The 72,089-nt window shown below is 37.5% G+C and overlaps 3 protein-coding genes across 11 annotated transcripts; all 3 read left to right on the plus strand.

Annotated features, from left to right (window-relative positions):
* Nucleotides 1–11,441: 11,441 nt before the first annotated feature.
* On the plus strand, nt 11,442–19,728 carry LOC114303569 (histone H2A deubiquitinase (DUF3755)). 2 transcript variants are annotated; one of them, XM_028248699.2, is made up of 7 exons: nt 11,442–12,012; nt 12,800–12,899; nt 13,926–13,991; nt 15,678–15,795; nt 17,065–17,147; nt 18,351–18,412; nt 19,087–19,728. In XM_028248699.2, the coding sequence occupies exons 1-7, from the start codon at nt 11,795–11,797 to the stop codon at nt 19,196–19,198; spliced, it is 759 nt and encodes a 252-aa protein (XP_028104500.2). In that variant the 5' UTR covers nt 11,442–11,794; the 3' UTR covers nt 19,199–19,728. The 2 variants fall into 2 exon arrangements, with proteins under 2 accessions (XP_028104500.2, XP_082760199.1); XM_082904073.1 differs by having other exon boundaries at nt 11,456–12,012; nt 18,328–18,412.
* A 1,386-nt stretch (nt 19,729–21,114) lies between these two features.
* On the plus strand, nt 21,115–39,772 carry UBP5 (ubiquitin-specific protease 5). Of its 8 annotated transcripts, XR_014349974.1 has the most exons (15): nt 21,117–21,478; nt 24,331–24,582; nt 25,492–25,636; nt 25,781–25,840; nt 25,958–26,053; nt 28,729–28,768; nt 28,865–29,154; nt 30,165–30,305; nt 30,391–30,561; nt 35,918–36,175; nt 36,312–36,460; nt 37,305–37,883; nt 37,973–38,052; nt 38,840–39,113; nt 39,226–39,772. XR_014349974.1 is itself a non-coding variant. In XM_028248716.2 (14 exons), the coding sequence occupies exons 1-14, from the start codon at nt 21,348–21,350 to the stop codon at nt 39,403–39,405; spliced, it is 2,766 nt and encodes a 921-aa protein (XP_028104517.1). In that variant the 5' UTR covers nt 21,117–21,347; the 3' UTR covers nt 39,406–39,772. The 8 variants fall into 8 exon arrangements, 6 of the variants coding, with proteins under 6 accessions (XP_028104515.1, XP_028104517.1, XP_082760200.1 ...); XR_014349973.1 differs by having other exon boundaries at nt 28,729–29,154; XM_028248716.2 differs by lacking the exon at nt 37,973–38,052.
* A 5,500-nt stretch (nt 39,773–45,272) lies between these two features.
* Nucleotides 45,273–56,576, plus strand: LOC114303576 (Cytochrome b561/ferric reductase transmembrane with DOMON related domain-containing protein). Its single transcript, XM_028248713.2, has 4 exons — nt 45,273–45,846; nt 46,420–46,822; nt 55,714–56,000; nt 56,256–56,576. The coding sequence occupies exons 1-4, from the start codon at nt 45,667–45,669 to the stop codon at nt 56,484–56,486; spliced, it is 1,101 nt and encodes a 366-aa protein (XP_028104514.1). The 5' UTR covers nt 45,273–45,666; the 3' UTR covers nt 56,487–56,576.
* Nucleotides 56,577–72,089: the final 15,513 nt, after the last annotated feature.

Genomic DNA, 72,089 nt, shown 5'->3' on the forward strand with positions numbered 1-72,089 from the left:
CACCGGGATCAATAGCCGGGCCTTCTGAAGCTGCTGACAAAGGCTTCTGTCCGAGAGGATGTCATCGACCCACTCCTGCCAACCAAAAGGAGGGTTCCTTGAACTGGGGATAGCAGTATGGAAAGTCCCTTCGCTCATCCCTAAAGCGTAGCACCGAAGAAGGAGAAATGAGGGCCTCATGTTTGGAGTCAGTGTCCTCAGACAGACATAATGGAGCCCCCTTCAGAGACGGAAGAGAAGTGGTGGAGGTAGCCGCTGGCCAGAACGGGTCCTTCCGACCAAAATAAGGAGATTTCCTCCACTCGGACGCCAGAGGTACATCCCTCTCTTTTATGAGAGCCAGTTCTGATGACCCCAGGGCAACAGATTTCTTTAAAGAAGACATATGGCTGAAACAATAGGTATAAATAGCAAGGAGTTGACCGTATTAAAATTCAGAATGTTGGAATTGAAGCAACACATTTAAATGAAATTTCGGCATCAACTATTCGTTTCTCAGAGAATCAACGAATTCAACAAATTCTACGAGGAATTTTCGCATCAAGAATTCAGGCTCGATGTCTACTATTCTAAGGGTTGCAACAATCAGTCATATGATAATAAGATTTACATGCAACATGATGGGTTTATTAACAAATTCAACCTCGGACATCATTAACAATTCACTTTTCTCGGGTATTCACAAGATCAACAAATAGCAATATATAGCCCTATTCTATACTATAGCTTCTGATTCCCGCAAGGAAAGTGTTTACAAGGTACAAAATGTCGGAGTATTATTCGTCAAATATATATGGTTTGAGTATGGCATTATCTTCCTCCAAACTACAATGATCAATTGCTCGACAACATAATTTAAATTCAGCAATATGGGTTCAAAATTCACTCAACATGTTCAAGCTCAACAAATTGCAGTACAAATGTGTGTATCATCAACATATAGATTTCAAGTTTTTGTCATCAATAAGGGGTGCAATATCATAGACCGTTTTGTGATGAAATGCAAGCGGGTCATCTTCTCAAAATTACTGTGTTTCATATTAAAGATCCAATTCATACAGGGCTCAAAAATTTGGATAGAGTGACGTTCAATGGCAAATTTTAGATCCAAGATCAGAAGTATTTTATATTTCTCATCCATAACAAGATTTAGTAAATTGTCCTACAAGTTGCAAGAATGTTCATCTCAAGTTAATGTTCATAGCTCAAAATTTCTCTGGCAAATTTCAACTCAAAAATAAAAATCATTCATGGCATATTCCAGGAATGCAAAGCCCAAGTAAGTGTTGATTTATCCAAATTCATGAATTAAAAAAAATTTCACCCTCAGGCTTAACAATTTCAGCATGAGTGGAATTTAACTTCACAAGCATTATGGTCCAGTAGATATAAATTCATAAACACAAAAGTCCATCAAAGTGGATTTGAACAAAGCCAAGAGCATGTGTGAAACAATAATGGACAAGAAAGAATTTGGAAATGTTACAAACCAGAGCTGGAGCGAGCCGCGGCTAGAGGCAGTGACAGAATGATAAATATGAGACAAGCACCCACAGGGCCGACAACAAGATTGAGCTTGGCTGGGCAAGACCACACACGTTGCGTTGAGTGGGCGAACGTGCGTGGTCGGCGTCGGACAAGTTGAGGCCGGAGGCAACAATGGTGTCAGAAAGAAGTTGGCAACCACACACGTCACGTTGAGTGGGCAACGTGTGTGGTCGGTGCTGGAATAGTTGAAGTCGGTGACAGACTTGCAGCAGAGCGAAGTCGACCGTGTTCAACGCTAGACAGCCGAGGCTGGCGGCATAGATTGCAACAGAGGGAGGCCAAATAATGGTAAAACACTGATGGTGAGGTGAAGGAGTCAACATCACAGTGACGTTGCAGTGACGTCACAGAGGAGCAGTACGTTGCCGTTAGTGGCTCGCGAAAGCTGGAGTTCACAAATTCGAAATGTATCAGAGCATGGATTCATTTTTTTAAGCATAGAAGTTCATTAAAATAATAAGAGAGAATGGGTTTTCCACAAAAAGCTTCCACCAAAAATTAAAAAATCTCTGAAATGCTCACCCACTGGTCTAAGAAGGCAAATAGCAGATGCAAAGCAAGCAACAATGATCAAGAAAGAGATGGTGAGTAATGTAAACTGAGGCTCAACGGTGCTAGGCAAGACCACACACGTCGCGTTGAGTGGGAAAACGTGTGTGGTCGGCGTTGGACGATCGAGTCCGGAAGCAACGATGGTGCCGCAGAGGAGCTGGTGACCACACACGACGCGTTGAATGGGCGACGTGCGTGGTGGGTGCTAGAACAACAGTCAAGGCCAGCGGCGAGGTCGCAGCAGAGAGGCCGACAGTGAGTCGGCGATAAAGCTGGGTAGTCGAGGCCGGCACCGGCACCGGCAGCGGCAGCGGCGTCGGTGCTGGTTGATGGCTGGGTTACGACGCTAGGACAAGTCGGTGCCTGGGTCACGACACTGGAGGAGGTCGGTGTTGGGCCGCGACGTCTGCGACAGTTGGAGTTGAGCTAAGTGGATGGCGTTGCAATGGCAATCGACGTGAGCAAGAAAAAGGTGTGGTTTGTTGAAGAAGGAGAGCACGACGGCGGCCTCTGGCAGTGTAGAAATGAAACCTTCTTGGAGAAGAAGAAATTTGTCTCTCGGTTTAGAGAGAGAGAGCGCCGCAACGACTATGCAACAAAAGAATAAATGATGAGCTACAGAATAGGGTTTTGGCCATTTCCTTAAATAGAAAAAAAGGGAGCATTATCCTTTGAATATTCCCTCAGGATATTCTAAACATGTATATATATGTAATTGGTCTGCTGTGTTTGCCAAAAAAAAAAAAGACGTGTGTGAGCCTTGTGTTCTCTTTGTTAAGAATATAAAAAAAAAAAACGGGTGCTTTGTTGTTATTTGCTTGGATTAAAAAATATGTATATGAATATGTATATTTTCTCAGATGTTGTAGAAAAATATATATCAGTGGGACAAAAAAAAAAAAAATTTTTTTGCTTATCAATTGTATCTGTAACTTACAGTGCGTCATCAACTTTATTCATAGGCTCTGTCGAGACAACATATTTTTTTTGGGGGACGAGATGCGAAGCAAGGCCGAAGAAATGACAGTATGCATGTCTGAGAAATTTAAAATTTCTCATACACGCAAGGGGCAAATGTAAGAGGAGCTAATTTGAGATCGCCAAATTAATTAAGCCCAATAGCCCAAGGTTGGTGGGCCCGAATTTATCGCAGATCCAAGATTGGTGGACCCAGATTAATTGCCATCAAACGGGTCGAATTGCTGTAAGCCTCGAAAAGGTTCGGATCCACAAACTTAGAGACTTATTTGGGCTCGGACTCGAATGGGTTTGGATCCACGAACCTAGAGATCCGAAGCACTTGGCTTCGAATGGATTCAGACGCAATCTAGAAGTTGATCCATTAATGAGTCCCAGAACACTTGCGGGCTCAGAGCTTTCCGGGATCTACGCACCAAACCATGGGCGTAATGGAGTTCGAACAAAGGACCCAATCCCGAGGACGGTGAGTGGAGATAAATTCACTCTTCGGTTAAACTAGCCTATACCCGGGTCGAGGTGGCACGACCTCGGGGGGTCCATGAGACTCAGCATTATTTAGTGATAGGGAGTTCTCTAGGACTACCTCGGCCCTTTGGGATGATTGGGGATCATTGGTTAGGTGTGGCTAAGAATAAGGGTTCGCCGAGAGGTTGATCTCCTCTTCGGGGTTTTCCTTATCCTCGGAGAGGTTACCTCCTCAGACAAGGTTGTTAGAGAGAATATTCCCCATGTGCTTTGCACACAGGCTCTATCCTACATCATGAGGTGCCTATAAATAGCACTCACCCATAGCTTTAAAAGGGATGGAATTTGGAGAGTCAATTCTTGGGAAAGAACTAATTTCCCTTCTCCATTATCAACCTTGAGAGTGAAAGTGGGAGATCCATGGGAGAGCCTTCTCTCTCTAGCTACTTTGCCTTCTTCTTCACCCAATCTCTTATCTCCACCATCTCCTTTCTTTTGTGTTCTTAGTTGAGACTATTGAAGAATTTAATCATTTCATCATCTTCTAGAGTGTTAAACCCACTAAACCTAACCCATTACTACCTACCACACACACTCACCTCCTCACCTAACCTACCACTACCACCTCCACTTCATCCCCTACCACTTCACCTACTACCTTCTTCTCTTCTATATATTTGATCATTGTAAACACAACAATAACAATCAATATACACAACAATCTTGTAATCAACTCATCAATCAATAATACATTTATTGTTACATGGTATCAGAGCAAGGTTGAGAATTTAGTGATTCCGCTTCACCGGCGGACGGCAGCCTCGCCTTGGCCGTCCGCCGGACAAACCCAAAATTTCTAATTCTCTCTCTCCCACTTTTCTTTTTCCACCATCCTTGGGACTACCATCACCGATCTTCCCTTTATGGATATCTTGAAGCCATCCATATAACACAGGCAAACCCTTGAGCTGCACAAACCGATTAAGGCAATCAAACTTTTCAGTAGCTGCTATTACACCTGCAAGCATTGACCGGCTAACCAATTCCGTCTTCCTCTCAGATCTATCAGGCTGGATAAGTTGACCTAGTTTCTCCACCCCATTGACTACATCCAGTGCGACATCTCCGACCTCACCCACATCTTCTACGTCACCTGGACCAACCGACCCACCGAGTCCGAATGCTGCGCTGCCAACGGAGCCATGCTACGCCACGCCCTCACGCCCGTCTTCGTCCACCACCGCCAGCTCATCAGCAGTCCTCGGCAAGAACGGTTGCTTCGTCGAAGGCGTACTCCACCTCCCCAGCAACCCTCCCGTCAAGCCGAAACCAGAACACCGGCACTGGCATCAACCCAGCCCGAAGCTTCGGCGCCACCGTGGTTTACGGCAAACAAAAAGCCTGGGATGATCAATGGATCTTCTGGGTCGGACCATTCATTGGAGCCGCCATCGCTGCCTTCTACCACCAGTACATCCTGAGAGTCGCCGCACCTCGCCTCCGCCATCGCCGCCTCTGCCGTTCCTCCCTCGTCCTAGCTCGCCTTGACTCGGATTCTTCACTTTGATGAAGTACAGTCAGTGATGAGGCCCCTTCAGAAGGAGGTGAAACGGGCACCAATAATGCCGACCCTCGAAATCAAATTACAGAATAAAGAATAACCACCCAACTTCTTCTTTCTCTCTCCGCGCACATAGTCCAAACCATGTTCTTTGATTCTTTTCTTTCTTTCTTTATTTCTTTCTTTTCCTTTCATTCTCTCCATAAACCACCCACTCAAACATTTTTAATATTTTACTCCACCCACTCTCTCTCTCTCTCACAGTGTCGGTTCCATTCATTCTTTTTTTATTTCTTTAATCCCACTACACCCCAATACCGAGAAGCTCTCTCTCTCACAGTGTCGGCTACATTTATTTTAAACCCACTCGACCAACCCATGTGCATTCCACCACCTGTTACCACCGCCCACTCCATGATCTCATTTTCTTATTCTTGTTATTATTAAAAAAAAAAAAAAAAAAAAAAAAAAAAAAAAAAAAAAACCATTGCCAACAATTTACCAATTTCTACAACCAACATATTTTATTAATCTCAGGGATCAACCCCGGTCACACTTTTACACACAAAAAAAAAAAAAAAAAAAAAAAAAAAAAAAAAAAACACCAAACGATTTGTCTCACTTCTTCGCCTATTCCGCCGGTCTCTTCTTCTTGCCTCCGTCCTGGGCGGCCCTTGCTGGTGTTGCCTCCGTGTTTTCCACGCCGCCGAGAACGTTCACTCCCCCATACTCTTCCACTGCAGCATATGGCGGCCCTCCAAATCGGAACATCACAGTGGCCTTCCGCTTCAGCTCCTTGTTTTCTGCCCTTAGCACGCTTATCTCTGCTCGCGCATCCTTATACATGCGTTGGAGCAGAGCCAGCTGGGAGTTTAACTGCTGCACCTCATTTGTCCTACTCTGCAGCCGGTTCGACAAGTTTGTGACCGCCGTCATGCTTTCCACACATGTCTTCAAAGTATACTGGTTCGCCTCCACATCCGACTGCACTGCCATTTTTTGCTCCACCGACCGCATCGGAAAGTTCAATGGAGCAAAACCAGAGGTGTTTGGTTGAGGTTCACTGGCCAACGCACCAGTTATCTCTCTTGTGGACTCGTTGAGGTCGGGAAAGAGAGTAAGCAGAGGGCGGGACGAAGAGGCCATTTTCTCAGACAACAGAGTGTTACAGAATACCTCTCTCAGAAATCTCTCTCAGAAACTCTCAGAATATCTCTCGCAAGTTTTTTTGTCTCCGCCTCTGCCTCAGCCTCAGCCTTCGTCTTATAGCCGAGGCAGCCACGCGCATCGCGCGCCTCTTACCACCAGCCGACAAACGGGCGCACCAACCAAGGCACTCACGTGCCTCGCCATGATGAATCCGGCACACCTTTTGATGAATTGGGCTCGCCTTTTGATGGCACGCCTTTTGAAAAATTGGGCACACCTTTTGAGGGCTCGATATCTACATCCATGTATATCTTTTGGGCAGCCTATCTACACACTCATACAGTGTCTTCTACACCAGTCAGCTTTATCAATCCCTTTGTTTCAACCTCAAATAGGTTTCTATCTTCACACCTATTTGAGTTTGAGGGGGGGTTATACACAGTATCATGTTCAAGCCACCTCATGGCGCACTCCCTAAGTCGCCCCCTTGGTGCACCACCACAATCTTCTACATCGGTCCGACATGACCCCGTAAACTGTCTTCTACAACGGTCCGACATGACCCCGTAAACTGTCTTCTACAACGGTCCGACATGACCCCATAAACTGTCTTCTACATCGGTCTGACACGACCACACAGTGTCTATTACAACGGTCCGACATGACCCCGTAAACTGTCTTCTACATCGGTCCGACATGACCCCATAAACTGTCTTCTATATCGGTCTGACACGACCACACAGTGTCCTGCTACATCAGGTCCGACATGACCCCGTAAACTGTCTGCTACAACGGTCCGACACGACCCCATAAACTGTCTTCTGCATCGGTCTGACACGACCACACAGTGTCCTGCTACATCGGTCCGACATGACCCCGTAAACTGTGTCTTCTACAACGGTCTGACACGACCATACCGTGTCTCCTATCCTGTTTTATTTTATTTATCAGTTTATTTTTCTGTTTTGTAACTCTCTCCAAACTCAAGTTGGTTTGTGTCTAACCTCATTGAGTTTGAGGGGGGCTGTTAAACCCACTAAACCTAACCCATTACTACCTACCACACACACTCACCTCCTCACCTAACCTACCACTACCACCTCCACTTCATCCCCTACCACTTCACCTACTACCTTCTTCTCTTCTATATATTTGATCATTGTAAACACAACAATAACAATCAATATACACAACAATCTTGTAATCAACTCATCAATCAATAATACATTTATTGTTACATAGAGAATTCAAAGTTTTTCTTCAAGAGTCTTCGAAGATTTTCGAATTTTCCAACGACGTTCTTGAACCCTCTCATACACATTACTATCTTCGTATGGGTTGTTCGGCAATGGAGATATTGCATCTTTTGATAACACCATACTAATTTCTCTCCACAAAGTTGAGGTTTGCTTGACAACTTGAATAGGATCACTTTAAAGACCCAATCATTTTGAGCTTTCCAAATAAACCATCCCACTGTAGCAACTTTCCTTCGTTTTTCTTTACGATAAGTAGCATTCACGCCTCTCTCAATAATTGTTTGCGTCCAAACTTTAGCTAAGAATATAAACTCCAACCCTGGCAATAGCCCTATATCATACAAAAACCACAATATTCTGGTCCATTCGCAATGGAATATGAGATGTTCAATCGATTCAACACCCGTTCCACATATTAGGCAACCATGCGAAGTTGTACACTGACGTCGAAAGAGATTCTCTTTGGTTGCTAATTTATTACAATACATCCTCCACCAGAAGTTTCAAACCTTTGGAGGGATTGGGAGAGACCACAAAATACTACAAAAGTTCTTGGGCAAAAGGGAAAATGATGAAGCCCCCGAATTCGCACCAGAATGCCGTGACTCAATTTGCATTTGGATTCTCTTAGTTGTAGTTTTTAGTTTTTTTTTAAATAGGACAACTAATTTTAGTTAATGTTTTGTTTGCTTAGACAGAAAATATTTTTTAATTTTTTTTTTGTATTTTCTGGTGTTTGATTTAATGGAAAATAAAAGTTAATGAAAAATATTTTTTATGATAAATGGAAAACAAATCTATTTTGACATAAAATATTTTTTAATTTTAAAAGGCGAAAAACATTTTATGGACTAAAATTTTATCAACGGCACCACATCACACCACACTACATTACCATCACCATGGACACCACCACCATTACCGTTGCCATCCCCGCGACCATCGCCTCACCACCATGCTACCACCTCCACGTCCACCTTTGTTCCACCACCACTACCAACAAACGTAGAAAAATATTTTATTCAAAAAATATTTTATGAAAAAATTTTCGTATAAAATATTAGAAAATATTTTCCATCAAAACGAACAGATCATAATGTGAAAAATGTATAATTTGCATTTGATGTATTTTCTTGATTTAATTGCTGAAAAATTAATTTGTATGAATACATATGACATAAGATTCAATAATTGATTTGTTTTTGTTATAAAGAAATAGTTAATGAAATATATTGGTTAGACTTGTAAATTATTGTTTTAAATATATATTTTTCTTTGTTATTTTTTTAATTTATACTTTTTCCTTTTTATTGTACACTATTATTAATCGTTCATCACCGATAAAGATTTGTTAAAAATTCGTCAGTACTAAAAAAAAATTGCTCATGACAACAGATAAATAAACAAATAGGTATGCAAGTAGATAAATAAAAATATTATGGTATTTTAAATTATTATTATCTGTATAAATAAAAAAATAAAAATAGGCCAAGTTTGGGAAGTGTAAAAAAAATTAAAAAGTCAAAAAGTTATTCAAAAAGTTAAAAAGTTATAATTATTTATCAAAAGTCAAAAATTACGACTGCACAACTCCCAATACTAATTTTTCCTTACACACTAATTTATACAATTTTTTAATACACATTTTTTTATAAAAAGTCACAAAATTAACCCAAACATCTATATTTTTTTCCTCAACTTTTTAATCTAAAAAAATAAAAAAATACACTTATTTAAAACACTTCATATAACTCCTATTTTGTTTTTGTTTTTTTAGATAGTGTAACTCCTATTTTGGCGCTGTTTGGGAAACGGAACCTCAGGCTATTATAGCCTCTTTCAAAAAAGTAGCCCAAAATCAATACTGTAGCACCATTTTTTCTGATTTTCAAAAAAAAAAAAAAAAAAAAAAAAAAAAAAAAAGCCTGCTGCCGGGACAGTGTAGGCACAGCCTACACTGTCACAGCCGGACAGATCAACATCAAGGGCAAAATGGTACCATTTTGCCCCTTTTATATCAATTTTAAAAATAAAAAGTTAGGGATAAATTTGTAATTTTAAATTTAAACATCATTTCAACACACTTTTCAATACAATAACTCAACTAAAAAATCATCTCATCTTCCCAAACACAAAAACTAAAATAGTCACTAAAATAGCCAAAAAGCCAAATAACCTACTAAAATAGCCACTTCCCAAACGAGGCCTTTGTTTAGAGTAGAACTTTCAGCTCGAGCCCCCTGTAAATTTTTTAATTTATAATTTTTAGAAGGCAGCATATATCCACAAAGAGCTTTAAAAAGGACCCGTGAATTCATAGATGCGCGAGTAGGGAAATAAAAAGGGAATAATTTGTGTCAGATTGAGATACAACAATGATTGAGATGTTATTTATTTATTTTTATTTTTTTTAAGACTTCACAATTTTCTTTAGATCTTCATTATTAATAGTGTGAATTCTATACATATACGAGTGAGTCTCATATATGCATTAATGGTAGAGGTCCAACAGAATTATTGAGATTTTTAAAAAATAAGGGTCTCAAGTATTTTTTTAACCGGAAAAGAATTATTAAATGAAAGATTTTGACTGCAAAGAATTATTAAAAAGAAGATTTTATTGGTAAATTTTTTTAAAAATAGTTAGTGGGGAGTGTTGTCACAATTTATTTTAATAATTTTTAATTTTTTTTTATAAAAAGATATAAAAGATAATGTGATAACTTATAATTTTTTTATTAAAATATATAATTAACAAATAAAACGTTAGAGGTTTTTATTTTAATGATTCTTCTCGATCAAACACCTCAATTAGAGTTGTGTAAAATACTACCTAATTCATTAAAATCGCACCGATCCACATCAATTTGCACTGCTTTAACTGTTACTTGCAGTTTAAACTTTAAAATTTATAATTTGCCAACTGAATCACTCCGCTCCGCTATAATTAATACATATATATTTTTTAACTTTTAATAAAATATCAATATAAAAATAATTGTGAGAGAGATTTAAAATATGAAATTTATTATAATTTAATAATTATGTGGGTGTTTGGAAAGTGTGTTTTTATGTAGGTTTTTTTAGTTGTAGGATATTATTAGAGAAAAAAATTTGGTGTTTAGGAAGATAATTGAGTTTTTTTGTGATTTGATGTGATGTTTGTGAGAGAAAAAATGAAATGATTATGGGATTAGATGTGATATTTTATTTGGATTTATTTTTTTTGATTTTGTAAAAAGTTTATCTTTTAGTGAAAAAAATAAAAATAAAAAAAACCCAACCCACAAACTTCTCAAACACCACTGAAACATATTATATAAAATTATTTTATATTATATATCTAAAACATATTATACAAATTAATAATCTATACTATATATTAAGCAAAAGGGGGGTTTCTAACTCCAAACATTGTGGAAGCTCCAATCTCCCAATCTAAATTTCTTGATTTTTTTATTTTTAAAAAAAAAAATCTTAACATTTGTTAATTTCTCCCAACTTCCAAGTCTTACGCTTATAATAACACTTTAATGCATTAAGAACAAACATAAAAAAAATTCTTTGAAATCCAACACATATGAATTCCTTAAAAAGTCAAAACACATATTATTATTATTTCTCATAATAACACTTTAATACATTAAAAACAAATATAAAAAAAAATTCTTAAAAAATCCAACACATATAATTATTATCAAAATATTAAACTTTAATATAACATAAAAAAGAGAAAAAAAAAAGACATTTAAAATAAAATAAAAAAGAAAACATTTAAAAATCACAATTCACATATATAAATAATTGTAAACACAATCGGTATATAACTTGAATGATATGCTAGTATATATTATATAAATATATGGTAATTAATTAAAATATTCTTTAATTTCTTAATCCGTAAAAAACCATCAAAATTATAATTTATCAATCCTTAATCTGTTAACCCATGATTTAATTTGTAATTTTACTCTCAAACTAAACAAACAACACCACGGCCCCCAAACCTCGATTGTTTAATTTTCTACTGGAGGCGAGTCGAATGAAAAAAAGGAAAAACCCGACCAACTTGCCGAAATTAAGCAGAAGACTCTCCACGCCGTTCCGTACTGATCTTCTCTTCCAAATATATATATATATATATATATGTTTCTCTCATCTAAGTCGGTTCGTAAACAACCACAGAGAGATTCGAAAGAGGTGTAAAAGATTTCTGGTTTTTGTTTTTTGTTTTTTTTTTTTTTTTTGAGGGGTTTTGATTGATTGGTTTGGTGGGTCGATGGCTGCGAGTGCAAACCCTTCTGGGAATAATAGTAATAATAATAATGATCAAGAAGGTTCTTCAGCCAATGCAAATGGCGCCACCAATAACGGCAGTTCGGTTCCCCATGACAACTCGCCGGTGGGTCCCACCCAGGCGGCGCTCCGCCACAACCCTGGTCTCTCCGTCGAATGGACCCCGGACGAGCAGTACCTCTTGGAGGATTTGCTCAACAAGTCAGTAATCACAACCTTCTCTCTCTTTATGTATGTGGGTATTTGTTATATTTGTGTTTCTTGGTGACCCATCTACTGAATTTGTGGATTATTGTTTGTAATTCTTTCAATCTTGATTTGATTTGAATATGTGTCTATTCAGTTTGATTTAATTATTTTTTTCTTTCTTGTTATGATGCCTGGCTTTCACTGGTTTTTCTTTTTGAAAATTAAACTGGAATCAAGGGTAAATAAGAAATTGTTTGGATTCAGTACAAATGCTTGTTTAATTTCAGGAATTGTATCAGTATGCCCCTCCAATATCAAAATATGCTACTACACTTGTATAAAGACTAGTATTTTAAAGTATCATGAGTTTCAATGTTGTGTTAACTGGGTCAAATGAGTTCATTACTATTATTATTTTTCGAGGTACTTATATATATTGATTAATGATAATTACTTCTATTGCAGTTAAAAAAATTCAAATGCATATATATGTATATATTTTAATTTGTCACAAGTAAAGTAGCTTCATGGGCCCTTCAATATACATCAAGTGATTTGGCTTCAGGTTCAAAGGTTTACAACCTTATAGTTTACAAGGTTTCTTTGTAAGCAATTACTTTAACTTAAACACAACAACATTAAAGACAGTTTGTGCTCCATTTTGTAGTCAAATATTGTTTTAGCCACTATATTATTAAAATTTAAAATCATGTTTATGCCTTTACTAATTCTTTGTAACTTCTCTCCTATATAATGCATGTGTGCGTATTTATTGATTCGGCTGTCCACCATTTTGCAGATATTCCTCAGAACGCAACATTGTGCGGTATGCAAAAATTGCAATGCAGTTAAAAGATAAGACAGTTCGGGACGTGGCATTGCGCTGTAGATGGATGAACGTAATTCTTCAATCCTTATTGGTTTAAAGCTTCAGCCCTCTCTCTCTTTTTGCTGACATGGTTATTCTGTTTGTTTTGTTATTGTATTTTGTGGAACTCTTTGACGCTAATGCATAGTTTATAACTCAAACTCAATCGTTGATTGATTGAGTAAAATGTATTGAGTCCTCAACACACACTAATCAATAAAATTCAGCATCAGTAATTTTAAGTAGGTGTGCAACCTCCACGACTTATTTAAACTTGATTGTTGACTTCTTAAAATATGTCAAGTATGCTCTAGTATCCATTTACTATTTTAACTTAACAAGGATAAAGCAATGAGATAGGCAAAATTGACAAATGCATGTTCTTCTGGAACCTTATTCTTTATTTCTATATCTTGTTTCCTGCGGTTCCCTGTATGTGATACCTTGGCTTTGTCGGGCCCACCCTGGCCCCTCCTGTCCAGCTCCCCAGTGGATAGGGGCTCATTGTGTCATGTCCAAGGAAGATTGCTTCCCCTCGTTCTGCCCCGCTCAACCCCTGCATTCCCTGTCTCACACTGCACAGGTTTTCTTACCTTGGATAAGGAGGCATGGTGGGAACAGGTTCTCATTCTCTGCCGCATTCTACCCCACCCCCAGATTATATTTATTAAAGCTGTTTGTTTATATATAATACATACATAATAATTCTTTTTAAAAAACAAACACTTTACAAAAGTCCAAAGGCATAGAAGCTACCTGGAGTGGCTTCAATAATGCTTCCCAATTCACTTTCGTGAAGCCACCCACTCACCTAGTCCCTTAAATTGAAAATTTTAAAGTCCCCATGTTGTCCTTGTCTTCTATAACTATATGCTTCTATTACCCCTTATTTGATGGCATTTACAAACTGTAACCTATATATACAGATTTTATTTGTATCTATCATCTCTGCTCTCTACCATGGTCAATGTATCTTTGCTTCTCCATTAGTGGTCTCTGTGGTGAAGGTGACCAATTCATGGGATTGATTACCCTCTATTTTTATTTTTATTTTCAGAAAAAGGAAAATGGTAAGCGAAGGAAGGAGGACCATAATTCTGCAAGGAAAAACAAGGACAAAAAGGTGTGGTCTATTGAAATTGCTCGTCATTGTCTTTGCTTTGCTATGCATGTGTATATCCAATGCTATGCATGTGCTTATCTACTGTTGAATGCACGCCTTGTGATTGCTTCTCTCCCTTTTTTGAATCTGCACTGTTATAGTTAATTAGTTGACTTTTCAAAGAGCTGTTCTTTCTATTTCTGTGTACATCTATATATTTGTGGACATGTGTGTTCCTTATGCAGAGGTAACTAGTGTCAGGGGGAATGGCCTCTGAAATGTACTATTTTGAGAAAAATCAATTATTCAAATAAAAAGATTTGCTTTCCCTTGAAAAAATGAAGACTAAATTATGTTTTGAGGGATAGCTCAGTTTATTGACAAGGTGTAATCATTTTTGGTGGCTTGCCAACAAGTGGATTCTTAGGTTGGTGTGTGCTTCTTTGATTTATGGTGGCAAAATATTGTTTACTTTTCTATTTGGAATGTTGGTTCTTCCTTCACTAGGATCTGTAAAAAGTCTCACAGTAGTCCATAGTGAGTGCTTCACTGTGGTCTATATTGGGAGGTGATAATGGTCATTGGGTTCATGTTTATAGATATAAAAGCTTTGTAATGAATTCTGTAGCGATGGAATCAATTGCATGTTACCCATTTATTACTGGCCCACCTTTTCAGTTTCTCCAAAGTTTTCTAGGTTCTATGCATTCCATCTTAGCAGGGGCAAACCTGTAACTTTACTATGCGGCTGTGTTTCTTGTGGGTTGAAAGAATAAGGGTGTGGGGGGGAATTTTACATGTGAATTTTTTTATTTTTTTATTTTTTTTTTTTACGTGGTATGTGTGTAAGAATGTGTCTATAGTATGTCCTAAGAGTAGTACTTGAAATTCTTATACTACTACCATTTCCTTCATTCCTCATGGAAAAGTTGCCATATAGTTAAAGTTTATAATAATTACATATTACGCCTGGCAAAGTTTAGTTGGATTATGTTGGTTATACTGAAAAATTTAGCCCAAAAGACGTGTTGCATGGAAAAATTGGTTTCTTAGGACATAAAATGGTTTTATTTAAGCTAAGAAATTCATATCTATTGTTCGGTCAAATGCAGTAATGTTAATACTGTCCTCAAGTACTTAGTTAAAAAGTGGCACTGAGGGAAATTGCATGCCAGTTTTGGCCTCTGCTAGACCCTGTGGCCCTACCTGAGGGGTGGGCACTGTTCCTTTTCGGTCTCTGGCTATCCTTTTGACTCCAGTGAGGGCCTGTGGGGCACATCTGAGGGTTGTCCGGTTATTTGTTCCTTTCTTGAGTTTGTAGGACGTGTGTGGCCCATTTGAGGATTGGCTCCCCTCTTTGTTAGTTTGGGCGAGGGCAATGGCCTTCAGCAAGTTTGGAGGAAGATGCTCTTTTTGCAGGTCATTGTGCAATTTACCATTTTTGTTGTAAAATAAGTATAGTTGCCATACTTGACATAAAAAAGAAAAATAAAGCAAGAAAGAAATTAGGTAAAGTTGCCATATGGCCAACATTTTGAAGTAAGATTACATGCATGAAGGAGCCAAAGGATAATTTGTAGAAGTCATCGGTTCAAAAGTTCTACATGTGTAACAAGCTTCCAAATTGTATAATTAGTTTGTACTTGACTGCATTCTGTACAATTTTGATACTTGCTCTCAAATTTGTTAACCCCAATCTCTTCTCAGGAAAAAATTACAGACCCTATGGCAAAGTCAGCGTCTCATGTTACAAACCGTTCAAATGGTCCTCCATATGCTCAATCAGTGATCTCTATGGATAGTGATGATGGGATCTCATACAAAGGTTGGTCAGACTCTCATCTATCTATTTAGGTAGATAAGTCCAGGGGCAAATGGTGATGAGGCAAGGAGTTTGTACATATAAATATTTGCACCTGTGTTATATATGCATTTTTAAATTGCTGAACTTTTGCATTTGGTTGCACTGTTATCTGCTTTATTGAAATTTCTGGCATTTCATGACTGTTCTATGCTATTTTTGTTTAAAAATTGTATAATGCTTCACAAAAATATGGTTTACAATGAAATATGATTGACAACAAAAAAAGCTGGACTCCTCAGGTGTGTGCCTTCTACGCTTGAAATGTGGAAAATGAAGAATTTGGGAAATGACTGTAAGTTATTTTGATAAACTCTTATGGTTGAAATTTCAAAGTGTAGGGTTGTTCTGAATGGTAAAGAATTTGTAAGTAGAGAGAAACAAGGAGATGAAATAAGTTAGGGAAGGCACATCAAGATGCTATCTTAAGTAGTGTTTTTTTCACTATAGTGCTGATGGACCATGGAACTCCTTTTGTATGGACACAGAACCTAACTCTTAAAAAAATGTAGTTAGCTCAAGAAAATTTTGTAAAATGACCGGCAATATGCGCTTGTATGGGCATCAAACTCACTCCTCCAATTAATCATGTTGCTCATCATTTAAACCGCTTGTGCCTCTCCTTTCCCATCCTCCCCCAAGTAAATATATTTATGTGTTACTGGCCAAAAAAGCAATGGTCCCATCACTACTGAAAAAGCAATGGTCCAGTGTAGTTCAGTTCATTCAGAACTGTAAGAGAAGTGAGTGGTAGAAAAACACAATGTAGCTTCTCATGCATTAATGATCCACCTAATAAAGTTGGCAGACAGCTGGTGAATGGCTGACTCAACTCAGTCTTGGGATTCATCCTAATAGCAACCAAGAAGTCAAGAACTAGAATCTAACACAAGAATTCCACGTCTAATAAAAGTTTAAACAAAAAATTTGTAAAAAATGGATTTTCTCCAGGTCAATTGAATCTGGTGGCCTAACCCGAAATTAAACCTTTTGGAATTGATGGTTGTTAATATTGCAGTACTGGTGGATGTGTTGAATTTTTCTACTTTACTTGTACATGGTGATATTTACATTGACCAAGAAATGGTACAGCCAGAGGAGAGCATAATTCCAATTCATGTGTTACTTGTTTGGTTATGACCATTAGTACATATTGAAGGTACAAAATATTTTTTCCCTCTTGTAATTCTTCCTGCATTGTAGTCACAATGTACATTGCATTGTATGTTGCAGCTATTGGTGGCGTGAAAGGAGAGCTTCTTGAGCAAAATGGCCAAGCCTTGGAACAAATTTCTGCGAATTTTGCATCTTTGAGGGTAACATAAATGGTTTATTGTTTTGGAGTCATGGATAATATAATAGTAAAGAAAAAAAATAATCTTCCTAGAATCTTTGGGTTTCGTGGTTGTGATAGACTTGTAAGATGGTATTCAAGAATTTATAGTTATGTGAATCTTGTTTTTGCTAATTAATTATATGGCAAGGTATTTATTTAATGCTCTATGTAAAATGGCAGATATTTATATGAATTTTCATATAATAAAATGCTCTAGCATTTAGGTAGCTGTTGCATCAGTCAAGTGTGTTTTATGTAGGATTGAACTGAAAATGTGTTGTGCTTTTGATAACGTTTCAAATACTTTGTTAAGGCATTTGTAAATAATGAAAATCTATCAGGATTTCAATGCATCCCTTATATTTTATGTGAGTGAGTTCATTGATTTCACTGTTATACGGTGATATTGCAAAGTTTAGTTTCCAAGTGATGTGGATAACCCAGTGGGCAAATTCAATTTATGTAAGCATCAAAGACCCCTGATGATTTTTTGTTACTCTTGTGTTGGTAAGAGGATAGTCTAGAACTATGTTACGTGGATTCAGGGACAAGTGTAGGGTGTTGGTATGTACCTTTAAGTGCCAGATTTATCTAACTTTCATGGCCAAGACACTTAAGACACGAGTAGATTTCATATTTCTTAAATATTATTTTTTATAGGTGAAATGGTGTTGGCAAACTAAAAAAAAGAGCAGTTTATGTATAAAATGAAAGTTTATGCATAGTTATATAGCATGTCCATCTATAGAAGAAAAAAAAATAATAATAATAACAGGTCATGTTTAAACGTATGTCCGACAGGTATTGGAAGTGTTCAATGAGTGTCATTTTTGGACATGGACATACCACCTTCTTAGAAGTGTTTGTACTTCTTAGATTTTAGACACTCCACTGTAATCTGTTTATCAATTACAAATTGTGAACATTCATTCAACCGTCTTGTTTTGGCATCAGTAATCTTTTATGTGGGGCCCATTAATTATAGATCTGAACCCACCGGCACATGTCCCAACCTTTGGTCTGTGAAGTACTCCTTGTTGTTTCTGGAGTCGATAAATAACCTTTATTAAAATGATTCTTGCTTTCTAATATATTGATTTCATTGCTGAATCAAACACAGAAGCTTTATACCTGGTAGCAGATTGATGATGCCTATGCAGTCTTGTTTCTTTTTTTCTTGCAGATACATGAAAACATCAATCTCTTTTGCCAAACTCGAAATAACATCCTCACAATATTGAACGAGTATGTCAGATGCTTTCTGTGCTTTGTGGCTGTTGTTCTGTCATTATCAGCATGATCTTTTATAACATTAGTTCATATTTCTCACTTAAATTATATGTTTTACATGTTTGAATATTAGCTTTAAACCTTGTATGGCAGTTTAGTTAGTTACACACTATTTTTGTTCACCATCATTTTTACTTTGTATTTGCTGCCACTCTTCCAGTTTCCAGAGACATTTTACTTTAGTTTTTTTTGGGATCAAGTTTCTCTAGTTATTCTGTATTTGCATTTTAGGACCAAAAGAAACTGACTACTTTGAGAAGAAATATCCGGAAGACAAGGCTAAGCATCCCCCCCAAAATGCTCAATTTTAGCATGATTGATTGTCCTTTTGAATACCTTTCATGATGTGGCATCTTGAGAATGTCTTTTTTTACATTTTTTAAAAAGTTTGAAGGGTGTGTTTTGCATCCCACAAAAGATTAAGGATTCAGCATTGTATAGCATTCAAAGGTCAAACGCATTATCCCAAGGGGGAGGCTGTTACGTCCCGTGACAGTTAGTGCACAATGGTAGCATTTAATATTTGAAAATCTTGCCCTGACATGCATACAAGTTCACGTGTGCATCATATTCCATTACACTGAATAATCGAGTGATATGTTAGTCATGTATGCTAATTTGAATTGCAGCATGAATGACATGCCGGAGATAATGAAGCAGATGCCACCACTTCCAGTGAAGTTGAACGAAGAGCTAGCTAACTCCATCCTTCCTCCGCCATCCTTGCAGAAGAATTCCTGATCGTAGCTTCCACATGGGCTTACTGATTTTGCTTCCAACTCTTCTGCTCAAGTTGGGATATTTCGATTATGATATGAAATTAGAATAAACTAGTTAATTAGGGTCCGGTTCATTTTTCAGTTCGAAATGGAGATTGAAGTGCTTTTAGTGTTTCCAATACCTTTAGATGCAAACAGTCTTGTTTTAGTACTTTATTTCTGTATAATTTGTTTTAATCTTTTTCCTTTACGCTGTATTTGGTTAGGGAATTTGATGAGAGATTTGGAAAAGGAAAGAAAAAATGTGTGAAATTAGGTGATATGTAGGTATATTTTATTCATATTTCACCTACCTTTTCCGTTTCTTTTTCTTTTTCCTTTCCATTTATAAATCCCTCATCAAATCTCCTAATCAAACACAACATTATTGATTTTTGGGAAGTAACTTGTATAGTATGTTTTGAACAAGAGTGTGTCGTGTGTGAATACTTACTAGTTGGTTGTCATAATTCTTGACTCTGTAAATGAATTGAAGGAAAAGCTGTTCATCTTTGGCTTCTTGTGTTCTCAATGATTATTTATTTATTTATTTATTTTTGAGCGCACTCAATGATTATTTCAAAATAACAAACAAATCATCTTAGGCTTCTTGATTATTTCACAAAAAAACAGGTGACATAGAATTTTTCCCTAGAATGAATGGGTACATGCAGTCCCAAGGATAGTGTACATTTCCGGTTTGAGATTTTGAGATAGATGGATTGCTTCTCCCAAACATCAATTGGACCTTGAATTCAATTACGAAGGTGTTTCTTTTTTCTTGCGCGCGCGCCGGTGTCAAATTGAACTCAATTCAGTAGTTGAAAGTCACAATAAGGCATGTTTGGTTGTGCTTCGTTTAGGCTTATTTTGGAAAGTTTAGTTAAAAGTTGATTTTTTAATTTTTTTTAAAAAATATGTAAAATAATAAAAAGGTAATGTGACTCACAATATGTTAAAAATTAAAAAGTGACTTTCTGTTGTAACATCCTTCTTGAAAAAGACATGTATTTTGAATTTTTTTGGTCATGGATTCACAATATTATTATATTTCTTAAATTAAGAAGATGTAAGAGCCCAAACAAAGATATATAAAAATACAATCAATATACATAAATTAGCTTATTTTAATAATTTTAGTGAATCTTACTAAAATTTTAAATTTAAAATCATACAAAGTTTTCAAAATTATGCTGTACTTGGGTGTTAAAGTTGTCTTTCAAATTTTGTTAAAAAAAAATAGAAGAACTACACTAACATTGGTTATAATGATAAAATAATTAGATTGGATAATTCTAACTCTAAGAATTTATAATAGAAAAAGTAATGAATTATATAAAAAATAAATATAATTTATGCAACAATAATTACAATATTTTTGGTAAATTACATTGACATTTATTAAGAATTGAAAAAAAAATCCTACAATTTTAATATAATCACACAAAAAATATAAAATATAAATTTCAATGATAACGTATAATTTTTTTATCTATGTAACTAAGAAATTACCAATGAATAATTACATCAAAATTTTAAGTTTGGCAACTTCCTATAAAAGATAAAAAGTCATTAAAAAAATTTAAAAAATCAAAAAATATGCCGTATATATTAATTTTTTTCACCCACATTTTAACAAAAAAAAATTTAAAAATTATTAAAATAGTTTATTGTTAAACCAATTATTGTAATTTTATAGACCTTACAAAAATCAGGGGTTGTTTGGGATGATCTAAATAAATATATTTTTTATTTTTTTATAACAAAATAGTACAAAAAATAAAAAAATAGTACAAAAAAGTAAAGAAATGATGATAAAAAAAAAATTTATTTTGTAATAGCCAAACTTGACCTCAGTGTAATATTTTATTTATTTAATTTAAGATGACATGGCAAAATTTAATTTGGGACTAGAAAAGCGAAACCCTCCTCCCCACTTCCGGTCCGGTGGAGACTGGACTGGTCCGTACCGATATATAATGGATCCGAGAAGAAGACACGAAGCCTATGACTAAGAAAGAGAGAGTTCTCTTCCATTTTTGCCCTAAAAGTTTCTCTATTTCTTGAAAAGCTTTGTCTCTTCTTCACTGATCAGAAGAAGCACCAGATTTTCTAGAGAGAGAGAGAGAGAGATGACGGAGATGGCGGTGAGTAGTTCGCCGGAGCTGTCGCCGGAGGAAGAGAAACTCACGATTAGGGACATTTCGATGGGCGTTGAAGCCCAGACCAAAGAAGGCGATACTTTTTATTTAATCACTCAAAGGTACTATATATATGTGTTTGTATGTATTCGAACCTTTATGTGAAAGCTCTGTTCAGATTGTTGTTCTTAGATGTTTGTGATGTTTCTATTTTGTTAGATCTCCACTCGCAACCCCTAGAATTGAGACCAGTATTAATGGTTAGGGTTTGTAGTTGGAATTTGCTAGCGAATGCGTATAGGATAGGAGGGAAAATTCAGGGTATGTGGGCTTTGTTTTTGCTAGCGAATGTGTACAGGATAGGATAGGAGGGAAATTTAGGGTAGTCTTTATGTTTTTTCCTGTATACTTCGTTCTATCCTCAATTTGGATGAATTGAGGTCACAATGCTGGCCACTAATGTTGGGAATGTTGTAGCAGGGGACATTTGTCTCTGCTTTTCTTTAAAGTCTCTCTCTTTTTCATTTTGTTTCAGTTCTTGAACAAGTTTGCACATAACACTAAGTATTGCCACCTTGGTGCGGAAAAATTTGCCCCCCTTTCTCTTGCTCTGGTCCTCCTCTCATAGTGTTTTTGTAACTGCAGGCATCATTGAATTGCTACGACAGAGCAATTTACTTAAAGTTGATGATTCTCTAGTTACTGGATAGCCTGAATATTGGCATTATAGCAAATCTCGCTAGCTGTTATGTTTTTAAACAAACCTTCAAAGCCATTTGCTCAACAGGGCTGTTTTCATGGTGATGCCTAGGTCATTTCTTAATATATATTTTTTTTTGGCTAGATATGCGCATAATTCTTTGCTAGGCTAATGTACTGTTGACTGGCTATCACTTACCCGCAACAATTCAGATCAGTTGCCACCTAGGTTGCACTGTTGGGAATGTTAACAAGTGAAACATGATCAACTGCAAAGCTGGATGGTGGAAAGTTGGGTAAGAATAATATTTATGTCGTTGAACTTCAATGGTTTGCCCCCTTCCATAGTTGACAATCATTGTGGGCATTGATGTCATCATTTCTAAGTCTCATCAGTAATAAAAAATTTGTTGCTAGATGGGGCTTAATTTTGAACCCATGATTTGCAATCAGCTGAGCTCTTTTCAATTCTCACTTAGGCTTAAAAATTAAATTAAAGTCAAAGTTGGCAGTAATATACTTGAAAATGTTTTTAGGTCATGAAATTGTGGCCAAAAGTAGTTGATTGTTGAATGTTGAGTGAAGATGGGACACAAATGGATATGCATTCATAGTGGTGGAACCACTGATGGAACTGGGTCCACTTAGACAACAGTTTGTGCCTCAAAATTTCAATTAATGCTCAGAGTGGTTTTCCAATGTGAAATTAGTGGAGAATGTAAATTCACCCAATTTGATACCCCTTGAACCCTTATGGAACGTTGGCAACTTCACCACCATCAACCAAAGCTGAAGTTTTTGGGGTCGAAATATGACACACTCATGTCTCTCTACTAAATACTAATATAGAATACATTATGTGTAATAGTTCTAGCAAGGGCAATAAATATGGCAGTGAGGTTTTGCAGAATGTCTACTTTTCAAGTCATTGAAGAGCTGCTTTCTAATACAAGCTTATCACTAGCCTGACAGTTAGAAAATTTGAGACATCAGCGGCTCTATTGTGCTTCAGATTTAGTGAGATACTAGGTGCTGTCATTGCCTGCCCTTAGTTTCATGGGAGTAGTTCTTTAACATTACCATGAAGTTCCTCTAGACTGCTGGACTCCAGCAAAATGTTATAATGGATGCAGGTGGGCCCAACTTTATTTATTTTTTTATTCTCTCAATTCTACTAGTATTTTTTCTTTTAAAAAATTAGCCATTATCCTTTTTTGATAGGAGTTCCTTGGCTAAGTGGTTGATGTTGCAGATGGGAGTACCTGTTGCATGAAAAGAAACAACTACCATGTATACTATTTGAAGCTCTACCCTGAATTTGCCACTGGCTCTTCATGCTGTTGAAGCTTGTTAAGTTATTAGTGAACCATATTTCACGAATTGCTGAAAGTTTTCCATTCTTGCTTGTTCCAGGAAACAAGAATGTTCTTGTTTCCTATTTTCTTTAGAAATTGACCTTGCTTGATATTCAATTATTTAGGGGTGGTTTGGGATGTTCTAAATAAGCGCACTTTTTGACTTTTTATAAAAAAAATGCGTAGAAAAGTAGAGAAAGTGAGTAGAAAAGTAGAGAGGAGATGTTGTTTGATGTCACCCAAATAAGTGTGTGTATGCAAAAAAAGTGCACTTTTTTAGTGCATGCCAAACACCTACTTTGTCTGTTTCAACTGAAATTAAATGTCTAGCAGCAATTTTTTTAATTTTATTTTAGACATGTTTGGAGCATGATTAATTATCTCTGTTTTTAGTTGTTTGATGGTGTGCTTATCATGTATTAAGAAAAATGATACTTCTCCTGTTTGGTTTTTTGGGAGAGAGAGAGAGAGATGAACTTTATTATTGTCTTAGATGTTTTTTTCTTAAACATGTAGGCTCATCTTCTTTTTCTTTTCCTGGTAAATTCGGAATTTGAAATTGAAACAAAACAATCATACGAACCTTGGCAACAACTGGGAGGTCTTAGATGGAAGACAACAGAGCCTAAGTTTTTTCTACCCACTCGAGCAATCATTTTTCTTTCTCTCTCACATCAACCTTAGGCAAAAAGCCTAGATAAATTGTGCCAATTAAGTTGCAATTCTTTTTTGGATTTACCTTCGTAGTAGAGATTTGACAAAGCTATTTAGCTTATATTGGCTTGTTATTGTCATGGTTACTTTTTTTTTATAAGATCTTAAAGATATTTTACACTTCTAAGCCCTAATCTATTGTTTAATTATTTTTTAGTGGAAAGGAATATTAAGACTTTGATTTCCTTGCCAATGGTTGATCGCAGATGGTGGCAAGATTGGCTGGAGTATGTCAACCAAAACCAGGCAACTATTGCAAATGATGGATCCTCTTCTGAGAGGCCTGATTCAGTTGTTTTAAGCAATTTAAAGAGGCCATCTGCTATTGACAATTCTGATTTAATATATGAAGCAGCATCAGAGGACTCCACTATTGGTATTGAGCTCCATGATACTCTAGTAGAAGGCACTGATTACATATTGCTTCCACAAGAAGTTTGGAATCAGTTATATGCATGGTAGGTTAACTAAAATGGACAAGTTTTTGTTCTTTGTTATTTATTTTCTTGTATGGGACATTTTTTTTAATAAGCTTATAGATTGGGAAATCGTAAATGGGATTGCCTGCTATGGTAGCCACTACTCTATATTCATATAAAAGTGTATACATGCTGTAATACAAAACTCAAAATAAGTTTATACATGAACACCGGGAAATGCCTTGAATTGTGGCTTCCATTCCTTTAACAGTCAAACTAGGAAATATTTATTACTTTTTGTTCTAGGAAAGGGCCTCATCTGAGTACTAATATGATAATATGCTACAATTGATTCATATCCAAATGTGTCTTGGAAAATAGGTTGTTCATGAATAATGGTGCTGACTCATTGTGAACAAGAACATCTTCCTACTGATCTGTCCTCTATGATAAGCATCAATCCTTTGGGCTCTATTGCTCGTAACCATTAGGGCGAGGTAAAAACTTCTAACATGTCATTTTGAACTCAAACATATGGCGGTGGTTTTCCATTAAATGTGGAAACTGAATGTATTTAAAAAAAAAAACCATTTATTATGAAATGGCCCTAAAAATATCTAGATGCATCTTGGGATTAGATATAAAGAAAGCTGGAATTGAGGCATTGCTCAATTTGAATCAACTCATTCCAAGTAAATATTCATGGTCAAGTATGTGACAGGATTGCATGTAAAATACAAAACTAGAAATTAGCATATTTTCTCAGAAATTTGAGGATGGTTTAAAAGTTAGCTATATGTTGGTTGCTTCCTCTCTCTCCCTCTCTTTCTTTCTCTGTTCTAAAGATGGATATTATAAAATTGGATCATCTTTAGAGGGCGTTACACCACTCTTAAGGATATCTACTGTCTGTATTGAGGAATCAATGCTAGTGTTTGTTGGGTTTAGGTATGGAGGGGGCCCTACATTGGCTCGAAAAGTAATCAATTCTGGTCTATCTCAAACAGAATTGGCCGTGGAAGTGTATCCCTTGCGCCTTCAGTTATATCTGATGCCAAAAGGTGACAAAGCTACCATAAGAATTAGCAAAAAGGTATGCTGGTAGACTGTGTCGTGATGAACTGCTTTCTTTTCCTTGATACACTGCCTCCCTTTCTACCCTTCGTCCCCTTCCCCTACAAATGATGTATTTTAAGTATTCTGGACATATTATTTGAAATTGAATAAATTTGGACAGGAAACCATTGGAGAGCTTCACAGAAGAGCTTGTGAGATTTTTGATCTTAATTCGGAGCAAGTAAATAGCCTATATATTTTTTCTATTTAGTTGATCCATTTTCTAGAATTTTACTTTGCCTCTTGAAGATCAATTTTCTCTTAGTTGTTCAGTATTCAAAATTTTCCTCTGGTGCAGGTATGGATTTGGGACTATTATGGCCGCCGAAAACATGCCTTGATGAATGATTTGGACAAAACGCTTGATGATGCCAACATACAAATGGATCAGGATGTGAGTCTTTTTCTGTTATGCCACTTATCATCTTTTTAATTTAATACTTCTGTGTCTGCTATAGAAAAATCAGTTTGGCATCTGAAAACCAGGTTTACATTTGATGTGCTTTGGTTGATAAATTATGGATGTAGCTGCTGTGTGTATATTTATTTGATGTAAAAAATCATGTTCTATGCTTTTAAGCTTTTGCCCTCTGTCAATATTGAGCAGTTCTCTAGCTGTTAATCATGCAAGCATCTGTTATTGTCTAAAAACAAATTCCAATTGTTGAAGAAACAAATCCTTCATGTTCCTCTGTAATTGGTTTTTGGTTTGAGCCAAGTTTGATAAATGAAGCTCTTCAATTATTTGGTCTCTTATTTTTGGCAACATCAAATTGTTAAGAGTTTCTGGTGTTTGCGTTCTATCTGCTTTAAGGTACTAAATTCTGTTGAAAAGTACTATAATTATGTATTACTGTATTTAGATTAATGTTTATCAATGTTGACAAGGCAACACCTACCTTAGGTCAACTATCCGTCCTTACTTACCACATCATAAGCTGCACATTGACATGATGCACTTACTAACCATTTGATGTATGAAATATGAGCAGGGCAGGGGCAGACTTCAACAATTCTGATGCCAAAAAAATTGATGTTAGGCAGTGATGAGAAAAGTTTTTTAGAGACTGATTATGATAAGATTTTGTTGCAACTAGTGGGCAAAACAATAGAGTTTTAAGAGTTTGTTTGGATACAAGAGAAGGGGGAGAGTTTAGGGCTATGATTTTACAAAGAGAGGCAAGGGTTTGGAGCTGTGATAGTACGACTGTGAATATTAATAAGCAGTTGATTTCAAATGATGCGTAGTGGTTAGAGTTGAAGGATTTAAAAGGAAAGGTTTAGGGTTGGTAAAATATGATTTTGGGTTAGGAGAAATGATGAAGTAGATATGGTTTTGGGGCTTTAAATGCTAATTCAGTGCAGTAGAGAAGTAGAAGTATAAATTAGGTAGCACACATAGATTCACATAGGATTGCGTCCAACTATACATGGACTTTTAAGAGATCCTAAACTATTCAGATTTGGACTTCCTATTTGGAAACTAAGAATTTGACGGGCATAACCTATATGAGTTTACTAAAACTTGGACAAAAGACCCAAAAAAGTGTGCTTGAGCCATCATGACCACTACAAATATTCCACCTGGCTTCTAAGAATATAAGGAGTATATAAAACTAACCAATTGCCGTAACCAACTTGGCAACCTAGAAGTAAACATAAGCTAAGAGACTTCCAAGACTTGAACCCTGGTATGCAAGGTTCTAAATGAGTGTTGCCTTGAAATCAATCCATTCGCAATTTTTGCCACTTGAAAGTTACTTATTTTGCTTCTCTAATGACCTACATATCCATTCCTGTGGTTGGCCTTTCGACGCATTCCAAAAATTTGCAATGAAGAGCTACTGTTTAGAGTCTCATTCAGATTGGATTTTTCAATAATTAAATTTAGGCTAGCTACATGGACCTCCCTTGAAGTTTTTGACAATTATAGAGGCCTCCCGTGTTGTTTATGAAATTACATTGCCCTTGAAGTTTTTGACAATTACAGAGACCTCTCGTGTTGCTCATGAAATTACACTGCCCTATCTTACTTTTGGTGATCTTAGACGTCTCATCCATGATCTAGCTATTAAAAATGGTAATGAAAAATTCTTATGTCAGGTAATTTTGACCTTTAAGTACTGAAATTATCCTTGTTCCCAAACATTTCCACAAATGTTATTCTCCCAACCAAAGATCCATTCCTTCTCTCTCCCCTCTATCACCCATCCTTCATGCACCAGCACTGGCACTAGCATCGCCACCAACCCCACCTCCTCCCTCTCACCCGCACCACCACTACAACTATGTGCCATCACCCTTGTTTTCTCAGCAATTTCTTGACCCATAACCATCTCCATCACCAATTAGAATTTGAGAGCTTGATTGAAGACTGTACACATACATAGATATGCGTCCTCTGTGATTTCAATCGCAACCGCGCTTATACACAATCAACTCCCTATCTTCCATCCGAGACCCAACACTGTTAACACAGCATTCTTGTCAATTGTCATCACCACCACCACCCAACATTCTTGTCGATTGTCTTCCTTATTGTGTAGCAATATTTGAATACTTTTTGGCACATGTTTACAGTTCAGTAGACAAGTATGCTGTTACCCTTATATGATTTTTAAAGTTGTTGCAAAAAATATGGCACTCATAACTGAAAAGGTAGATACTTTCTCCAATATTTGATGCTTTGATGCCTGCAGTCATTGTTTGCTTCTATTTTTTTGGTTGCTGCCTTCACTTTGAATTTTAAATAAACACACACACACACACACTCTCTCTCTCTGTCTCTCAAAATAAAAGAAAGAAGGCATTGCAACTAACCTATAGATATGGATGTTCTTTAAAATCACACAAAATTTCTTAAGTGTATCGTGCACTGCTTCTAGATTTTAGGATATTGCTGTGTTTTACACTTGATATTTGTGTTGAAATCTGGAAGTTCCATTTACATGCATAGATGATGTCCTCTATCTTAATAGCGATATTGGTTTTTGCATTTTTTATTACCTGTGCCTCCTCCATGTTTTTAACATTCGACTTGTTCTCTTTTTATGCAATTACTTGAAACAGATTTTGGTGGAGGTTGTTGATAACAGTCATGCTGCATTAGGTGGTTGCATGAGTTCTGTTCAGGAGAATGGATCTGCTGACAAGGAAACAACCTTGGTTCTTGTAGAGCCTTCTAAGTCTGGCTTTTCAATTGCAGGAGGGTTATCTGCAAGCAAAGGCTTGTCAAGAAATTGCAATACGGAGTCATCACAATTTCAGAACGTAACATCCCCTGGTAGAGAATCGGACAACACTCATGGGATCAGTGGTGTCACTGGTGTTACCACAAGGGGGTCTTCTGGTGGTCTGACTGGATTGTTGAATCTTGGAAACACATGCTTTATGAATAGTGCAATACAATGCCTTGTTCATACACCAGAGTTTGCTAGATATTTTCGAGAAGATTACCATAAAGAAATAAACTGGCATAACCCTTTGGGCATGGTGGTAAGTTTTAGATTCAATAATAGGGGTGAAGTGATTATGTTTGGTGTTTTACCGGAAACTTTTCCTAGAACACTCGTAAAATCTGGCCAAAGGTGGAATATAGTTGGGAAATAAACTGGTAGAACCCTTTGGGCATGGTGGTAACTTTTAGATGCAATAATAGGGAGTGAAGTGATTAAGTTTGTTATTTTCCTGGAAGCTTTACCTTGAACCTTTGTAAAATCTGGCTTAAAAGGTGGAGTCTAGTTGACCTGATGACAGTAAGTTCAATATCAGTTTTGACAAAGTTGAATGACTGTTGTCTTCAAGGTGTTTTTGTTGTATGATTTTTGTTTATTTCATACAGAGATAGATTCATGTTTTCTGTTGGTTGGTGCAAAGTCTACTCAATTAGGTCAACTTATAAGTGGACTAATTTTTTTGCCTGTTTTTGCCTTTCATGTTACATGGACTCTTCTACTTGCCCCTGTACTCGTCTCCACCGAGTATGACAAGCTTAGTGGTGTGGGATGTATGTTCAATACCCATGTTCAATTTAGATGCTTGGATCCACTAAGTTTATATGATGTTTAAAGAAGACACTTAGGTTTGCTAGTAAAGAAACATTTTAACTTTTCACACGAATGGGATAGATAAATTCTATATTTTTCTAAACCTTAAAAAATAGCCTTATTTTTGCCTATTCTAGACAGATTCTAAATACATAAAAATAACAGTTCTGAAGTTTTTAAAAAATAGAAGTTAAAAATGGAATTATTTTTTTATTTATTTATACTTTTTTACTTCCATAGAACCTAATTGTTTGTTGCTGTAGGGATCATTTGTTCCAGACATACCCATTGAGGCCAGTCCTTTTTTTTGTTTTATTGTTGAAGGATTAGCCTTCTTAAGTTTTTGGTTGTTCTGAATATTGTTTGAATTTGAAAATTATCTCCAAAAACTTTTAGGCCACTGATGGGGTTGATCTGTCGAGTTATCATTCAACTCATTTGAAGCTATGTTACATGCAGGGGGAGCTAGCTCTGGCCTTTGGTGACTTACTCCGAAAATTGTGGGCACCTGGACGAACTCCAGTTGCTCCTCGGCCATTTAAAGTGAAGCTTGCTCGCTTTGCACCTCAATTTAGTGGATACAATCAGCATGATTCTCAGGTTTGATCTATCAAATTAAGTTCATGAATTCAGGCAGAGTGTGGATTCAGTGCAGTTGACAGCTAAATGGTTAGTTTCTATTCAGGAACTCCTTGCATTTCTGTTAGACGGGCTTCACGAAGATCTGAATCGTGTAAAACACAAGCCTTACATAAAATCAAGAGATGCAGATGGCAGACCTGATGAAGAAGTTGCTGATGAATATTGGGCGAATCACATTGCTCGTAATGATTCCATAATTGTGGATGTGTGCCAAGTAAGCATTGCATTGACACCATTATAATGTTTTGATTTGAGAAATCGCACACGGTTTTTATGGTTTTTGTAAGAAATAATGTATAGAGAAAGAGAGAGAATAAATTGTATGTATTATTATTGATTGATGTAATGTTATATCTATTACAATGATTCATGATTCCTATATATAGAAGGGGGTGAGTGTGTAGTAGGTAAGGAGTAGGTGAAGTGGAGGTGGTAGTGGTGTAGTGGGTTAGGTTTAATGGAGTAGGTTTAAGTGGGTGAAGTAGGTGGAGAGTAGGTGGATTTTAACAGCCCCCGCAAACTCAAGGGGGATAGGAACTAACCAACTTGAGTTTGGAGAGAGTAACAAAATAAGAAAATACATAAAAATAAAAGAGGATAGGTGACACTGTATGGTCGTGTCAGACCATTGGTGAAGACACTGGATGGTGGTGTCATAACGTTGTAGAGGACACTGTATGGGGGTGTCATAACGTTGTAGAGGACACTGTATGGTGGTGTCATAACGGTGTAGAGGACACTGGATGGCGGTGTCAGACCGATGTAGAAGACAGTTTATGGGGTCATGTCGGACCGTTGTAGCAGATAATGCTGTGACAGTTGTTGTGACAGTTTACGGAGTCTTGCTGGACCCTTGTAGAAACTAACCGGAATCAATGTCGGGACAGTTTACAGAGTCTTGTCGGACCCATAAAGGAGCTAACCGGAATCAATGTCGGGACAGTTTACAGAGTCTTGTCGGACCCATAAAGGAGCTAACCGGAATCAATGTCGGGACAGTTTACAGAGTCTTGTCGGACCCATGAAGGAGCTAACCGGAATCAATGTCGGGACAGTTTACAGAGTCTTGTCGGACCCTTAAAAAGTCGCACCCTCAAAAGGTGTGCCCAATCCATAAAAAGGCGTGCCATCAAAAAGCGTGCCCAATTCATAAAAAGATGTGCCATCAAAAGGCGTGCCATCAAAAGGCGCGCCCACTTCATCAAAAAACGTGCCCGACAGAAAGCGTCGAGCCATCAAAAGGGGCGCCTGACACGCGGCGATGCACGTGATTGACAGAGCGCGTGTCGGCCTCGTCGTCTCTGTCTTTATAAACCAAAGCGAAGTCTGAGGCTTGGAAGCATAACAAACCAGTTGAAACCTCTTCGTTCTCTGTAACATTCTGTAACCAACCCTTCTCTGAAACACTCAGCAACCCAAAAACATGGCTTCTTCTTCCCGTTCAGCTACCCAGAACATAGCCTCTTCTTCCCGTGGTCTGCTCACTCTCTTTCCCGATCTCAACGAGTCAACAAGAGAGATAACTGGTGCGGTGGCCTGTGAACCTCAACCAAACACCTCTGGTTTTGCTCCGTTGAACTTTCCGATGCGGTCGGTGGAGCAAAAAATGGCAGTGCAAACGGATATTGAAGCTAATCAGTATACATTGAAGTCCTGTGTTGAAACTATGACTGCGGTCACAAACTTGTCGCACCGGCTGCAGAGTAGGACAAATGAGGTGCAGCAGTTAAACGCCCAACTGGCTCTGCTCCAACGCATGTATAAGGATGCGCGAGCAGAGATAAGTGTGCTAAAGGCGGAAAATAAGGAGCTGAAGCGGAAGGCCACTGTTATGTTCCGATTTGGAGGTCCGCCATATGCTGTAGTGGAGCAGGGTGGAAGGGCCGCCCAAGACGGAGGCAAGAAGAAAAGACCGGCGGAATAGGCGAAAAAGTGAGATCGGTGGGTGGCCGTCTGCAGAAAAGAAAACAAATCTTGTGGTTGTTTTTTTTTTTTTTTTTTTTTTTTTTTTTTTTTTGGTGTAAAATGGTGATCGGGGTGAGCCCCAACATGAATAAAATAAGGGAAGGTTTGGTGTGCAAATTTGTATTGTTTTTTTTTTTTTTTTAAATATATATATATATTCTATATATTCTAGTGAGATGAATGATGAGTTGTATGAAACGATGGGAACAAGTCCATGTGGGTTAGGGAATGGCGATGATAATGTGTTGTGGGTGGTGGAAAAAGTAAAGTGAGAGAGAGACACACTGTAACATATTAACATAGTTTATCTTAGGTTTACCGGCACATTCCTTTTCTGAAGATATGCATTCCAGCTCAAACCACTTCAAATAATTCACAAATCTCATCATCACCTCACGTGATAAGAAGACAAATTTGCAGCTGTAACACTGCCCAACGTGGGTGAACAGTTGGTTGATAAAAGTCCTTTGGTGAAGTGATGGCGAATCATCCTCACTCTTGAGCCCCTCCATTACACCAACTTTGGTACTGTTTACCTTGGAAGGGGCTTGTGCATTGGCCTTAACCTGCAAACCCCCAGTGGCAGCAGATTTTGATTTAATCCCTCGTGCATCCACATTTGCTGGAGGTCCTCCAAACTTGCTGGATGTCTTGGCACCAGAATCGGGTGGAGGAGATGCAACTGGAAAAAATGCAGAAGTAGCGGCGGTAGCAACCATTATGAAAAATCTATCACCAAGCTGAGAAGAATCTGGAAGAGCACGGTAGAAAACGTCAGAAATTGGATGTTTTGGTGGCAGATTCGAAGCTGTCTGAGTGCGGAAAAGCAGTTGAGAATTGCGTGATTAGTGAAGGTCGTTTGGTGGAGAACGGTGAATCAGAGACGACGTCTGCGAAACAGTGTGCATCTCCGACTTCAAATGTGACAAACGAGCCTGAGGTGGCTCAGAAATGCCCTAAGTTAGGCATGACTTCTGTGCGTGGAAGGAGGAGAGATATGGAAGACGCTGTGGCCATTCACCCCTTGCTTTGGCGCCGGAGTAGTCAGAATCCGGCGGATTTGCACTTTTTCGGCGTTTACGACGGCCACGGTTGCTCACATGTGGCGATGAAGTGCAAAGATCGATTGCACGAGATAGTGAGAGACGAGCTCGAAAACCACGAAGAAGATTCGTGGAAGAAAATGATGGAGCGAAGTTTCTCTTCTTGCAGAGTTACGGCTGTGGAGAGTGGAAGGTATGTGTAGAAAATTCCAGCGGGCAGCAAAGGCAAAGGTGTCGGCCGGCTGCCCGCCGGTGAGAAAGAAATACAGGCTTAAATCTTATCGCTCTGATACCATGTAAGAAATAATGTATAGAGAAAGAGAGAGAATAAATTGTATGTATTATTATTGATTGATGTAATGTTATATCTATTACAATGATTCATGATTCCTATATATAGAAGGGGGTGAGTGTGTAGTAGGTAAGGAGTAGGTGAAGTGGAGGTGGTAGTGGTGTAGTGGGTTAGGTTTAATGGAGTAGGTTTAAGTGGGTGAAGTAGGTGGAGAGTAGGTGGATTTTAACAGTTTTCACATTTAAATATCTAGTTTCTGTTATGAGATTAAGTTGAGTTACTTAAAATTAGAAACATATATAGATGCTACCACCTGTAAATTATTATCTTTGTAAAAATATGGTTTTGATAGTTGGAAGTTTTCACATCGATAATTCTGTGCATAAAGCTGGATTGCTCAAATAAATTGCTGTTGTTAACAGTTGTTAGCATCCTCTGGATACTCCTATTAGATGTTACTTGCTGAGTAATATTCTTTACAACTACACTTGATTCTGGTTTGGTAGGCATAGTTAATATGCATAGTTATGCTTGAGATGTTTACCCAGTCTGGCGTAATTAAGCTTTGTAATGTCTTTTAACATAAGATCCAAGCAATGGGCAGGACATGGACTCCAAAATGAAACCCTATTTTATGAACAAAAGAAAACCCCACCCCAAATAAATTAATAAACAAAAGAAAACTTTTGTAAGTAATAGCGAGTTTAATGGTGTAGAATTTTTTTACAATTTTTTTAATGAATTACAACAAAATGAGCTGATCTTAATTGTTCAAATACTAAATTTGAGGGACAAATGTTATTTCAATTTTCAAGTTCTTTTTCTGGCTACTGTAACCAAATGGGTCACATCCGGCAAACTGAAAAGTGGGAAATGAAGGAAAGCAACAAGAGGTCAGGGAGACAATGTTTTAAGCCAACTGGCCCATTTTGTTGACTTGTTTTTATGATTTTTAAGCCAGTCCAGCCCTTTTATGGAATTTAATGAGTGAGGTTCATTTACTAGGCAATCAGGTGTGGTGCCCAAAGTCCTAGGCAAGTGCCCAATCCACAGCCTGATTAGGTGGACATCGCTGGTAACCACCCGTAACAACCATGGCCCCAAGTAATTTGGTTTAAAGTTTGATGTAATTTTGTTGGTAACCACCGTGACAACCATGCCCAACACATTTTGTTGACTTGCTTTTATGATTTTTAAGCCAGTCCAGCCCTTTTATGGAATTTAATGAGTGAGGTTCGTTTACTAGGCGATTAGGTGGGGTGCCCAAAGTCCTAGGCAAGTGCCCAACCCACAGCCTGATTAGGTGGGCATCGCTGGTAACCACCCGTAACAACCATGGCCCCAAGTAATTTGGTTTAAAGTTTGATGTAATTTTGTTGGTATGCACATGAATGCAAATGTCGAGGAAGAATGAGATTGGATTATGACTGCATTGCTCAAAGATATTAGAAGTGGACTCCTATCAAAGACAGTCTTGCCAAAGATTTTTTTCCCTTTGTGGGAACAATAACTTGGTTTTCACTCTTTACTACCATCATAAATTACTTGTCTTTACGGTATATATGAAACTTATCATCTGCAATGCATGTTTGTTGACTTGTATTGATAGCATTTTGAGACCTCGTTTGGGAACAAACTATTTTAGTAATTTTTCGGTTTTTTGGTTAAAATATGAGGTAAAAAAAATTAGTATGTTTGGGATAACTTTTTAGTTTTTTACGAAAAGATGTGCAAAAAGTAGAGAGAAAATGGAATCTTTGACTTTTTTGTATAGTTTGTTGGATTTTTGGCTTTTTTAATGACTTTTTGACTTTTAAGCTAAAATGTGATGTTGCCAAACGAGGCCAAAATTGGTGTAGACAACTGAACATTGTTTAGATATTGCTTGGATTTGTACAAATCACCTGGGCTAGAGTTTGTGTGGAAGATATTATTTAAGGAGAAATCAAGATATTTTCTACTATTTGCCAGATTAAGCGTTTTCCTTTCTTATATCACGTTGACATATTTTTTTGTTATCAAGTAAATATGGATCAGACAATGGTTTGCTAAGATATTTCAATCTCATAACATCGGTGATCAGGATAATATGATTCAGTGTGTCCGTCTCTCATTTGTTGCTTTTGATTGTGTTGTTCTACAATATATTGCTACTGATTCCCATATTTTCTTTATATATTTAGTTATTTTCCCCTTTATTTTTTTTATCGACACTAATGACTTTGGCCTGTCCTCTTAATTTTGTTATCTTCTTGTACTGCATCTTACAGGGCCAATACAAGTCAACTCTGGTTTGTCCTGTTTGTAATAAAATCTCAGTTACATTTGATCCCTTCATGTATCTTTCCTTACCGCTCCAATCCACCACCACTCGTACTATGACAGTGACAGTGTTTACTTGTGATGGAAGTGCACTACCAAGTGCTTGCACTGTAACTGTTCAAAAGCAGGGACGTTGCAGGGACTTGATCCAAGCCATTAGCAATGCTTGTTCCTTAAAGCATAATGAGAAACTTTTGTTAGCAGAGGTGAATAGTTAGTTACTCTCCTATATCCAATTATTTGATTATGTTTCTTTCTTTCTTTCTTTCTATGAAAATTTCTGGTTTAAGTTGTTGATTTTCTTTTTAATTGGATTAAGTTATTCAAGTGTGTTTTTGATAGATAAGAGGTCATTTGATTCACCGGTTCTTGGAAGATCCTTTAATATCGTTGTCTTCCATAAAAGATGATGATCACCTTGCTGCTTACAAGATTCCAAAGTTTGTGAAGAATACAAAGTTTCTTCAGTTGATACACCGCCGGGAAGAACAGTATGTATTTCAATCCATACCCACTATTTTACTGATTAGGGGCAGACAAAAAATGGACCTCTCTTTACCAGTTGGCTTTGTGCTACACCCCCTTCTGACTTTTTCTGATTGATTAGTTCTCAGTTTAAACTCTTCTACAGCTACTCCTATACATTTCTTTTGAGCAAGTGCCGCTTTGCATAGTTGGGGTCTACCAGAGATTTGTTTAGTGGCTAGTTTTGTGGTTTCCTTCAGTTTTGATTATCTATATTGATTGCAACATTGTGGATATTTTTTATAGTTGAAATGTGTTAATATTGGAGCTACCAGCACCAGTTGTGTGTGTGTTTGTTTGCAGTATTGAGGATGGGATTATGAGATAAAAAGACATGTGGGGCCCACGCGTCTCCCCCATGTCTTTTTATCACCGGTTTGGTTCTATTTCCACCCCCAGTATTAAGCGCATGGGATTATTAATGATCCATATAATGGGGTATAAGTAATACTTCCTCATCCATGGTATTATTTATACCAGGCCATGGGATTATCTCCCTCCCTCCATTCAACGAACTGAAATGATCCTTCTCCCTTGTCCCATCATTCATTCCTCCCTAACCTGACATAATGCAACTAATCCTATAGTGTATGTAATCGAATCCGTGCCATGGTATTACTTAGCCCACTATTCCCTATCAGAATCCCATGGTATCTAATCCCCTTCTAAATTAATCCAGAAATGAACGTGGTGTTAAAGCATAAAAAATACCCATGTTGGTTGATGGGTTGTTTTCTCTGTTAAGCTTCACTTGTTTATTTTTACTCAATTGTTTTTGTTTTGTAGTTTAATACCATGTTCGTCTTTTAGGGAAACTGGTAATGCCCAGAGCACAATGGGTTGGAAACCATACGGAACTCCTCTTGTTTCACCAATCTCATGTGATGAAATTATTACAAGAGGTGATATACAGTCAATGGTTCACACAATGCTCTCTCCCATGCTAAGAACTGAGAATGTGGGACATCCTGATATCTCTGATACTAACACCTCACTATCAGCTTCGGATCCATCTCAAACCACTAATTCCATTGAAGCATGTACAGACTCCAATGTAGCAGATTCAACACAAAAGGATGGTGGCAGCTCAAAATCAGTGAACTTACCAAAACTGCCTCTGCAGTTGGTTGATGAAAACAATGCATGCATTGACCTATCAGTTGGAGAAGATAAAGCTGTTAAATTGTCATCATCATCAATATCAATACTAGTATTTATTGACTGGTCAGGGAAGCTTCTGGAGAATTATGATGCGCATTACTTGGAAAACTTGCCGGAAGTGTACAAATATGGGCCCGTGACGAAGAAAACTCGTACTGAACCTCTATCCTTGTACACTTGCCTCGAAGCTTTTCTCCGTGAAGAGCCATTGGTACCTGAAGACATGTGGTTAGTTTCTTCTTCTTTTTCCCTATTTCATGCACATAAAATGAAAAATATGTACACATTGTAATATTGGCATATATGTTTGTCTACAGATAACTTTATTGACATTTATTTTGAATATTGGGAGAATTAAGTGACTTTAAGATTCACTCCTGCAACTACACCAAAATAGGTTAGTGAACTCTTGAGTGGGAAATTTTGGCTACACTTCATAGTAGGTATGCTGGTGACCAACGGTTTTATTATTGCTGAAAATTGTGTGACAATTTCCCTGTTTTATTATTGACTAGTGCTCTGAGATCCACCAATGATTAATATTTTGTGTGATTAACAATCTGAATTATATTTTTGGTTACTTTGACCTGAATGTGGAAATTGGAATACCAGTTCTTAATGTTGCAAGTGAACTTAACCTACTTCTCTTGCTACTTGATGAAAGTGATCTCTGGCCTTTTTAGTTTGTTGTCCTTGTCTTTTTTTGGGGATGGAAGCGTTGAGTTCGGGGAAGTAATGGAACAATGAGGGTATATTTGGTTTGGTTTTGGGAGAGTAGTTTTTAAAAATTGTTTTGGGGAGAGAGTTGAGAAATTTTTTTAGTTTGTTTGGTTGTGTATTTTGAAAGTAGTTTTGGAATTTGGAAGTTTGGAATGATTTGATATTTTGTTATAATTGAGTAGATGTGTGTGAGAGAAAAAGTGATTGAGAAAGAGAGAGGAGAGAGAAAAAGTGATTGATTGATAGGTAAGAGAGAGTGATTTTGGAAATTGTTTTGAAAAATTTACAAACCAAACGAATTTTTTAAAATTTGTTTCCCAAAATCACTCTACAAATTCAAACCAAACATGGCCTGAATTTTTTTTGAATTAAAAACACGATTCCTGCTAGTTTGCACCTTGCTAGAGCTCTCACATTTGCACAATTTAGATTTATGATATCTTTTATGATGCACGTATGTTTAGGCACTGTCCTCAATGCAATGAACGAAGGCAAGCAAGCAAGAAGCTGGATCTCTGGAGGCTTCCTGAAGTGCTTGTTATTCATTTGAAGAGGTTCTCATACAGCAGGTCAATGAAGAACAAGCTGGAAACCTTCATCAATTTTCCTGTACATGACTTTGATTTGACAAATTATATAGCCAACAAGAAAAACCCCAGGCGTCAGCTCTATGAACTCTATGCCTTGACCAATCACTATGGTGGTATGGGAAGTGGGCACTACACTGCACATATCAAGGTCAGTGAATTTTAGTGCACATATCAAGTTGACACGATATTCTAGAGACGAATAATCCTATTTGACACGATATCCTAGTGATATTGATTTTTAGCATTTCTGTAATGTGCAGCTTCTAGATGAAAACAGGTGGTACAACTTCGATGACAGCCACATTTCGCCCATAAACGAAGAAGATGTGAAGTCAGCTGCTGCTTATGTGCTTTTCTACAGGAGGGTGAAAACAGATGGTGCCTCCATTAGCAATGGAGCACAGTCATCTGCTGGTCACAACATTTCTTCTCAAAAGTAGATTCTCAGAAAGTAAAAACTTCTTGTATGTGATTATGTTTTGTTTTTTTTCAAATTTCTTTGAAATATTTAGCAATACACAAGGCCTTTGGCCATATTGGGGCGGCTTATTTTATTAAAAGTTCTACAAAGGATCTAGAAGATTCACCATGAGGTCCCCCCACCCACCCACCCCACCCAAGTGAGTTATTCGAGGGCTTCTTCAGGGTTGGCAAAGTTTGGTCTTTGACCTAGTACAATTTAAAAAATAGATTTGGATGCAAATCAGCGCTCAGAAATACATATATTTGATTTGATATTGTTTATTTCTCTACATGTTATCACTTCTAAGGAGTACTCCATCAATGACAAAACCAGTACTTGGCATCTCTCTTTTTTACTTGAAGCTTCAATTATTTATATACGTACTGGATAGGAATTTTTTCCTTCTCTGGGTAGATTTTCTGAACTGCATTGAAATCTAACCTTTTCTTTTTTGGGGGAACAGCTGCTCACCAGTCCGAAATTGGACGGGAGCGTGCTGTTGGACTCTGTGGGCCCACTACGGAGTCCACTTCAATGATTTGAATAGTTTAATGTGTAGATCTCATTGTATACTTTATATGTGTAAAAAATCATGTTGATCGGATATTGATAACTTCTTGATCAGATCAAATTTGTATCAATAATAATTATGATTTTAAAAATAAATGTGATCCGATTAAATGACTATCGATATCCGATCAATGTGATTTTTTTATAGGAATGAAGTACTTGAGGAGCCTTATGTATTGAACAGTTTGGATCATCGATGTGAATTTCATGATTGGCTCATGGAAGCCCAATAGCACACTCCAATTGGTAAACCCAACTTTTGAGAAGCTTGAGCCATATGATAAGTGATTTCTCTCCCATCGAAACTGGAGAGGTGTTAGGCTCGGTGAGGAGCAAACTACATTTATTGACTATTGATGTTAGATCATTTTCATATTTACAAAGATTATTTTAGAGTGATAATTTAAATGGTTAAGATTTAATTCTACAAAAATTGAACATACAACAATCATTCCACTTAATTATTAAACCCGAAAGTTATAAAAAAAAATCACTTGGAGAATCTTGAATCATGACAAAAGGGTTCAATAGAGATGAGAAGTATGAATCGACTAGGTGATCCCTCTCTAATGAGGGGCCGACGTAGGATTCAATTATCAGAGGGCGAGTGTATATACAATCAAAAAATTTATAATGAGAATGTGATATACAATATCAATTTATACTCAAATATCACAAAAATATTTAATTAGATGTTTCCATTTGTCATATATAGTTACAAAATATTATCAAAATACAATTGGATATGTTCTAGTAAATCCATATTAATTTTTAAAAAAACAACTATTTGCTTTACATAGGCATCTAAAGTTGTTCTCGACGTTCTTTCATAATATAAAAAGTACTATGATGGAATCTACATCAAAATCTTGAACAATGTCTTTCTAAACATATGTTAACAAGTAGCTTGAAAGAAAATCATTCTCCATCCTGTTGCGCAATTTAGTCTTTATAATTTTCATGGTTGAAAATGCACGTTTTGTTGTCACCGTAAAAACTGGTAAAGTTAAAACAAGACGAATTAATCTATTGACAAGAGGATAAATTGTTGACTTCCTTGTTGTTACTAACATTTGGCACAAGTCAGAAATTGTCAACAACTGCTGAAACTCAGGATGTTTAAGGATGTCAATCTCGTAGTTTTGTAATTGAAATTTCAAATATATTTTTTCTTGCTCTATAAAGTCATTAGGATAAAATTTATTTGCAAGCTTGCATATATTATTATTATTATTATTTAAGCCTACAGTAAATGCTTGGTTTGCAACCGAAGCAAGAGAAGATTTCGATTTCATTGTCATTAGTTTTCCTCCAGTTTCTCAACGACCAAACAGAGTATATTCAGATTTTTGTTATTTCCAAAAAACGAGATTAATCATTTAAAAAAATCAGACAACAAATGAGCGAATAAATTTGAAAAAAAAAAATTGGAAGATATTAGTATTACCTAGAAGTGAAAAAGGAATCAGAGGATGCGAGGTCTGATTCATTATATTGCCTCCATTTGTTGTTTCAGTACGAGGTCTGCGAGTTCGTTTCCAAGCTTTTATATCATTTAGAGAGAGAGAGAGAGTGTGTGTGTATAGTGGAGAAGGGGGCTTAAACAATTAGGTTAAATAAGAATTTGAGGACATTTTCAAGCGTGAGGCAAATTACACGTGAGTAGTATTTATTTATTTTTATTTAGTTATAACCAATCAATTAAAAATTTTGGGCCCTAACAAATAAATTCTCAATTATTTTAACATTACTAAATTTAAAATAAAAAGTAATCATACTTAAAAAATAAATTATTATTATTATTATTATTAGTATTAGTATTTATCAAAAAAATAATTAAAATTTTAAATTTTAAAGTAAAAAATTTAGAAGGTGGCGCTTCTTAAATTTTTTACAAAAACTTTGGAGTGACGAACCTATATAATTTAAAAATATTTGTAATTTTAATACTATATATAGGGGATTTTTTCAAAACTTTGAAGGGCGGTTGCCCCTGCCAGCCCCCCTGGGTCCACCCCTGTCTCTAATGCTGTAACCAGCATGGCCGCACAAAAGACATTTTCTTTGTTGATATTTTTTGTTGATATTCTCTAAAGTTGGCATTAGCTTCTCCATCTTGTCAACCAGATTTGGTATGCAAACAAATTTTCCTCGAAAAACCTCGGTTAGAACGATATATGATAATGATGTTTTCGAAACTTTGAATTCGGATGATATATGTTTTATTTTCAAATGATGGAATCACAATTTGCCACATGTTTGTTTAAGAATTATATACAAATATTCCATTTGTATAGGCATTACTCTTGTCGAAATTGCCACTAGGTGTTTGGTTAGTCTTCATGACCGGCAAAGCAGTAAAAGATTTGCTATACTATAGCCTATTTTGGCAACATGGTTTGTAGTCACTTTTTTTTGTTAGTAGCAAAAGTTAAAAGTTGGCTTTTTTATTTTTATTTTTCATTTGGAAAGTTGGTTTTTAGCCAACGGTGAAATTACAATTTTACCCTCATGGGTCAAAATGTGTTACATAGGTGAAATTGTAAATATTTTAAATAAATGGGGATAGTTTGGTCATTTTATTATGATTTGACATCATAAACAAACATTAATCAAAAAAGTCAAAAGTCACTTTTTACCAACTTCCCAAATCATTTGTCTAAAAAAGCCAAAAGCTTGGTTAAAAGTCAAAAAGTCACTTTTTACCATCTTCCCAAAATAAGCCTATATTGCCAAAAAAAAAATAGTATGGAACTCAATTTTGAGCACTTTAAGACTAACTAAATTTTAGTATTGTTAAATTTTGTGTTAAATTTTTAATATAAAATTTAACTATAACTCAAATTTGATGATCATGTTGTTCTTACGTTTTTCATGATAAAATATGTATTTAACATTTTTATTTGATTTTTTTTTATAAAATACATAGAAGAAATAATATTTATACCATTGCAACAACATTGCTATATGACACTATTTATTGCTAATATAAAAATAACTAGTCACCATCGAATCATTGGAAACATATTTATATTACAAATAAATGTAATATAATTTAGTTGATGCAAATTGGGATCTCAGCCTTTATCCAAATGGTAGGTTTTAGGGGCAGGGAAAATTTATCCTCTCTCCATCATATTGTTGGGCCATTTTTGGACTTTAACAAATTGGCCCATTGAATTTGTCAAAAAGTTCAGAGTTGATTTGCTTTTGTTATGATCGCATTAATTTCATCATTTTATTTCATAGTTGATGTATATTAAGGTCAAGTTTGGAAAGACTAAATAAATGTACTTTTTGATTTTTTATGAAACATGGGTTGGATTTGGGTTGGGTTTGAAGTGATGTGTTAGAGAGGTGATGTGACTTAAATAAGATGATGTGACTTAAATAGGATAATGACTTTTTGACTTTTTAAATTTTTTAGAGGATGCCAAACTTGGCCTAATGTAATAAAAGTCAATTATACATATAGAACTAACCATATTTAGAAAATAATAAAACTTGTCAAATCATATGACAGATCACGAAAGAGTGTCTCTAAGTCTCATATTTCGTTTCATCAAATTTAAATTTGATAAAAAATATACAAAATTGGTACTTCGATATTGACATCAAATAAATATCAAATTAAGGATATCTTAAATTTTTTATCAAATTAAGGATGCTAAAACTTTTCACCAAATTACTATAACCGTTAGCTTTACAGGTGGCTATTGGAGAATGCATGAGCACCGGACAACCGTCCGGTTGTCTCCTTAGTCAACCACTTCCTTGGAAAAGTCTATTTCAAAATTTAGAAAATTTACACTAATCAGTCGATCGGCCAGTCATTTCCTGATTGTTCTCCCACTCGATTGGTAGTATGATGAAATCTCAAATTATTCTATTGGAACGTGCGATAGCAGATAAAATTTTTACTCAAATTTGATGCAAAAAAATGAGAGTAAATGTTAGAGATATTCTAAGAGGTGAAGTTTCAATAAAATATTTTGGCAATATATAGCATCCCTTTTTAAGGTATGAATGTGTCCTTTTCTAAATCTATGAGCTTATTTTGAGCTTTTTGAACTCAAAAGATAAAATAAAAAAGTTAAAAACCTTTTTTTTTAATTGGGTTATTTACACAAAGACCCCTTAAACTATTAAAAAGTATCATTTTAACTTTTTAACTATAAAAACGTATATATAGACTCTCTAAACTTTGAGAAATATCAAATTGCTCTATAAATTATAAAAGCATACAAATAGGTTCTATAAACTATAAAAGTGTACCAATTAGACCTAACACAGAGGGGATCAAAGTGAAACATGTCAATAATTTAGGGGGTCTATTTGTATACTTTAATAGTTTAAGAGGTAAAGTGATACTTCTCAATAATTTAATAGAGCTATTTGTACGTTTTTATAATTTAAGAGATTAAAATGATATTTCCTAATAGTTTAGAGGGTCTCCGTATAAATAACTTTTTTTTTATTTTTACAAAATACCTGAACTTTTTAAAATACAACTGATTAAGCATGTGATTTTAAATTTTAAACTAAATAAGTTATAATTAAATTTTACCAAACAACTTTAGCTTTTTAATATTTATTTTTTGGGGGTCTAGAAAGATATAGTGGGTCAACCGGCAACAACAAAATGACAATAATAGTGAGCCAATTCTCCAAAACAAAAATAAAATAAAAGGAAGCAATCCTAATAGCTTGAACTTAAAATTTTAATTATAGGGCAGTTCCTAATTATTTGGGCATATTCAAATTGATTGATTCCTGCATCACCCATGCCAGCTGCACTTCATATGTATCATCATGTAGAACACTGCTTAGGATTTTAACTTATGAGGTGGATTTAAATTTGGTGGGTTGTAAGATATAATGGCTATAAATGAATTGAGTAGAATTTTGAAATATTTTAATTCGGCTCATTAACTATTTGAAAAACTCAAGTTGTACTTGAACTAATTTGATTATATAAATAAGTTGAGTTACAACTCGAACTTAGAGGGAAAAAAAATTAAATTAATATGCATATTAAGAGAAAAAGTTGAAAATTATAAGCACAAAGTTAAGTAATATTTATGTTATTAATAATTTCATTAATTAAATGTGTAAATTTGTGCAAATACCAATTATTAATAGAGAAATAGAATAAATTAATAAAAATATATTTGTTATATCATTAAATCTAAATATTAATTTATATATTATTACATTAATGACTCTATTTAAGTTGAGATTAGATCCACTCGACCTAAAAGTTTAATCACAAACAAGTTAAAATTTTGGCTCAAATTAGTTCCATGAGTTGAATTCAAATTATTGTTGAATAACTCAATTTGTTTAAGGTTATAAATTTGATCGACAAATATTTTAAGTATTTATACTTGTTCTTATAAGATGGAGGTGTCAAATATTGAAGTTTGCTTTCTCTAACAAACCATGGAATAGTTTATGCAAAAAAAAAAAAAAAAAAAAAAAAAAAAAAAAAAAAAAGAAGAAGAAGAAGCACAATAAAGGACTGGGTCAACTGCTTCTACAAGCAACAAATAAATTTTAATTTAAATGATCACCCACTCCCCTACTTTTGCATTTGTTATTACCCAGAAGAGATCTAGAGAGAGAGAGAGAGAAGAGTAGACCAGAGACATCTAGGGAGAAAGAGGAGATGAAGAGGGCATCTTCCATATTCATTGCCTTGTTCCTTATCTCTGGTCTATCTTCTTCACATGTGAATTCACAAACAGATTCATGCTCTTCTAATCTCAACCTCAATGGCCAAATCCAATTCGATACTTCTTCCCTCATCTGCAACTCTGTTTGGACTGCTCAAGATTACATCCTCAGAGTAATTCTCTCTCTCTCTCTCTCTCTCTCTCTCTCTCTACATATATATATATATATATATATCCGATGAGTGTGCTACGAAAATTAACCATTTGATTATAAAATAGATTTTGAAAGCTATGAAAATTTGAAATTCATATTCAGTTTTGTACAGGGCTAATTTTAGAATTTGAGAATGAAAAAAGTGTTGACAATTCACACAATATGTTTTATATAATATATATTGTCTTGGTCATGGTCATGGTCATGGCCTAAAGTAATACATATCGGAAATGAAAGTTTTTAAATTCAGAACTATAAAAATGAATACAATCTTTTTATATAATTGTGTTTGATTCTGTAATTGATTTTTTTTAAAAATAAAATAAAAAAGTCGATCGCAAAAAAAAAATTATGGCTGCAAACCAACTATAGCGGGTGTGAACTTGCTGAATTGGCTATGAATCGATGCATCTCAGAAACAGCTGATGTGCATAAAAATTCAATACATATCAGTTGATATATTTATGATCATTTTATTGTCAATTTTCAATTTTTAGTACTAATTTGTGTGTTATGTATAATTTAATTTCAGTATGCACAAGCAGGACCAAGCTTGTGGAGCTTTGTTCTCTCTGCGCCAAACACAAATGCATATATAGCAATCGGATTTTCTCCCAATGGACAGATGGTAGGTTCGAGTGCGATCGTGGGGTGGATGGGGACCGACGGTCTGGCCCAAATCAAACATTACTATCTGGGAGGCCAAACGCCGAGTCAAGTGGTGCCTGATCAAGGCAACCTAGCAATCGTTGGAAATTCAAGCTCCATTGTAGCTGGATCGTCTCGTATATATATAGCCTTCCAATTGGCCACCGCCACGCCGGATTCTCGGCTCGTTTACTCCATTGGACCCACCGGAATATTCCCTTCATCGCCCGGGTACCGGTTGACGGAACACAGTAATAGTGTCTCCACTTTTTTGAATTATGCCACGGGTATGAGTTCTATCTCTTTTCTTATCTTACTATTCAAATAGAGTTTTATATCTTTGACAACATGTTAATCTTGAACATAAACTATTAGTATTAGCTCAGTAATCAGATTTTGTGAATACAGACAGTTACGGGTCCGAGTTCCCTTCCAAAAAGAAAAAAAATATATATTTAAAAATTTCTCGGAGAAAACTTGTTAAAGTTGTATTACATTGACACATTCCAATCCAATGGGGTCCAATATGAGAAGTGTAATGTTTGGCTAATTTTTTAGCTTTCTTAACAACTGTTGGTTAGGGCGCAGACCAAAAGTAGGTTAGTTGCCTGGTGGTTAACGTAGGGTGCAAACAGGGAAATTTAGTGGTGTATATTATATATATATATATATATATATGTAATTGGCAACAGGAAAAGTCTACTTAGCATGAAAAAATCGTCCAAAAAATTAGTATGAAAGGTTAAGTGTTGATTGATATTTTAATTGGTGTATTGTGAGATTTGTGTATAAAATGAATCTAAATTAAATTGAAAAATTTTACTTTATCTCCTGTGATTTGAGTCAAGTCTGTATTATCTCTTAAACATTTAAAAATCACCACATAACTTTTCTGTAATTACTGGATTAAAATGCACAGTTACAATTTCTATCAAAACTAACCAAAAATGCATCTGTTGAAAGTTGTTACGAATATGAGATTTTTTTTTTATTTTTTTATTTTCCAGATCAAAACACCCTAGTAAGTCTCTAAAATTACAACCCTACCATTCCTCTACCTTTCATGATCCTAGGCTGTTTGGACTGATAACCCATACACCATAACGATGATGGCGAGGCCAGGCTAAGCGGCGGCAACGATGACAACAAATGATCTAGACCATTCACCACACCACACAACCACTCATAAACTCTCTCATCTGTTTGTGTTCCTCCTCATTTTCTCTTTCTACAAGCCTCTTTGTTTCTCTCACACAGGTACAAAAAGGATGAGATACATACATAGATTACATTGCCATCTCTCTCTCTCTCTCTCTCTCTATATATATATATATATCTATATATGTATATCCATTTCTCTCTCTATATATACATGTTCGTTTTTAAAGTTAGTCTTAGATTAGAGTGTTCTATTGGTTCCACAATCTGACATCTTCATTCAATACCAACCAACCCAAATCAAAAATAAAAATCCACAAAAACCCAATTCATGAACTTCATGGTTTTTGCTCTGTCAACATCTCAATGTTTCGGATGATGATGTTGATCAATCCAATTCCAAAAATATATATATATATATATATGTATATATAATGATGTATATGGTTCATGATGTATATGTTGATGTATATGGTTCAAGAAAAATAAATGTATAATGATGTAAATGCATATGAATGTATATATATTTGTATAATATATATATATATTGTTAACAATATAATATATTATACACTACAGTGCATTTGTAGGCTGGCATAAGAATAAATGTATAAAGAGAGAATAAATTGTGTATATATTGATATATGTTATTGTGTAAATACAAGAGAATGAGCCCTCTCTCTTTATAGAGAGGAGAGGGAGACAATTGGAATACTTAAGCACCGAAAGCATAGTGGGTGAGCTCTTTACAGCTTACAAATGCCAGCCTACAAATGCACTGTAGTGTATAATATATTATATTGTTAACAGCCCCCCGCAAACTCAAGGAGGGTAGGAACTAACCAACTTGAGTTTGGAGAGAGTAACAAAACAGGAAAGTAAACTGATAAATAAAATAAAATAGGATAGGAGACACGGTATGGTCGTGTCAGACCGTTGTAGCAGACAGTTTATGGGGTCATGTCGGACCGTTGTAGAAGGACAGTTTACGAGGTCATGCCGGACCGATGTAGCAGGACAGTTTACGAGGTCATGCTGGACCGATGTAGCAGACACTGTGTGGTCGTGTCAGACCGATGTAGAAGACAGTTTACGGGGTCATGTCGGACCGTTGTAGAAGACAGTTTACGGGGTCATGTCGGACCGATGTAGCAGCTGACCGGAATCAATGTCGGGACAGTTTATGGGGTCATGTCGGACCGTTGAAGATGCTAACCGGAATCAAATGTCGGGACAGTTTATGGGGTCATGTCGGACCGTTGTAGAAGTTACACCCTCAAAAGGTGTGCCCAATGTTGTCAAAAGGCGTGCCATCAAAAGGCGTGTCGGATTCATCATGGCGAGGCACGTGAGTGCCTTGGTTGGCGCGCCCGTTTGTCGGCTGGTGGTAAGAGGCGCGCGATGCGCGTGGCTGCCTCGGCTATAAGACGGAGGCTGAGGCTGAGGCAAAAAACCAGTTTGAAACCTCTGAAGTTTGGCAGTCTGAAACACTCTGTAAACCCTGCTCTGAAACACTTAGCAACCCAAAAACATGGCCTCTTCTTCCTCTTCTTCCCGTGGTCTGCTTACGCTCTTTCCCGAACTGAACGAGTCAACAAGAGAGAGAACTGGTGCGGAGACCAGTGAACCTCAACCAAGTACCTCTGTGTTTGCTCCGTTAAACTTTCCGATGCGGTCGGTGGAGCAAAAAATGGCGGTGCAGTCGGATGTGGAGGCCAATCAGTATACTTTGAAGGCATGCGTGGAAAGCATGACGGCGGTCACAAATTTGTCGAACCGGCTGCAGAGTAGGACAAATGAGGTGCAGCATTTAAACTCCCAGCTGGCTCTGCTCCAACGCATGTATAAGGATGCGCGAGCAGAGATAAGCGTTTTGAAAGCGGAAAACAAGGAGCTGAAGCGAAAGGCCACCGTGATGTTCCGATTTGGAGGGCCGCCATATGCGACAGTGGAGGAGCAGGGAGTGAATGTGCTTGGTGGATTAGGAAGCACAGAGGCAGCACCGTCAAGGACCGCCCAGGACGGAGGCAAAAAGAAGAGACCGGCGGCAGAGTAGGTCGGTGGGTGGCCGTCTGCAGAAAAGAAAACAAAGCTGTTGTTGTTGTTTTTTTTTTTTTTTTTTTTTTTTTTTTTTTTTTTTTTGTTTTGTTGTGTTTTTGTTTTTTTTTTTTTTTTTTTGTTGATGTAAAATGGTGATCGGGGTGAGCCCCGACATGAATAAAATATGGACTGTTGTGCAAATTTGGAAATGTTTGATAGATAAAGATGAAGAAAAATAATAAAGGTGAGAGTGGGAACAGGGCGAATCAAGAGCACCACTGAAGCTGGATAATAAAAAAAATAAATAAAGTTAGAATAAAAAAATAAAGTGTGGATGGTGGATGAGTTGTTTGTTTTTTTTTTTTTTTTTTTTTTTTTTTTTTTTTTTGAAAAGAATAATAATAATAAAAATGTATTAAGGGGGAAGAGGCAATTCCCGTCGGTGTGTGGTATTTTGTTTTTTTTTTTTTTTGTTTTGTTTTTTTTTTTTTTTTGGTTTTGTTTTTTTTTTTTTTTTTTAAGAAAAATAATAAGAATAATAATAATATATTAAGGACAAGAGAGAGAGTGTGTGGGGTACATGATGATTTGGGTCTAGGAAGTGAGAGTGTGAGAGCATTTTGTGGCTCGGTGGGGAGAGAACAGTAGAGAATAAAAAACTGTATAGAAAATGGGGGAAAGTGGGTTGAATAAAAAAAAAGAAATGTGAGGTGGAAAGGGGAAAGAGGAGAGAGAGGAAAGTGCATGGGTGAGTGGGATCACGTGAGTGGTGTTGGGGTGGGTCAATTAAAAAAGACAAGGTTGCCATCTCTCTCTTTCTCCCTCTACAATTGATATAGGTACACACATGATACAAAGATGGGAGAGACCGTGGGTAAACATAACAACAAAAATCAGAAATATTGAGAGAGAGAGAGAGAGAGAAAGAGAGATGGGCTTGGCCTGGAATACATCATCAGAAACCTTGTGTGCTGAATTTCAAGTGCATGGAGAAATCAAAGAAGGGGCTGTGATCTTTGACAAAATCACAGGAAAATCACGCGGTTATGGTGTCATAACCTGATCAGGCCCAGAGGAAGCTTTACATTGGCGGCTTGTCTCCAAATTCAACAAGTGAGATGCTGCTCTTTTTTTTTTTTTTTTTTTTTTTTTTTAGAAGGCATGGCGAGATGGCGAGATAGAAGAGGGTTCAGTAGCATATGACAAGGACACGAACAGATCACGTGGTTTTGGCTTTGTCACAAACAAGACGGAGGAGGAATACGGGTTTGATCACCCGGGTTTGATCACCCGGGTGGGATTACCATCCCCTATCGGATCTCCGAGTGTGAGAGCGTCCAGACCCGGATCGCTGCCGGCCGTGGCCGCCGGAAATTGATGACGAGGAAGATGACTGCGATTTGGAGAGGGAAGCTATTGGTGAGTGGTGAAGAAGAGTAAAGGTATGTGTTTGTGATATGTGTTGAAAAACTCCCGCGGGCAGCGAAGGCAAGGTTGTCGGCCGGCTGCCCGCCGGAAAGAAAGATGTATAGGCCTAAATCTTATAGCTCTGATACCATGTAAGAATAAATGTATAAAGAGAGAATAAATTGTGTATATATTGATATATGTTATTGTGTAAATACAAGAGAATGAGCCCTCTCTCTTTATAGAGAGGAGAGGGAGACAATTGGAATACTTAAGCACCGAAAGCATAGTGGGTGAGCTCTTTACAGCTTACAAATGCCAGCCTACAAATGCACTGTAGTGTATAATATATTATATTGTTAACATATATATTGCTCTGAAAGTATAACGAAATTTAATTAGGTTGAAAAAGTTAGGAATTGAATAAATATTTAGGAAGTTAATGATAATTTGTGGTTTAATTAAATTAATTTTTGATTCAAATTAATTTGTTAAATCAAAACCCTAATTTCACATGTTGAAATCCTAAGTTCTCTCTGCATAATCCTTATTTTTCTCAAATGCATTGAATGAGAAATGATAAACCAGAGATAGATATATAAGAGCAAAATAGTCTTTTTACTTATGCACTTTAATGCAGTAATCACGCCTGTTATGTGATGATTTTCAAATGTTAGGGAAGTAATCCACACCCGACCCAAACTATCGGGGATAAAGTGAAGTTTGCCCATTAAACATTAATAATTTTGAGAAAAATGATATGTAAAAATTCTGAATATATAATTCACTGTTGATAGTGGCTCTGTTTGGTAGAGCTTAGTTTTAGCTTAGTTCATTTTTTAGCTTAATTTAAGCTATTTTGATGTGTTTGGTTTAGCTTAACAATACAGATTATAGCTTTTTGTAAGTCAAAAATCAACTTATTCTTTGAGTGGGGCAAGAGAAACTTAATTTATAAGTCAAAAATCAACTTATATTCACAGTTATAAGCTATAATCTGTTAAGTTATAATCTATAATCATTTTCCCACAGCTCTACCAAACGGGGCCAGTATAAATCATGGGACACTTTTTAATAATTTTCTTTTTACCTACTTATATTTCATTTAGTCTACTTTATTTTCTTATATTCCAATAAGTCCTATGAGGGACATAGTTATCAAAATACCTCTAATAATATTCACAGTTACAGTGTGAATGTTCACACCGTCAATATGAATGTTAACATGTCAATGTGAACATTCACACTGTTAATGACATTGTAAAATATGAATATTCACATTATCAAATTGCAAACCGTTCAAAAAATATTTGTAAGCATAATAATGTCCATAAAATACTTTAAATATAAGAATTAGGATTTGATAGATCAAATATTCAAATAATAGGATTTATTAGAATACAAGAATAGCTTATAGACTAGTTCGGATACAAGGAAAATGTTTGGGACTCTTATGGGAATGACCCCCACACTCTCAAAATGATCCTAACCTTCCATGTATGTGTGGGACCCACTCATATATGTGTAAGATCCACATCATGAGTAGTTCAGATTTGTAGAGATCTTATAAAAATTTTGTGGAGATAAGAATCTTAACTCAATCACCACTTCAGATACAAACACTTAAAAAAAAATGATTTTCTAATGAATTGCTCTAAAATGAAAAAGGTAACAAATTGCAGTCCTACGAAACCGTGTCAGGTGTTTTTTTTGTTGTATAAATATAAATATCTTATTTATCTTCTTGTTAGTAATAAGATTAAAATAAATAAATAAATAAAACAAACAAACGATGTTGGTGTCAATGACAAAGGCACCACTTCAACCAGCTCATGTCTTAGGTTGATCTTCAGCCTCCCTCTCATGGACTAAAAATAAAAGGGCAAAAAAAAAAAAAAAGATTAAAAAAATATGATCAATAAATTATTTTGTGTGATTGTTGTATTGGCAAGGAAAAATTATTGATTCAGGGCAACACCATGTGGTGTACCTACATTTTTTCTATTGGCGCGAGGTCAGGTTTAGACAATATTGTCAATTCATCACCACCTCTTACTGGTGGGATTGTGTCTGGACAATATTGTCAAATCGTTAGAACATCAACCAATCAAAATGTTGTTGAGCAAACACTAATTGTCCTTCGTCTTTAACCATCCAAGAACTTTTCATTAGCAAAGGGGTAATCATGTACGGGGAAAACTAAATAACAATGAAAGTTTGGTAGTTTGTGGGTATCACGGAGTCACTAGGAGATGCCTATGTTTTTTTGTGGTTTTTTTTTTTTTTTGAACTCTTTTTTTGGTGTTGATGTTCTTGGAGAAAGTTATGGCAGGCCTATAGTGACAAATTAAGGTAGTGTTTGGTTTAGTTTTAAATTATGATTTGAGAATGAAATTGTATTTTGAATTTGTGAGTTGTTGAATCATGATTTGAAAAGAGAAAATTTATTTGGTTATGAATTTTGAATTTTTGAAATGAGAAAAATTGTTTAGTTATTGAGTTGTGAAAAGAGTTTTTAAAACTTAATTCAGAAATTTATATCTCATTACCAAATACACAACTCAAAACTCTATTGAAAATTCTATTCAAAACTCATAATCAAATTCTTTTTAAAATTTAATTTAAAAAAATAATTTTATATAAAAAATTAAGAAAATTCCGAAAATATTTTTTTATTTAAAATATTAAAAATATATATATGATTTCTTGTTTAAAAAAAATTGGACTAGTGTTTTAAAATTACTTTTGATTGTATATTTGGTTAGAATTTTTTTTTTAAATTGTTTTGTTTAAAAACGTTCTAAAAAAAATAATTTCTATATTTAAAAAATATCAAAAACAAATATAAATTTTTTGTTTTCAAATAACAGGTTGTAATTGCAAAAAAAAAAAAAAAAAAAAAAAAGAAAACAAAAAAAAAAATATATTGTTCCGGTCAATCGGCCAAACATCCGGGAGATATCTGGGTGGACGACCAGGTAAACCTAATCCGCAAATTCAAAATTCAAAAACTCTACTCTACCAAACATGCATTGCAATGTGTATTTAAATATGACCTTTGAAATTAATTTTTAAAAACTTAACTCAAACACAATATTCAAATATAAGGGTGGAATTATGATACGAAACTTAAACTAAACAGAGCCTACAGTGTTTCTCATGACTTATGTTAAATATAAAAAAAAAAAAAAAACATAAATTATGGCTTGTAGTATCCATTTTTTTGTAGGTATAATATTCTTTAAGTAGAATCATCATGTGAATTTGACTTAATTTACAAAGAACCTACTTCTCAATTCATGAAATTAATTTGTCCATATGGTCACTCCACCAACAGCTCTACTTCCAGTCAATGTCTCACCTACACCCTAAACATTAATTTAAGTTAATTTGAAAATTTGTATACACAAACTAGATCTTGTCTTTATGTAAGAATTTATAAAGGAAAAAAAATGTAACTTTTTTTTTTCCCACTTACGTTTATAATCTCTTAACAAATTCATGATTTAAATTCTCTGTCCTCATGTTTAAAACATTAACAATCATTAGATTATGTAAGAATTTTAAGGTATGAATATCTCAAACATGACATAATAATTGTAAGGGTTTTGAGACAGAGAGACAAAAAGATTTTGGACAGAAAATCCAGTGTCTCAACATAAAAGAGAGAGAAAATTGCTCCCCAATTGTCATGAAATAAAAAAATTTTGTTGGATTGTGTTTTCATTTTCAGTTTTTATTTTCATATTCTGAAAAACAGATAAAACAGCTTGCTTGAACAAAGGGAGGGTACAAGTCATTTTTGTGTCATCCTCAAATTAGATGAGAGACTAATGCTTATGTCCTTTTCAGTTCATCTTTCAATTTATTTTTTATGCCTTTACAAAAGCTTAGCAATGTGCTTATTGACATATCTTCCTCTTGTCACCATTAGTAGTAGGTAATAGGGGGATTCAAGTTTATCTATCATTACCATACAGCCAAACTCTGTTTATATAGTGATCTCGACTTCATAATGACTAAATTAACCTTGACAACTACTCTAGAGTATTTATTATTCAATAATGTATATGTATATATATAAATTCATATTGTTTCAAGATAAATTACTTCTTTTACTTTAATTCTGCCTAAGAAATTATTTGATAGATCCGGCCAACATGTGTGGTGCCCTTCCAATAGTAGGGAGGGTAACATCTTGTTGCCTCGTCTCTAGACAAGATGGCTATGTCAATGCCTGTGTTATTGGGCTGGCACAGTGTCACGTAGTATGAAAACATATCAAATATATGTAAAACGGTGGTGTTATATGTACCAATTAATATACTAACTAGTATACCAATATTAGTTATGACAATTTTATTAACTCCACTCATTAATCACATTACAAATTCCAAAAATCTCTTAAATTATGCCACATCATCAATTGATACATTAATTAGTGTATCAATTGATACATATAGCATTATTCTATGCAAAATTGTATCGTTTACATAGAAATCATTTCATAAAGTTCTTAATGATCTTCTTTTTCTTTTTCATTTTTTTTTAAACAAAAAATTTGGTAACACAGGTCAAAGCCAAACACAAAAAACTCCATATGCAAATCTGAAGAAGAACCATGGGATCTTGAACATGTTGGGATGGGGAATTCTAATGCCGATTGGGGCAATCGTGGCTCGACACTTCAAGGAGTGGGATCCAATCTGGTTTTATTCCCACATTTCAATCCAATCACTAGGTTTTATATTGGGAATAGCAGGTGTTATCTGTGGCTTTGTCTTAGAACCCAAGCTCGGTGCCAATGTCAACAAGCACAAAGGCCTCGGAACCTTCATTCTTGTTCTTGGCTGCCTTCAGGTATACATACATATATATATCATCGACTGTCATTGATTTGCTCTTTAACATTCTTAAAGCATTTTTCACAATATTAAGTCAATGCATTCTCATATCACATGATTGAACACATGAAATTAACAACAATGCTTCGTTTCGTACCTAGAAAATTACTCATAAAATGAAACACATGCTTATAATAGACTCTTGCTTCTTTTTTTTTCTTTTCTTTTTCTTCTCAAGTTCTTATGCTCTTTTTTATTTTATATTTTACAGGTTATTGCATTTTTGGCTAGGCCTGATAAGGCATCAAAGTACAGAATATACTGGAATTGGTATCATTTCACAGTTGGGAGGGTATTGATATTTTTTGCAGCAGTGAATATATTCTATGGAATTCATTTAGGGAAGGCTGGGAGTGGATGGAATGCTGGCTATGCTATTGTGCTTGTAGGATTGTTTGTTGTTGCGGCTATTTTGGAGATTAGGAAATGTACGAGAAAATAAAAATCATGTTTCATGTTTTATGTTTTATTACATATGTAGTAGGAGTTTCATGTTTTTCATTCTTATTTGTTAGTGATAACTTTTTGCAAATGCCAATCTCTCCTTTTTATTTTTACTTTTTTATGATTAACTCCTTATCTAGTACAAAATTTTATTAATATACAAACTTATCTCTAGATTATGTATATCAGTTAAATAACAACAGTGCTCCATGTATAAAATTAAAACACACAAAAATAAACAGAATATGTATTGCATGGTTTAAATTTATTTTAATGGCTCATATAACACTTGGTCTCGTTTGGGAACAGGCTAATTTAGTAATTTTTTGACTATTTGGTTAAAATATGAGCTAAAAAAAATTAGTATGTTTGGGATGACTTTTTGACTTTTTACGAAAAGATGTGCAAAAAATAGAGAAAAAAGAGAATCTTTGACTTTTTGACTTTTTTTAGTAACTTTTTGACTTTTTGACTAAACGGGCTGGTTCTCAAACGAGGCCAAACATAATATATATATATATATATATATATTTTGTATTTTATATATTTTAATTTTGTGCATTTATCATGTGTGGGTGATTTTCCGACCACACTGCCCGCTTAGTAACCAGCTGGAGAGCACTGGCAGAATAGATGGCACCTGACTGACCTGCAACAGAAATATAAGAATCCCGCGGTGGTTTCGACCACCCGGGGGCACTCCGACGATCAAGTCAGTATATCTCTCAAAGATAATCAAGTGTTAAACTCACAAGCTTGAGTATCAAAAGCATACCTTAGACCCATGGGGGTGCCTCTCTTTTATAGCCAATACAATGCTAGTCCCAATAGGAGCCTGGCCCTAATGGACTTAGGATTACTGCTAATCTGGGACTCCCAGTGGGATTAGGATAAACTCTCTAAGAGTCTTATCTTTACCCAAACTGAAGTCTTCTCTTCATTCTAGGACTCTTGTCCCTCATCCAGGTTGAGTTCCCTTTTCATTCTAGGACTCTTGTCCCTTATCCACTTATCTCGGATTCCGATATCTTCGGAGATAACCTCGGCCTAGTCGAGATGACCTCAGCACAACAACCAAGACACGTGGCACCTCGGCTGACACGTCGGTGTCACCTTGCCACGTGTTGGTACTCAGAAAATATATCCCCACAACTGCCCCCTAGGTTCTATTACCTCGGCATTCTGAGGTGATGGAACCTATTCCGATATTTTGTCACTTCTTTTCTGAGTAATGGTTCAAAAACTGATTAGCCAAGATTATCCACTTTCAGCCGATGTGTTCTCTTCGGAGAACAAGGCTTCGATCGTACTCTCCCACGCGCATGAGCTGTCATGCATATCTAACCGTTCCTTTCACGTGTTTTGTCTTCATTGGAGCGTGTCAGTGACGCGCCTGAAGGCTGTCTGTTCGTTCGTCTGCGCCGTCTGACGCGTGCGTTGCTCTAGGCGCAATAATTGCCCTATTTTTGTCGCCGTTTCACGTTTTTGACAAAACTTTTCCTTTGCCTCTATTTTTCCCTTACTTTTTCATTCTGTCTTCTTGCTCTTTCTCTCTCTGAAAGCTCTTTCTTCTTCGAATCTGCCATCGCTTCAATCTCTCTTCTGGAACTGCCCTTAATCCCTCATTCTTGCAAAGCCTTCTTTGCTGTTGCAACCAATTTCTGAGCTCGGCGAACATTGCCCCGGCTTCACTTGTTCCGATAAGATTCATTCCCTTCAATGTTAATTTCTCTTTCTGCGCTTTTGTCTGCCTGTTGCCATTACTGATCTTGTTCGAAGCCTTGGGTTTATTTGTATCTTGAATTTGTGGCTATTCCTTGAACTTCTATACTTTTTCACCATTCTCTTTGCCACTGTTCTTGATTTTTTTTTCTGTATCTTTATTGTTTCTGAGAGCTATACCTCTGTTCTAGAATCTGAAACTTCGTCTTTGTTTTCTCTTTTTTGTATCTGCCCCAGATCTGTGCCTTCAATCTTGGTCTTTAGAGTTCTTAGGTTTGGGATTTGTTCGTAGAACCTTCAAATTCAGGGAAAACTGAAATAAGCCTTATCAGCCATTTCTTAGATTTTTACCGAAGTTCTTGTAACCCTTCCTAAAAACGCCCATCTTCTGAAACATATTTTAAATTGACATAATGGGTATGTGGAGGCATAGGGTAAATACCCCAACAAAACTTGAATACTTTAGGCAGGAATTCTCTATCCCAGCCGATGTTCATCTTAAACTAGCTGGGGACAGTGATACCATCATGCCCACAAACCATACGATGCCCTTCCCTATAGTAGCTTTCACCGAATGTGGACTTCGGCTTCCACTTGATCCCCTGTTTCGCGAAGTTCTTCACTTCTATAGGCTGAACCCCATGCAACTTACTATCAATTCCTATAGGGTAATTAACGGTATTATTGCTTTAGCTAGGCAAGAGAACCTTAGAATTACCCTGGCCGACCTTCAATACTGCTATACCATGTGCCCTCTTGACCTGAAGGATAGGGGTTTCGTTTATTACCTTAAACCGAGATCTACTCAGTACAAAATCGTAGCCGACCTCCCAGACTCCAACAAGGGGGCTGGAGATGATTTTCTCATTGCTTCTGGAAATTGGGAATTTGGCCCAGATGAAGATGTCCACCTCTACCCTCTTCCTCGAACAATTACAGAGGGCAAGAGTAAGAGCCCTGAGTCAACACTTAGTTGTTTTTATTTAAGTCTTTAATATTTTTTTTGTTTCTGACGTCTGTTTCTTTGTCCTGCAGATCTTCGTCAGCCACCGAAAAATTTTCGTCAATCCTTCTTCCCAGGAACAGATCTAAAAACACTCCTTAACCTTCCAATCCATAAACGAAAAACCCCACTATTACTAAACTTCATCCCTACATACAAATCCACTTTACCCGACGTCCCAAGAAAAAGGAAGAAGAGTCTTTCTCCACCCACAGCCACAACCTTAACTGCTTCTACATCCCGAACAGATCAAGAGTCCACATCTGACCCAGCCGATCTTCCATCAACTTCGGCCCCCTACTTAATACCAATTCCTGAACGTAAACGTCGACGAAGGCTTGTAAAGACTGCCGAGATGGTTCGTCCAAGGCCTGTCGTTCAAGACCTTCTCGCCGATCTTCCAACTGACGCCGAAGCCGCACCAACGCAATCAATGCTCCCACCCAAACCAAAGAGAGTTAAAAAGGCTCAGCCTAAAGCCAAGGCTACAGATGCCGAAGCTGAGGATGCTGTGCCTATTTCAAAGCTGGCAGAAAGCAGAAAATCAACCTCTGTTTCCACCAAGAGGTCAGCTGAGGATCAACCCTCAGGGTCTACTCAATCAAAGAGGCCAAGGTCATCGTCTGCGACGACCTCGGCTTCAAAGAAGCCCGACGTCCCCTGGGCCCCTGATCTATCCCTGGAGGATAGGCCCATTATGGCTAGTGAAAGTGCTGACGACATTAACGTTTGTGTCACCCTCAGCACTGCTCTTCTCCTTCCGAATGACTTGGAACGAAATGCTAAGCTTAGTGAGTATGAGAATTACGCTCTCATGCTCCAACACTCCGTTCAAGTAAGTATTTCTGTTTGTACTTGTGATTTTTTCTTCCGTTCTTTACTGAGAGTATGTCTCACATTTCTGTTTTTCTGCAGGCCATTCAGCATGCCCATTCATTTTTAATGCAATCTTTTGAAAATCGTCAAAGGTTGGTTGATATGAAAAGGGAAGCATCTTCCATGAAGAGAGAGATAAAGTCCCTTGAAGCAAAAATGAAAAAACTGGAGGATCAAGCCGAGGCTGCAACTAAAGTTCAAACTTTAGCTCTTGAGAAGGCCGAATCTGCTGAGGCCGTTAGAAAAGTTGCTGAGGCCGAGAAAAGAGAGGCCGAGGCTCAGAAGGCCCAAGCGGAGAAAGAACTCCAGCAAGCTCTGGCCACGAAAGAGGCCGATGAAAAGGCCTACGCCCAAGGTATGGCCGACGTCGCAGAAGATTATAAGCTTCAAGTCAGGCAGGCATGCAACAGGGGATTTTCCCTAGGTTGGATGTCCCTGATAAAGAAGCTTGATCTCCCTGTTGACTCGCCCCTTCGGAATGCTGATGCCATCCCTTTGCCATTTCCTCCACCTCCACCTGAAGGTGAATCAGAATCTGATGCTGACGCCGAGGATGAAGATAAGGAAACCAATGAAGAAGCCTTGGTGAGAAAACCCAAGGATGCCGTCGTAGCCAAGTCCCCTCCTCCTACTGAGCAGGTTATGGACTTAACCTTGGATGAGGAGGGTGATGAGGCCAAGGAGGCAACTAGGGAAACTGCTACTGAGCAGCTATCGTCCAATCTTCTCTTGATAGAAAGAAGTGTTGAGGAATCATTAGCAGAGATTGATGCCGAGATACAAGCGGAAAAAGTGGCCGACGAGGTTCCACCAGAATCGTCCGAGGTCCCAGTCCCTGCAGTGGCTAACAGCGAAGAATCTTGAGAAAATTGTCTTTTGTATTTTTTTTAATTTTTGGACAATGCGAAACTTCTTCTTATGGCCGACGTGGCTTTTTTAATATATAATTGCAACTGTTCTTTTGGATGTTTTAATCTTGTGATGTTCTGTTGACTGTTTCTGCGTAGTCTTGTACTGGGAAAAAATTTTTGCATGCTTCTTCATGTTGCTTCCTTTGTGCAATCTTCTCGGGGTGACATACCTCGGGTATAACTATAAAACTTAAACTTCGGCAAGATACCGACCTGCAAACTTTTCATGAATTTCAACAAGTATAAAAACATATATTTCTGAATGTAAATTTTGCAAGTTTCTTCTCAAATAAGTATCAAACAGTGATCTTGATCTATCTTACTTGTAAATTGTTACAAATTTTCAACAAGTAGTAAACAATATACTTAGCCTTTATATCAACCTGTAAATTTCTGTATACCTCAGCGGGTGATCATATGTCGGCTTAACATAGACTTGTGAATTGCTACAAATTTCAACAAGTGTTAAGCATCTTCCCTAGGGTTTAAGCAACCCACACATTGCTATGAGAACTTAAGCAATAACCTCGGCGTATCTTCAACTTGTAAATCGCTACAAATTTCAATAAGTGAAGATAAGGAATCAGCTTAATTCTAACTTGTAAATTGCTACAAATTTCAACAAGTGAATTAAGGAATAATCTCGGCTTAACTTCAACTTGTAAATTGCTACAAATTTCAACAAGTGAAGATAAGGAATCAGCTTAATTCCAACTTGTAAATTGCTACAAATTTCAACAAGCGAATTAAGGAATAATCTCGGCTTAACTTCAACTTGCAAATTGCTACAAATTTCAACAAGTGAAGATAAGGAATCAGCTTAATTCCAACTTGTAAATTGCTACAAATTTCAACAAGTGAATTAAGGAATAATCTCGGCTTAACTTCAACTTGCAAATTGCTACAAATTTCAACAAGTGAAGATAAGGAATCAGCTTAATTCCAACTTGTAAATTGCTGCAAATTTCAACAAGTGAATTAAGGAATAATCTCGGCTTAACTTCAACTTGTAAATTGCTACAAATTTCAACAAGTGAAGATAATGAATCAGCTTAATTCCAACTTGTAAATTGCTACAAATTTCAACAAGTGAATTAAGGAATAATCTCGGCTTAACTTCAACTTGTAAATTGCTACAAATTTCAACAAGTGAAGATAAGGAATCAGCTTAATTCCAACTTGTAAATTGCTACAAATTTCAACGAGTGAATTAAGGAATAATCTCGGCTTAACTTCAACTTGTAAATTGCTACAAATTTCAACAAGTGAAGATAAGGAATCAGCTTAATTCCAACTTGTAAATTGCTACAAATTTCAACAAGTGAATTAAGGAATAATCTCGGTTTAACTTTGCCTGAGCTTGACTTGGGTTCACATTAATTATGTCTTCAATACTCATCAATGCATAACTTTATCACTCATACATGTTGAAAGGATTCTGAAAAGACTTTATTGATGATATCGGCCAAACAATGATGTATATCTAATGATAGAAAAATTTCAAATTACAAGTATTCCAAGGTCTGGGCAATGCTTTGCCCTCATTGTCCTCAAGCCGATAAGCTTCATTGCCTAATGCTGAAGTAATTCTGTAGGGTCCTTCCCAGTTTGGGCCAAGCTTGCCCTCCCTGGGATCCTTCTTGTTCCCGACGACTTTCCTTAGTACTAGGTCGCCGACTTGAAAATCTCTTGGATTAACCTTCTTGTTGTAAGCTCTGGCAAGCTGTTGTTGGTACACTGCGAGCTGAATTGCAGCTTTCTCTCCTCGTTCTTCCAACAAATCCAGGTTTCGGGCTAAGAGTATGTCATTGGTGCCATTCTCTACTCCCTGGGTTCTGATCCCTGGGATGCCGATCTCCAATGGGATGACTGCTTCTGTGCCATAGGCCATGGCAAAGGGGGATTCTCCTGTTGATCTTCTCGGCGTAGTCCGATATGCCCAAAGTACGTTGGGCAACTCGTCCACGCACTTTCCTTTTGCTGCCTGCAGCCTCTTCTTTATTCCATCCAGGATTACTTTGTTGGATGCCTCTGCTTGCCCATTGCTTTGAGGAAAACTTGGTGTTGAGAAATAATTCTTGATCTTGAATTTTGCACAAAAGTTTTTGATAAGTTTGCTGTCGAACTGTGTTCCGTTGTCGGCAACTATTGCTCTTGGAATCCCAAATCTGGTGATAATGTTTCTCCATATAAAATTCTTGACGTCTATATCTCGAATTTTGGCAAGAGGTTCTGCCTCTATCCATTTTGTAAAGTAGTCTGTTGCTACCAGCAAGTATTTTCTCTGCCCAGTTGCCTGGGGAAGTTGTCCAACCAGATCCATGCCCCATTGGGCAAACGGCCAAGGGCTGGATACTGGGTTCAGGTCGGCAACTGGCTGATGTATCAAAGGTGCAAACCTTTGACATTGTTCACACTTCTTTACATAGGCTTCGGCATCCTTTTGCATGTAGGGCCACCAATACCCTTGGGTAATGGCCCTATGGGCTAACGATCTGCCCCCAGCATGGCTTCCACAAATTCCTTCATGAATCTCGTAAAGAAAATCTTCAACCTGCAAAGGGTGTACGCACCTTAAAAGTGATCCAGTGAAGGACCTCCTGTAGAGATGGCCTTCTGCTGTTAGACTGAATCTGGCCGATTTCAGTCTAATTTTATGTGCTTCTTTATGGTCTTCTGGCAGCTTCCCTTCTTTTAGGAATGCAATGATTGCATCCATCCAGCTTGGTCCCAAGTCTACGCACATTGCTTCTTGTTTGGTGCTTTGTTTGTCTATGCTCGGGGCCGACATGTAATCGATCATAATTGTCCTTGTTTTTCCAGTTTGAATTGAACTGGCCAGGTTAGCCAACGCGTCGGCGTGGGTGTTGTCATCTCGGCTAACTTGGAGTAATCTGCAGTTCTGAAATAGGGCTGCCAGTCGGACGACTTCCTTTGCATATGCCGACATTCTTTCGTCTCTGGCTGCAAATTCTCCTGTTGACTGGTTAACAATGAGTTGTGAATCACAAAAAACAATTACCTCGTCTGCCTCTGCTGCTGCTGCTAGCTTTAGCCCTGCAATTAATGCTTCATATTCTGCTTCATTGTTGGAGGCTTTGAACCCCAGACGGATGGACTGTTCTACAATTTCTCCATCTGGAGATATCAGCAGTACTCCTGCTCCTGCTCCCTGGCGGTTTGAACTTCCATCGACGAATAGTCTGAATGAATCGCCGATGTAGATGCTGCATGGTCTGAGCTTTTCTTTCTCTTGCTTTTTTGTCTTTGACTGGGATTCTTTTTGCTTGTTGGGGCGATGCTCATCTCGGCTCGACGGAGCCCGAGGTGTGATGGCTTCAGGTGTGAGTTCTGCGACGAAGTCGGCCAAAACTTGGCCTTTTATTGCTATTCTCGGCCTAAATTCTAGGTCAAACTGGCCCAGTGTTACTGCCCATTTTGCTATCCTTCCTGTTAAGTCTCCTTGATGTAACAAGGACTTCAGTGGGTGCTCTGTTAGGACCACAATCTTGTGTGCCTGAAAGTAATGGCTCAATTTCTTTGAAGCCATTACCAAGGCTAGCATTAATTTTTCCAGTGGTAGGTATCTTGTTTCTGCGTCAGCCAAAGTCTTACTTACATAATAGACAGCCTTCTGCTCCCCTTTTTCCTCTCGGATTAGCACTGCACTGACTGCGTGTTCAGAGACTGCTAAGTACAAAAACAATTCCTCCCCTGGAACTGGGTTAGAAAGGACCGGGGTTGTGGTCAAGTACTTTTTTAGGTCGGCTAAGGCAGCTTCACATTCTTCTGTCCATAGGAAGTCTGTGGCTTTTTTCACCAGATTAAAGAAGGGTCTGCACTTGTCTGAGCTTCTGCTGATGAATCTATTTAGGGCTGCGGCCCTTCCAGTAAGCACTTGAACTTGTTTTGCCGATGTCGGACTCTGTAGTTCCAGGATGGCCTTGATTTGGTCTGGGCTGGCCTCAATGCCCTTTCTTGTTACCAGATATCCTAAAAATTTACCTGACCCAACTCCAAAGGCACACTTCGAGACGTTGAGTCGGAGCCGATATCTTTTGAGTATGTCAAAGACCTCTTTTAGGTCGGCAAGATGACCTTCTGATTTCTTGGTCTTTACGACCATGTCATCGATATAAACTTCTACCGTTTTGCCAATCAGGTGTTTAAACATCTTTGTCACTAACCTCTGATAGGTTGCTCCTACGTTTTTCAGCCCAAAAGGCATTACCTTGTAACAGTACAGGCCTTTCGGGGTGATGAACGCGGTCTTCTCCTCATCTGGAGGGTACATAGCAATCTGGTGGTACCCTCTGTATGCATCTAAAAAACTCATCCTTTCATGTCCCGAAGTGGCGTCTACCAGTTGGTCGATTTTGGGCAGAGGAAAGCTGTCTTTGGGGCAAGCTTTGTTGAGGCTGGTAAAGTCTACACAAACCCTCCACTTGTCATTCTTCTTTTTTACTACTACTGTGTTGGACAGCCATGTTGGGTACTGAACTTCTCGGATGGCCCTGGCTTCAAGGAGTCTGCCTACCTCTTCCTCTACTGCTTCGACGTGCATCAACGTCGGCCTTCTGGCTCGTTGAATCACAGGTTTTGCCGATCTGTCGACATTCAGACTGTGGCAGGTGACCTCGGGGTCAATGCCAGGCATTTCATAAGGTGTCCAGGCGAACGCCTCTATGTTTGCCCTTAAAAAATCTTCCAGTTCTTTTTCCTCTTCTCTAGCTAAGCCTGAGCCGAGAAGAAAAAATCGTTCTTCGTCGCCCTCCTGGACGAGGATTTTCTTTAGCGCCTCTTCGCTTTTCTCGGCTGGTTCTTTCCCGACGTCTTCTAGGACTTCCATGTCCTCATCTTCAACTTCTGCTTTCTTTGGCTCCCATATACTACAGGTGGATTTTATTGCCGCCATGAAGCAAGTTTTGGCTTGTAGTTGATCCCCTCTAACTTCTTCAATCCCATGCTCTGTTGGGAACCGGAGTAGTTGATGCAACGTCGAGGGAACTGCCCCCATTGCATGCAACCACGGCCTTCCCAAGATGATGTTGTATGGTGAGGGTGTGTCAATTACCAGGAATTCCGTCCTGATCTTCTTAGTGCCGGCTTGTACTTCTAAGCTTGTTGCACCCAGTGGCCATGTCGGTGTTCCATTAAAGCCGACCATCGGGCCGCTTGATTGTTCTAGGTCATCGGGGTGAAGGCCTAGCTCTTTGTAACATCTGACATACATGATGTCACAGGAGCTGCCTTGATCTATTAGGATGCGTTTTACTTGGCACTCCCCAACCTGGAGGGATACTACCAAGGCATCATTATGCGGATGTTGGACCAGTTCTACGTCGGCTTCAGTAAAGGCTATCATTGGCCCTTGGCATTCTTCTGGCCGATGTCTCTTTTCCCCGACTTGGTAGATATGCTGTAAATGTCTTACCCTCTGGGTTTCTCCTGTGACTTCGTTTTCGTTGACCCTTGAGTGGATCACATTAACCACCCTCGGTTCTCCTGCTTGTGGTAGCTGTGCTGGGGGAGGGGGTGCTGCTGGTGCTTGAGGCAACCTTGCCTGCTCTTCCCTTGTTCTGGCCTCATCGACCAGGTCCCTCAGAAGGCCTTGTCTTACCAGGTCCTCCAAGTGTGCTTTTAAGGCTCTGCAACCTTGAGTTGGATGCCCTTCTTCATTGTGGTAGGCACAACGTCTACCAACGTTCCTTCCCATGAATTCCCCCGGTGCTCTTGCCGGAGCCCTGAAATAAGGTTGATTTCGAATCCGATCTAAGATTTTATGGATTGGGATCCGGAATACCGTGGTTACCGCCTGTTTATTTCTTAATTCTATTTCTTGTTTGGTCGGCCCATTGTTGACTCGGCCTCGCTTTGGCGAGCCGTTTCCCTTTTCTTGTTTCACCTCTTTGTTTCCCGATGTATCTTCTTCGGCCCTGGCGTATTTCTCAATGCTTGCCATGAGTTCTTCCATGCTTTTTGGCAATGTTTTTTCCAAAGACATCCATAGTGGGCAGTCATCTTTCAGGCCGTTCTTAAAAGACACGACTGCTACTTCCTGGTTGCATTCGGGTATTCATTTGAACACCTCGTAGTACCTCTTCGCATAGGCCCTAAGGCCTTCTTCCTTGGTGATTCGTAGAGCCATCAAAGCATCAACCCTCAGGGGTTGCAGCTTGTTGGTCACGAACCTGGCCACAAACATCTCGGCCAAGCCTTTCCATGTCTTTATGCTTCCTTTTGGTAACTTATGGAACCAATCAGATGCAATTTCCCCAAAGGATGAGGGGAATACTTTGCAGAGCAACGGCTCGTTCCCGCTATATAATGCCATTGAATTTAGGTATAGCCCAACATGAAAGTTTGGATCTGACTTACCATCATAGATTTGAAACCTCGGCATACTGAATCTCTTGGGCGGTTCGAATTTGTCCAGTTCCACCGAGAAGGCTGTCTTCGATTTTACTGGGGAGTTTACCTCGGCTTCTACATTCTGCTGCCTCCTTTTGAGGTAGTCCCTTAGGTCTTCTTTGCTCCTCCCTGGAGCTCGGCTGTCTTTGGATTTTAGTCTTTTTGGTACACTGCTTTCGGCCTCGTGGTGGGTCCGTTTGGATCTTTCTTCATGGGTTGTGTCAAAATGGAGTATTTGCCCCTGAACATGTCAATGTTCTTTGGGGTCTGGATTCTTCATGTGGTGTGTCCTTCGGGACTCTTCTTGCCTCGGCTTTTCCCATCCGACTTCCCTGGAAGGCCGGTGAGAATGCCTTCCGCTCCTGGTATGCTGAGGGACCTCGGGGATTGTTTTTCTTCCACCCTTCTGAATGTTGGTCGCTGGCATCGGCGTATCTTGCAGCGGGTATGGTGGCTGCATAACATTATTCTGCATCATGAAGTTGACGACTGACTGAAGGTCCGCCAACTTGTTTGCTAGTTCTTTCACTTCCTCATCCCTCCGTAGGCACATGTCCCTCCATACCTGGAGGTTATCTTCATTGTAGTACTTTCCTTGGTTTGTTCTTTTTGACGTGTCGCCTTCTGGGATGACGTCGTTCTCTCTGTGACCCTGGTCATGGGCTTCTGCATTGTGGTTGTCTCCTTCAATGTCAAGGTCAATTGGTCTGCCACTCCCAGTGGGGGCGTCATCCCCAATATTTTCCTGCTGTCCGTTACTGGCCATCTATTCTTCCTTCGTTCCCACAGACGGCGCAAAATTGTGTGGGTGATTTTCCGACCACACTGCCCGCTTAGTAACCAGCTAGAGAGCACTGGCAGAATAGATGGTACCTGACTGACCTGCAACAGAAATATAAGAATCCCGCGGTGGTTTCGACCACCCGGGGGCACTCCGACGATCAAGTCAGTATATCTCTCAAAGATAATCAAGTGTTAAACTCACAAGCTTGAGTATCAAAAGCATACCTTAGACCCATGGGGGTGCCTCTCTTTTATAGCCAATATAATCCTAGTCCCAATAGGAGCCTGGCCCTAATGGACTTAGGATTACTGCTAATCTGGGACTCCCAGTGGGATTAGGATAAACTCTCTAAGAGTCTTATCTTTACCCAAATTGAAGTCTTCTCTTCATTCTAGGACTCTTGTCCCTCATCCAGGTTGAGTTCCCTTTTCATTCTAGGACTCTTGTCCCTTATCCACTTATCTCGGATTCCGATATCTTCGGAGATAACCTCGGCCTAGCCGAGATGACCTCAGCACAACAATCAAGACACGTGGCACCTCGGCTGACACGTCGGCGTCACCTTGCCACGTGTTGGTACTCAGAAAATATATCCCCACATATCATATTTCGTTATATATAATATGTAATGTTTTTTACTACAAATAATTCGTAATGTCCATTTCAATAGTGCACATTATAAATTTAAACATGCCGACATGCTTTACATTTGTGACATAAATTCATTTTTTAAAGGCTAATGTAGGAAGAAGCCCACCAGTACAACTTGAAAACAACAAAAATAGAACAAATTAAAATGCTTCAATAGTTATATTTTTGTATCATATGTGTGTGAGTGATTTTCTGATCACACTGTCTGTTTAGTAATCAGTTAGAGAGCACCGGCAGAATAGATGGCTTCAGTTAACCTGTAACAGAAAGAAAAGGCTCCAGTGGTGACTCTTCTACCCGGGGGCACTTCGACGATCAAGTCAGTATATATCTTAAAGATAATCAAGTGCTAAACTCACTACTCAAAGCATAAAATTGTGTACCTTACACCCACGGGGTGCCTCTCTTTTATAGTTCACTTAACCCTAGTCCCATTAGAAGCCTGACTTCTATGGACTCCAATTCAATACTTACTTTGGATTCTTCAAGAGATAAAGATAAACTCCCTAAGAGCTTTATCCTCATCTTGACTAAGTCTCTTCTTCATTCTAGGACTCTTGTCCTTATCTTTTATCCTCTTATCTCGGATTCCGATATCTTCGAAGATAATCTCGGCCTTGCCGAGATTACCTCGGCGTCATGACCAGGACACGTGGCACCTCGGCTGACACGTCGGCGTCACCTTGCCACGTGTTGGTACTCAGAAAATATATCCCCACAACTGCCCCCTAGGTTCTATTACCTCGGCATTCTGAGGTGATGGAACCTATATCATTCCGTTTTTCCAGTACGTCGGTTTTTAGCATCTCAGCCGAGATCATTATTTTGGCCGATATCCTTTTATTGAAGAACAAGAATTTCAAGAACCCTTCCACGCGTATGAGCTGTCATACACCATAATTCAACCGTTTTTAATCACGCGTTTCTTTCTTACTAGTTCGTGCATGTGACGCGCTCATAAGCCGTCTCTTTCTCACGTGCGCCGTCTGACGTATACGTTCTTCTAGGCGTATTGATTATTTTTTACCGCCGTTTTCATTTTTGACAAAACCTTTCCCCCTTTCTTCATTTTTCCACTTTTGCATCTAATTTCTCTTGTTTTTTCTCTCTCTAAACTCTTTCTTTCGAATCCGCCATTGCTCAAGCTCCAAGCTCTGCAATTGCCTTCCGTTCTCCCTTCCTGTGAAGCTTTCGTCGTTCTCGTTACATCTGTAACCATCATCGGGCTTCGACAATCTTCATACCGGCTTCACTCTTTTCTGGTAAGCTATTGTTCCTTTTGTTTTCAATTCTGTTGATATCCTTCATTACTTGTTGCCTTTACTGCATCTGTTGAAACTTTTAATTTGCGATTCATACACCTGAATGTGTCCTTCCCATGATTTTACCCTTTGCCCATATCTTGAGCACACGCATTGTTTCACTACTTCCCTGTATCTTTGTCACTAATCTTGGCCCTGTATTTCTTGTATTTTTTATGCTCTTGATAAACCATCTGTGTTCTTAATTCTGAAATTTCATTCTTGCTTTCTATTTTTTGTGTCTTTTCCAGATCTGTGCCTTTGATCTTCATCTCCATAGTTTTAGGTTTGGGATTTGTTTGTAGAACCCACGATTTAGGGCAAAACTGAAACATTCCTTACAAATTTCTGTACCAGCCCAAACCTAGGTTTTTGCTGAGGTCCCATCAATAAGAAACATCTTCTTTCTGAATTTTAACCCTTCTAATTCAGGCCGATATCATGGGTATATGGAGACATAGAGTAGATACCCCGACCAAACTTGAGTACTTTAGGCAAGAGTTCTCCATCCCTACCGATGTCCATCTGAGGCTGGCTGGGGATGATGACTCCATCATGCCTACAGAAAACTCCATGCCCTTTCTCATTGTAGCTTTATTGAGTGCGGACTCTGGCTCCCACTCAACATCCTTTTTCGCGAGATTCTTCACTTTTATAAGTTGAACCCCATGCAACTGGCAATCAATTCCTATCGAGTGATCTTTGGTGTCATAGCCTTAGCTAAACAGGAAAACGCTAGGATCACCCTAGCCGATATCCAGTATTGCTATACCATGTGTGCCCTTAATTTGAAAGAAAAATGCTACATTTATTACCTTAAACCGAGGTCTACTGAATTCAAAATCGTAGCCGACCTCCCAGACTCCAACAAGGGGGCTGGTGATGACTATCTCATTACCTCGGAAAATTGGGAGTTTGCTCCAGACGAGGACATCCATCTCTATCCTCTTCCCCGATCAGTTTTAGAGGGCAAGGGTAAGAGCCCAGTATTCAGCTTTGCCTGTTTTCTTTAAAAGTCTTAAATGCTTTGTCTGTTTCTGACGTTTGTTCTTCTTGCAGTTGTTCGTCAACCACCGAAAAATTTTTGCCAATCCTTTGTTCCCAGCAAGGATTTGAAGAAACTTCTGGACTTGCCAATCCTCAAAAGGAAAGTGCCTCTGCTTCTCAATTTTATTCTATCATACAAGTCAACTTTGCCCGACGTTCCCAAAAGAAGAAGAAAAGCCTTTCTTTACCCTCTGCTACAACCCCGTTGACTGCATCTACATCACGAACAGATCAAGGATCAACATCTGATCCAGCTGATCAGCCATCCACTTCGGCTCCATACCTGGTCCCAATATCAGAGCGAAAACGTCGACGACGACTTGTCCTTACTACCGAGATGGGTCACCCTAAGCCAGTTGCAAAAGATCTTTTGGCTAGTATTCTATCATCTATTGATGAGCAGCCAGCACAAACCCTTCCTCCACCTAAGCCAAAAAGAATTAAGAAGGCCCAACTAAAGGCTAAAATTACTCAGACCGAGTTTGAGGATGTTTTGCCTATATCAAGGTTGGCTGAGAATGACAAACCTCAACCCTCTGCTGGGAAGAGGCGCTCGGAAACCCAGCCATCAGAGTCCCTAAAATCCAAAAAGTCGAGGTCTTCTTCCGCTACGACTTCGGGATCCAAGAAGAGCGACGCCCCCTGGTCCCCAAAAATTACTCTGGAGGACAAGCCAGTCTTGGCTACTGACAGTGCCGACGACATCAATGTCGGCGTAGCCCTCAGCATAGCTCTGCTCCTTTCCGGCGATCTTAACCGCAACGCCGAGTTGAACGAGTACGAGAATTTTGCGTTGATGCTTCAACACTCCATTCAAGTAAGTGTCTTCTTCTTGGTAATTGTCTTCTTTCTATTTTGTATTTAGAAAATTTTGTGCTAATTTTTGTCTTGTGTT

This window comes from Camellia sinensis, chromosome 14 (assembly GCF_055761805.1).
Source record: "Camellia sinensis isolate YWXY chromosome 14, ASM5576180v1, whole genome shotgun sequence".
Lineage (NCBI taxonomy): Eukaryota > Viridiplantae > Streptophyta > Magnoliopsida > Ericales > Theaceae > Camellia > Camellia sinensis.

Bases quoted from the DNA above. Each gene is read 5' to 3' on its own strand.
- LOC114303569 (XM_028248699.2), top strand. From the start codon at position 11,795: ATGGCTGCGAGTGCAAACCCTTCTGGGAATAATAGTAATAATAATAAT. The intron at 12,900-13,925 runs GTAATTCTTCAA...TTTTATTTTCAG, and splicing joins TGCGCTGTAGATGGATGAAC to AAAAAGGAAAATGGTAAGCG. The intron at 15,796-17,064 runs GTTGGTCAGACT...TGTATGTTGCAG, and splicing joins TGATGGGATCTCATACAAAG to CTATTGGTGGCGTGAAAGGA.
- UBP5 (XM_028248714.2), top strand. From the start codon at position 21,348: ATGACGGAGATGGCGGTGAGTAGTTCGCCGGAGCTGTCGCCGGAGGAA. The intron at 37,884-38,839 runs GTTAGTTTCTTC...ACGTATGTTTAG, and splicing joins TTGGTACCTGAAGACATGTG to GCACTGTCCTCAATGCAATG. The intron at 39,114-39,225 runs GTCAGTGAATTT...TGTAATGTGCAG, and splicing joins ACTACACTGCACATATCAAG to CTTCTAGATGAAAACAGGTG.
- LOC114303576 (XM_028248713.2), top strand. From the start codon at position 45,667: ATGAAGAGGGCATCTTCCATATTCATTGCCTTGTTCCTTATCTCTGGT. The intron at 46,823-55,713 runs GTATGAGTTCTA...TTGGTAACACAG, and splicing joins TTTTTTGAATTATGCCACGG to GTCAAAGCCAAACACAAAAA. The intron at 56,001-56,255 runs GTATACATACAT...TATATTTTACAG, and splicing joins TTGTTCTTGGCTGCCTTCAG to GTTATTGCATTTTTGGCTAG.